The sequence below is a fragment of the Triticum urartu genome, chromosome 2A, assembly GCF_056163025.1.
Source record: "Triticum urartu cultivar PI428250 chromosome 2A, HENAU_Tu73, whole genome shotgun sequence".
Lineage (NCBI taxonomy): Eukaryota > Viridiplantae > Streptophyta > Magnoliopsida > Poales > Poaceae > Triticum > Triticum urartu.
This window is the reverse complement of record NC_141874.1, coordinates 77,868,731-77,931,503: the sequence shown is the minus strand read 5'-3', so window position 1 is coordinate 77,931,503 and position 62,773 is coordinate 77,868,731. Positions and strand designations below refer to the sequence as shown.

The 62,773-nt window shown below is 46.2% G+C and overlaps 1 protein-coding gene across 1 annotated transcript; it reads left to right on the top strand.

The window, feature by feature from the left end:
* Positions 1-10,738: 10,738 nt before the first annotated feature.
* On the top strand, positions 10,739-13,664 carry LOC125541029 (F-box protein SKIP19-like). The gene is made up of 2 exons (XM_048704527.2): positions 10,739-11,386; positions 12,780-13,664. Exons 1-2 carry the CDS (start codon positions 10,776-10,778, stop codon positions 13,465-13,467), a joined length of 1,299 nt encoding a protein of 432 aa, XP_048560484.1. The 5' UTR covers positions 10,739-10,775; the 3' UTR covers positions 13,468-13,664.
* The last annotated feature ends 49,109 nt before the right edge of the window (positions 13,665-62,773 follow it).

Genomic DNA, 62,773 nt, shown 5'->3' with positions numbered 1-62,773 from the left:
TGCCGAAGGTAATCTAGAGCAACTCCATACAATATAACAAAGCAATTCAAGTAAACATGCATGCATGTGGATATATATATCCTTGGGAAAAAAATCCCGGTTCATTTTATTTAGCAGAAAAGTATTTAAACAACAATAAAAGGTTCAATAATGTACTAATATGACAAAATCACCATACTATGATAAGGAAAAAAAAACCTTGCACCAACAGTAGCCAATGGAAGGAGCAGCAGCAGCATCCAAACTGTTTGAAGCCCCGAAGAATGGCGTGGACCTAGATGGAGGACCGACGACTTGCTAGTGAACCAGGTAGCCTGTTTCCTCCTTTGGCCTCAACGGCGGCACGGACGTACTCCATCTCCATGTGTCCCGGCGCCTCCCAGGCATAATAAAGAAGTTGCGGTGGCCGCGTAACCCGGCGGCGTCGATGGACACCATACGACGTCGAAGTCGTGCATCATCTCGGCGGTTCTCCGGTTGCTTGGGCCACGTCGGGGTGACAGGCAGCGTAGATGGCAAGTTGCTTTACGTTACGGCCGGATAGGATCGGAGCAGCGATTCCATGGCTAGCTCGCGAAAACGCGGGGGACCTGCAGACCAGGCCTAGCTTACGAAAACGAAATTCCCAGCTTGCATGCCTTCGTGCGTCCCGTCGGAGCCTCCTCAGTCGAGCCGATCGAGCTCGTCTCCTTTGCTCTCCGATCCGATCAGCGGCGACGGGATGGTCGACTCCCTTCCTCGCGCGGCATTAGTCACCTCTCCTCATGATCATGAACACGGGTGAGGGGAGCACGAAGCAAAGCCAGAAGCCACAGTTGTGCACGTCCTTCTTTTATCTTCCTTTCTCTCCTCCTCTCGTTCGTTCCTTACACCCCACGCCGGCGAGGGGATAACTCAACCGCCGTAGGCCTGCAACGGCTGGAGCGTCCGAGGCTCGTCCGGCTCTGCCTGTCGTCGCCGGCGGCACCTCACCCGCCCTCTGCTGCGGGCGGGCTCCGCCGGGGTCACGGACCCGGCCCCATGCTCGGGTAGGGTGCCGGCCTCGTCGCCGGAGTCACGCATCAGTAGTTGGGACGCCACCGACAGGGCAAGGGCGTGTGCGCTCTGCGGCGCCTACGCGCACCCAGAGCGTTCAACGGAATGCTCCTTGCGTTTCTGGTCGCCCTCTTCAACTAATGGGAAACGTTTCGGAACGGCGCGTCGGCCGAACGCTGGCCCAACGAGCGTATGCAGTGGCTCCGCGCGACTGCCTCCTTCCCGACGCGGCTCTGTCGCCTACCTCCAGCAGTATTTTGTTCACGCGCGCATCTCTTTCTCCCCCTCCCCCTCCTTGGGCGTGCTGTGACTGGGCCACTACGAGCTCCATCGCCGGCGGCCAGGCGCTCCCTAGCCGGGCGGCCGGAGACTCCCATGGCGGTGACCACGCGCTGCACCATGGCGACTGGGGCCTGGCGACGGTGACCACAGGTGGCCACGGGGTCTGAAAACATACTAGGAGAATGCTGGAACCGGCAAGGCGATGCCATGGCTGCCAGCCGTCATGGCCGGATCCACATACGTATATAAGTATTGCAACCGTCACCTAGAACCGTCACCTAGAACAGTTTCAACAACTGTTGAAAAAAGCTTCAACCATAGATACAGAAAAGCTTCAATGGCACTACACAACAAGAAAAAGCTATAATCGTAGTTAGATTTTGCTACTACTGGCAAATTTTTTTGCTACATCGATCAAGGCGGAGTTGCGACCTCGCGACAGCGGCAATGGCGATTTGCTGCAACCATAATAGGTTTTTGTTACTACTGCCGCAGGTTTTTGCTACTGCCGCTGCGACCTCGCGACGATGGTGACGACGTTTTTTGCTGCAACCGTAGTTGTGTTTTGCTACTACCGGTGAAGTTTCTTGCTACATCCGTTCAAACGGCGTTGATTAACTGGCGGCCATCGTCGATGCAATCCCTTGCAGTCAGCATCAACAGCGAGGGCGGCGGTGGAGCTACAACCATCGCCGTCGAGAGCTGCAACCGCGGGTAGAGCTGTTGCATGGGTCGAGGCGACGACGAGGACGGCCGGGATGGTGGGGACCGGCGACGAGGACGGCCGGCGAGGGCAGGGGCCCGCGACAAGGAAGGCCGGCGAGGGGTGAGGCCCGACGACGAGGATGGCCACCGAAGGGGGCAGGAGGCGCGGCGTCGCGCTCCCCGAGCGAGAGATGTGGATCCAGCCTGACCACGCGAGGAAGAAGCTGCTGGGGCGTTTTCACTACAAGAAACTTGTTAATGCATGACGGATTTCCCTTGACAGTTTTGAAAACCGTCATGAACAGCCTCGTACAGCCCCGCAGGCCCGTCAAAAGCCCGCCTAAAGCCCTAAACTTTTACCCGTATAAAACTTAACCCTAACACACTTCCCCGTCCCCAGTCTCTTCCCCATCTGCCGCCGCCACACCTGGCCTCTCCTCGTCCCCGTCCTCCGCCGCCACACCTTGCCTCTTTTTGTCCCCGTCCTTCGCCGCCACGCCTCTGCTTGTCCCCGCCCTCCTCCCCCACCTCCCTGCCTCCAACTGATGACGGCGGCCCAAGATCCATGGCGACGACGGTTGCAGCGGCCCCATCGAAGCGGCGACCAAACCTAGCCGATGTGGCGCGCCGGCCATGGATCTGACCAGGGGCCTCCCTCCTCTGTCTCCCAGGCCGCGCAACTGCCTCTCCATCCGGAGGCTCGGAGCATCAAGCGTCAGACAAGGAGAGGACGACGACCATGACTTGCGGGAGGCCGAGCTTGACCACGCCGGCGACAACGAGGCCCCGCACAAGGTCCGTCCCTACTTCCCCCTCGTCTCCTCTCCTTCATTCCTTCTTTCTCCCATCCCCAATCAATTATTTCTTTGATTTGATTCAGATCAACGGGAGCTCTCCGCCTCTCCAATTCCTTGAGGGACAACCGGGACCCCACGCTCGAGCCCGACGAGCTGGACGAGTTCGACCACCATGATTCCCCACAGAACAAGGTCGACCCTCTCACTCTGTTTTTCTTTTCTTTCCAAGTGATTGCTCTCAAATTTTCTTGGACTGAACCTGATGCAGAAAACGTGGCCACTTCCTTTCCTCATACTCGCATGTTACAGCCAACGACAGAGTAGCACAGGTGGCTATTTCCATCTTCTTTTCTCAGTGTGCGGGCACTAGCAGTGTAGAAATCGTGAGATCTGCTAGTTAGTTAAGCAACTACTAGTTTATTTTAGCAAGTAAACGCCCATGAGATGCTCCTGTTGGTTCCTTGCTACTCTGTGCATGCAGCAAGGATGTAATTGCCAGCGGGGCAGGTGATGATGCTATCTGCCTTTTCGCTGAGTAGAAGAGTAATATCATATCTTATCCTTCCACTGAACATTCAAATCTCATGACTCTTGATTTATCTCTATGGGGTCTACTTAGCTACCATTTTGTCCAAGTTACATTTGTGGCAAATAGTGGGGTGTGATGTTCCAACATGTATTGCATACTTTAGTAGACAAGACTGTAATTTATTTTAGCGTCAAGGATGATGCTCTTCATACTTGTTTTGTTCAGACTTTCCTGGATTCCGTAGTTCTATATTTTTCTTGCTTCATGAAAGTAGCCATCATATGTTTTGTTGTGATATTGGTTGGTCAATGCCTGAATACAGAGTTGTATTTATCAATATACCAGATTTGCATTTCGAGGATAAATCGCGATATATAGAACATATTTGTTACTTTACTAGAATTTTGAACTTAGAACAGACACTTGCCAATGGCAATAGTATTTTTGATGCCCAACGCCCTTGCAGCTATTCATATATCAAAAGCTCAACATGCATGTTCCTTCTATTAAGTTTAATTAAATATTTACAATAAAACATGTCTTGCTGTTTATTGTCAAGGGCTAATGTTGTTGTCCGGAAGCAACTCCAGGAACCAGCTTCGAATAGCTCTTGTATTCATCTGGAATTTGATATTTCAGGCACAGGTCTTGTGTAAGTTTCTTGATATTTATTACAGATCCAAAATATGTAAAGTTTCTCTATTGCTTGTCCATGTGGTTCCACTTCAGACTATTCAGAAGCATCTTGTGAGCCAAGTGCTATGTAGTGTTTAGTTTTCGAAACATCAATTGTTGCATTTAGTTTTCCTGATGTAGTTTTGATCTTTTATTGCCAACTTAAATAAAAGAAAGTGTAGCAATTTATGCTTGCAATTCTTTTGCCATGAAGTTATACTAGATCTACTATCCCAATAATTTTTTGTTTCCTGAATCTACACCAAAGGCCTACATCTAGACACGTTGTAAAAAGAAAACTTTTTCAGCACTGTACTCTGTTTTACTTATTAGAAACTGGTGTAGGGTTAGATATCTATACTGCCTGAAGCTTAGTCATCTTAAAATAGTTCAGCCATAGTTTGTATCTACACTTGTACCTAGCTGATAATTCTTTTCACTTATCCAGATTTGTCCACATGCTGGTTAACAGGTTTTTTTATGCCTTTGTTTAGTGCAGGTTCCAAGAAATCAGAGGCTCCTTTTTCAAATCGGATACACAGAGAAATACATGGAGAAATCAGGGGCTCCTTTTTGGATCGGTTTCAAGAAAATGCAGAGTTATGTAGTAATTTTTGTTTAGAGGCTCCTTTTTCAGATCTGTTCCAAGAAAATGCAAAGTGATGTAGTAATAATGTTTGTAAATACTTGATGAGCTATCTATGTAAATATGTATTTTGGTATCTGAACATTGCCATGATTGTAATAAGTTTGGGCTGTTATGTGAAAATTAAATTTTATTTATGGCTTTGTTTGAATATTAGGCGTGAAATTTATAGATAACAAAAATATCTAACTGTTATCTCCACCTGATGTGGGTTAAGAAGGAAAACGCAAAAACAATTGTCCAGTAGCGTCCACGTAGGATGCCACGTTATTCCAATTGGTCAAGCAAAAAAATCCAACATGGCGTATGTCCATGACGGCTTGTACTGTCACAGAAGATTGGGCTTGGGCGGGCCTGGCGCAGATCCATGACGGCCAAGAACTGTCATGGAAGCTACCATGTCAAATTATGACACGATATACATGACGGATTTCAAATCCGTCATGGAAGGCCACTCATGACAGTTTTTGATTGATCAGTGACGGACTAGATCTGTCATGTATTAACAGGATTCTTGTAGTGTTTGTTTCTTTTTTTACCAGATCCAAAGGCTGCGCGGCTCACATCCAACGGCTGGGGCTCGACCGGCCGAAACTTTCGGTCGGCATGTCGGTGTCCAGCAGTCGCCTTAACTAATTAGTACGTATTAGCACGGTCCTAAATATAAGTCCTTTAGACATTTTAAATAGACTATAACATACCGATGTATGTAGTAGTAATTTAGAGTGTAGGTTCATTTATTTTGCTTCGTACGTAGTCACTTATTGAAATCTTTAAAAAGACGAGTATTTAGGAAGGGAGTATAGTCCATGCATGCATAAATAGACTACAACATACGGATATATGTAGACATAATTTAAAGTGTAGATTTATTTATTTTGTTTCGTATGTAGTCACTTGTTGAAATCTTTAAAAAGACGAGTATTTAGGAAGGGAATATAGTCTATGCATGCATCCTGGGCATCAAGAGAAGGGAGGAAGTGTGCATGCATTGCATGTGATGGAGTGGTACGTAACGACTAGGACTCTAGCTTAGGTTGTAACACCCCATTTCATTGCTCTTACTCATCAAACCTAAAACCCATTTAAAATCTTAACGAAACAAATGAGATATCCCACATAGATTTGAGAACACGCAAAGCGGACCAAAACTATGAATTTGAGGGTTTTATTCTATACTAAATTCTAGTTTTTTTCCAGTCTAGAGAATAACCCCAAATTTTTGAATTTCAAACGTTTTAGGCCCAATCGCACACAAAGATACTTACTCACGGGTCTTCTGCACTGAAATGATCCACCTCACTATCGAAAGACCTACCCGACGCGGTGTGGTAGACGTCCTCCTCTGGCCCCGCCGTTGCATGCCGATCTCGCCTGTACTTGGTTCTGTCTCTTGGGGTGGGGGCGAATGCGCCCCCCCCCCCCCCCCCCCCGCTCCGTCGTTGAACGGATCATCACCGTCTTCTTCGTCTCTCTCAAACTAAAGTCGTGCTGACAAGGAAGGAGAGGCCGAGGGTGGATGGCTGACTTTGATGTTGGGAGTGCTACGACGGCATACCTAGTACACGACCAAGTGGAGCACTGCAGAGGCCCATGCTGAAGATTTAACGGGGTGATGGCCTCCACGACATTGTGATAATCTTGGGGTTTTGAGACGGGCCTTGATGCCGTCGATGACGAGAGGAGGATAAATGGTGAAGGCGAGATGGATTTTCTCGAGATGATGAAGGAGAGGACGGCAAGATCTGACCTTTTCTTTGCTGAGATGGTGGGGTTTTGGAATGGGCTTGATGCTACGTGGAGGAGGCGAGTGGAGCAAGATGAGATGTTGTGCAACCTAGCTCTGTTTTCTACTTTGCAAGATGGCAATATCACTCTCCCTCTTTCCTTCTCATGTGATCCCGCCAAGGACTCGAGCATAGTGCAAGAAAGTGAAAAACAAATGCTTTTAACAGCAAACAATACAATTTTATGTGTTCTTTTTTTGAGCAACGTGTTTAGTGAGTTGCTCACTTAACATCTCAATTCAGAACCGAGGATCTACATAAACCAGTTGATGTAGCGAAGGGTATCACTTGGAAAATTGCAATTCCATTCTCGTCGGTACGGAGATGCTGCATACATAATAGAGTAAACTTTTTAATTATTTCATGCAATGCATACAAAAGAAATTGGCAATAGAGTTTAGGAAGGGATTTCTGTGTTTGATGACAATACAATATAAGGGTAGGTTCTCCAACTAATGACAAAATTGACAATATTTGTTCAAAACCTGCTAAAGGGCCAACCTTTGACCGCCAAAAGTATAAAAGAAGTAAGACAACATGGCACAAAAATTGACGTAGATAAATGCTTACTGGAGTTATCTTGTCCAATTGTTTTTCTTTGGATTTAGAACACCTCTCGGCTTCCGGTCGAACCAAAAAAAAAGAAAAATTGGTAAGCATAAATATTTGGATGCAGGTGAAATAGGAATCAAATAACTACAGGGGAACAACTTAGCAAAATTTGACAAAAGTGCTTGGTCTCGTCTCTGACCATGCACCAAAATCGGATTTGGCCGAGTCGTCTCTGACTCCACTTCAACCGTTCGGTCTCTTCTTTGACCATGGTGGGCTAGCCCACATGATGTGTTTGGTCGACTATGAGCGTCATACATGATTTGCCTCGCCACAGAACTAAAGTAATTAAGATAAAATGAGATGTGATTTTTTTGCGAAAAAACTTTTGATCTATTCATCTTCAAGATACAACTTGTCCATAATATTTGCCCAGCCACAGAAATCTTCTGCCAGTGGATACGACAAAGGCAAATATAGCATCCCTTCTTGTTCCATTGATCTCATACAACTACACGTGTGCATATATATGTTTTTATGAAAGAGATTATTCTGATTGCATTCGATACACAATAATATACATTGAACATGGAAGCTAAGTTACTTGATACAAGGTGGAAACGCTTACCTTTCTTCCTTGAGCGTAGGGCTAGAACTTCTCCAGTTAAGAAGACATTTAGCAATGCATTATCATGCTGCTCTAGTTTCGTTGAACAAATGCATGATCATGTTGCTCTACTTTCCTTGCACAAAATCATGCAAGTACAAAAATCTGACACAATTCACAATTGAAAAAACAATCTGAATACTGAATAGAAAATCTGGTAACTCCCCGAGGGGATGGAGCTTAGTAACTTCACTAAGGCTAAATCCGCAGTTCACGAGGTACTTTGCAGATCCACAAGCAATTCATTTCTAAACATATTTAAGAGAGGCCATGGTTTCGAACTCTAATCGCACAATTGCATGGATCACTTATTTGTGCTTCAAAATATTTAGCAACTTCTTTGGTCTGATAGGAGATATACAGAACTTACCAAGGGATGAGCGTGGTTGGGAACAAACACAATGGCTCGAGGTACTTGGCACCGACACTGCCGGGAACAAGTAGATCACCACTGGCAGAAATCCTTCGCTCTTGCAGCGCCCATGCCTACTCATGGAGGTCCTGTCTCTGGTAGATTCCAGGGGAAGATCAGAAGGAAGAGCCTCATGTTGGAAGTTGAGAACATGAGTCGGGCACCAAAGGGAATCAACCCCAATGGCCACAAAAGAAGTAACTTGCTGTAGAAAACAAACTTGAACGTGGCAGCAACCGCCGCTATCGTCTCCTTCTCCAATGGCCTGCACAGCAGATCTAGAAGGAGAGATGTCGGGGCAAGCTCGAAGCCAAATACGATCTGACTGATACACAAGAGAATGGTTCCTCGCCCAACTCGACTCTGGCGGTCGTCAGGGAAGGGAAAGGAGGGGCTGACGACATGTGAGGGGGTTCTGGAAGGCTCGGTATCTTTCCGGAGAGAAGGAGCAAGAAGAACCGGAGACTGTTGGTGTTCTATTTTGGTGACAATCGAGGACAACCAAACCAATCTCATCCATACATCCCAGATCGAACGGCGCAGATGCCACGAAGGCGCACACACACAATCATCACCAACTCCTTTTATAGGAGTAGAGAGGTGCACTATGTAAATAGGAACGTAAGGAATGTACTGTAGTAGATTTTGAGCAATAAGTAAACTAGAATAGACTAGAACTAATTAATAACCACACTTAAAGGAAAAACAATATTTGGTTGGATGGTATGGAGGGTGGTTGTACCCCAGTCCATCAGGGATCAAACTTCCAGTTTGACATACGTGGTTTTTACTAAGATGGAATATTCTTTCAGTATGAGGTAGCATTCTCGTTGATAATGAGGCGTCTGTGACATAGTCCATCTACCCATGGCTCAGTTTCTTAAAGGTGCTCTCGTAAGAACAAAATATACATGCATGCGTTTATAAAGATGAGTGTATGTGCGTGCATTTCTTGAAATAGAAAAAAAAACCACGGCTAGAGCAGTTTTAGGGAAACTCACACTTTAAGTGAAAGTTCTTAGACTATAGAAGTACTTCTTTTAAGATGTTCTTTTTTATAGATGTCTTAGACTATTAGAACGGTGTTTTTATTCCATAAAAGACGATGTTTAATTTATTTTTTAAGACACAACTATTTTTTGAGGGAAAACTTTTTCTTTGAGATATGAGTCAGGACTATTTTTTTTAGCAAACTCCAAAGCTTTTTATTCAACCGTGACAAGGTTTACAGGGACGAAATCAAGTCCATTGGGCTGACCTAACTAAACATAGCGGCCAGCCCCTAAGGATAACGCATGCTTCACAAGTTTGTGAGCCTCGGAGTTCGAGCTCCTAAGTTCATGAATAATATTATAAGTAATAAAAGTGTTCTTCCTATGTATGATTTCATGTATGATGGCACCATAGACCGTAGGATTCTTTTGATGTATGTCCTTGACGATCACCTTGCAGTCTGACGCCATGTCTATTCTTCTCTCATAAAGATCATCAGCCAGCGCCAAGGCCTCTCTGATAGACAAACATTAATTTCAATGTAGCTGGATCCGAAATCTTTGGAAACACAAGTGTTGAAACACCTAGGAACATACCAGATTGGTCCCTGCATATCGCGGCTACCGTCCCATGAGTACCTCCACGTCCCACAGAAGAATCAACATTTATCTTTGCTAGACCCGCTGGCGGTGCTATCCACTGTGCTCGCCGGTTAGAGGAAACAACGGGTGTTTGTTATCTAAACGGTTCGGAGATCATTTAAATATGAGACATGACTATTAGAACGACGTGAAAAGTATGAGTAGCTTTTCTTTGAGAAACACATGTAACTTTATTGATACTCATAACAATTACAGGTACACTGATATAAACCTAAGATCCAAAAAAATACAAAGTAACTCCTATCATTAAGAATTACAATGAAATCTCTTGCAAACACCTTCTTCGCAGTATCAATTTCTGCTTGAAGAAATACTTCAAAGACTTCAGTAAAGAGGCTGCAATTAGACTGGAGCAACGATGGTGTCACTCTTTCACCCGCACGAACATTATCAATAATGATTTTTGAAAGTGCCTAGAGTCGCCCATCTAAAAATATGAGATGCCTTGATCGATGAACGTGCCTGGGCCGGGGATGATACCCTAGAAATGCATGCCATCGAATCACTATATCTTCGTCATGGTGTCGATGAAAGATTTCAACTCCACAAAGAATCAAACCAACACAAAAAATGTTGACACAACAACACAAACTCATTAGATCTGAATAACCGAACCCGCGAGGACAGAAAGCTCTTTAACCTCATGGCACTGCCAAAAGAATGAGAGAAAGTTTATTCTCATAAAACTATGATGATCACTAGGCGTTGACGAAGAACATAAAGGTCTTGAAGATCCGGGGTCCCCCCACCTCTCAGCGCCAAGATGGACTCGAGGTGAGGGGACCAAAATTTCTCAGATGGCGGCGGCGACGGCGGCGTGAGAAACCCTCGCTATCAAGTAGGAGTAAATTTTTTTAGGTGAAGCCAGTAGGAGTAGAATGGAAGGAGTACTATACTTGGTGGGCCTGGGCCTGGATCGACATGCGCGGTTACGCGGCCCTTCGACCGGGGAGAGACGAGACGAAGCAAGTGCAAAATCGTGGTCCATTTCCATTTCCACAGCCTAGTCTCGTGGCTCTTGACTCCCGTGGCGATGATGCCTTCCTCCTCCTCCTCCCGCCGCCGTCGTCGCCGCCGCGGCAACCGCAACAGGCCTCCTCCTCCTCCAGCGCCGATAACGGGGGCGGGGGACGTCACGAGTGACGAGGCGGAGCTTCCGCCGTCGGCCGTTGCCCACAGGCTGGAATGCATCCCATTCTCACGCGCCGCCCCACCAAAACCTAACCCTCCAGAGCCTCAACCCCAACCCCATGGCGCGACGCACCACTCCTCCTCCACCTCCTCCTCTCGCCGCCGTCGCGGACGACGCGGACGCAAGGGGACAGTACCAGCGCCAGCGCCTGCGGCGGAGGAGGCGAGGGACTGGGCGGGGCTCCTGCTGGACGTGCTCTGCGCCATCCTCCACAAGCTCGACCACGTCGAGATCCTGACCGGCGCGGGGCAGGTGTGCCGCTCCTGGCGCCGCGCCGCGCGCGACGTGCCCGCGCTCTGGCGCCGCATCGACATGCGCGGCCACGCGGACATCCCCGAGCTCTACCTCTGCGGGATGTCTCAGGTCGCCGTCCGCCGCAGCGCCGGGCAGTGCGAGGCGTTCTGGGGCGAGTACGCCGCCCATGAGGATCTGATCCTCTTCCTCGGCGACCAGTGAGACTCTCTCCCCGCTAACTTTCGGGCTCTTAATTACTCAGCTCTGATTGATCGTTTGGCTGATGACCTCGTGCTTCATTTCGTCCTCGAATTAGGATTTCTTAAAGCTGGTTTGTTCAAAGTTAGGATCTTTTAACTGATGTATCATATGCGTGTCCTGCTTCCCTTCAAAATTGTGGATCCCGAAATTTTAGGATATTCTCTGCATTTGATAATGGATATTGTTGATACTTTCTAGGTATGATCCAGTTGGTTGGAGACATAGATCAGCTGGAGATTGATGAATACACAATAGTCTGAGAAATGGTGTCCAGTGCAGTTTCCGATTCATAATTCATTTATCACATATATTCCTATGCCTCCGCTTTATGCTACATTTTGAGTCGATAAAAGTGCCCTTTATAGAAAATATGTATATATTCATATGCCTGATTCTATATATTGTTCCACTGAATGTTTCATACTATTTCTATAGCATGCATGGGACAGTAGGAAACTAAGTGCACAAGTGGGAAAATGTCTGCTCAGTGTTGTAGCCTTTACATTATGTTTTATTCATACTTTCGTGACAGTGAATTGAATGCTGAATGTAACTCTGAAGTACTCCCTCTGTTCGGAATTACTTGTCTCAAAAATGGATGTATCTACAACTAAAATATGTCTAGATACATCCATTTCTGCGACAAGTAATTCCGAACGGAGGGAGTATATTAACTGCATCTAAGGCTGGTTCCATCATTAGAATATAGAAATGCTCTGCAACATGTTGATAATTGAGAATTCATCAAGTTGCTTTATTTTGCTGAGTTCACTTTAGTTTAGTACTAGTGAACTAACCCTTTGGTGCTTGTCTTTGGATAGTGATAGGGCGCACCTTGCAAAGTGTGCGCTCAAAATTACGGTGTAACTGGCTTATGGACTGATGTGGCAATGGTGATAGGGTAGTTGACATATTAACTGTAACTGTTTAAGACAAGCGACATGCTTCTATTAGCTAGTTTGAAATAGCGTGTAATTCTGAGATAGCTTTTCAACAGTTAGAACATTACCATGTTGAACGGTCAAAAAATTGAAGAAACTCTGAATGAATATTGATGCTGCTAAATTATAATTGGACTCTGCAGCCAGACATAATGACGGATTGATCCTCCTCATTTCAGATAAACAACCGTTGCACAAATTACATGTCATGGAACCCTTGTAAATGTTGGACCGGTGATCGTGTCTGATTTATCTACCAAATTGCCTTAATCAGTCACCCCTATTGTAGTCATCTATCTAGATTCTCTTCTGTGGGCCTGTGTTTACTTTTTTGTACATCATTCTTCTACTTTATCTTTTGAAAGGCCATATATGATGGTAACCAAATATCCAAGTACTATGTTTGCAGGGCACCATCTCTGAAGAGTCTTCGCCTCATCTCTTGCCACCGTGTCTTGATTGAAGAATTGGTGGAGGCAATGAACAAGTTCCCTCTACTAGAGGAGCTCGAGCTCTCACTGTGTTCAAATATAGGTGGGAATCATATGTTTCAGGTCAGCAAAGCATGCCCGCAGCTAAGGCACTTCAGAAAGAGTGAGCTTCGGTTCTACAATCTCCAAGACGACAGTGATGGCGAAGACGCTGATAGCGAGTTCAGGTACAACAAGAACGATGGCGCCAAAGGAATCGCAACCATGCTCCAGCTACGCTCCCTGCAGCTCTTTGCCAACAACCTCACCAACGAAGGGCTGACAGCGATCCTCAACAACTGCGTGCACCTCGAGTCCCTCGACATCCGCCACTGCTTCAACATCGTCATGGACGATGCCCTGCGGGCAAAGTGCTCCAGGATCAAGACGCTGAGGCTTCCCTACGACTTGACAGATGACTACGACATTGAGGCTTTGAGCCCTATCTGGCCAGGTCTTGGTATCGGCGTTGGCTCCGACAGTGATGACGACTGCTGGTATGGTGGGCCTGACTACATTCTGGACTCGGATGAGTACGACGATTACTGCGATCCTGAGCGCTACCTTGATGGTGTCTACATCGGCAGGCGTGTTACTCTAATGGATCTGCTCGATTCGGGGTACTGAATGTTGGGGTCTCTCTCAACTTTTGCTGGAAGATTGAGTACCGAGCGCACTGCAGTCTATCTTCTGTTAGTTGCGTGCATCGACATCTAGTATGTGAACTGAGTCGTGACTGTTATAAGTTTTCTGTTTAGATCGTGTTCCAGAGTATGCAGACAGTGGGAACAAGATGCCGCCAACTACTGAGCTTGGTTCTGACACTTGGTTGTCATTTGTCAACGTTTTTGGTAATGCTGGCAAGAGTAAGGCAGTGTCGCACACTCGTGCGTATTCAAGAATGCTGGCAAGAGTAGCCATTGTTTTGCTGCCCCTCTGATGCCTTCGTCCATTGTGTTCTGCGTGCTAAAAGCATCTTCAGCCGTTGGCCCCCTAGGAGGCTCGAAAAATCACCGTCTGGGGACGAACCGGCGCTAAAAATCGGTCTGGGGTGATCTGGTTCCAGCTGTCATACCCAAGGTCACCCCAGTCGCCTTTTTAAAATAGTTTTGAAAAGAAATTCGGCAAACATTATAGAGATTCCAGCATTTTACTTTTTTTTACATAGAAAACTTAAAATTTACTAAATAAAAAACTCGCTGATCGCGGCGTAGTCGCCGCCGTCGCCTCAGTCGTCCTTCTCCTTCACGCCGCAGCTGGACCCTGCTCGGGGTCACCCTGCCGGACAGGTTTGGCCGGTGATGGCGCGTCGTCGTCGCTGTCTTCAAGCACGACGACGCCCCCTTCGTCGCCCACGGCGGCGTGCGGTGATTTCTGCCAGGGCGCGGCGCTGGCGCTCCATCTCCAGTCGCGCCCAATCTTTCCGCGTCTACTTCATGGTCACCTCGTCGTCGAGCTCTGGTTATGTCTTCACGGCGGCGAGCCCTGACTCCGTCTTTAGCTTGACGAGTGCCTGAGCTGCTTGTTCTGCTTTCTCCTAAGATATCATCATTGTAAATGCTCCCCTTGCCCAATTCTTGGATGTAATCGCTTATCCGAACACTCGAATGCTTTGAAATGCAATTCATGTGGGGAGCCTTTTCCTCCGGTCAAAGGCAGAGGAGGTCGCACACAACGAGGAGGTGACGGCATATACATATGCACTACACCGATCTGTTGGTCACAAACATGTAAAAAGCATTGCGCTGGGGATAATTTGCACTGCAACACCCACATGCAGAAGAGCCATCGAATACTCTTTTGCATTGAGGGGTCACAATGTACACGTGTTTGGATTTTTCCAGGGGTCCCAATGTGCATGCCTTTGACCTTTCTCAAGTACCACAACACAAGTATTTTGGATATTTCCAAGATCTTTTTTTTCAAAAAAGACCAAAGGCCATATATTAAAGTTGACCAACCTCACAAGGTTATCCTTATAGAAATTAAAAATGACACACTGGTAATTGGGGAAACCGAGACCGTATTTCTTATGCACTCATCGACGACAAACTGTGACACTAGTAGAAAACAGGGCATCAATCCGGTTCGGGCCTTTAGTCTCGGTTCTGCAACCGAAACAAAACGATCGGGACTAATGCCCATTACTTTTAGTCCCGGTTGGCTTACGAACCGGGACTAAAGGAGCTTCACGTGGCCGCTCTAGGGCACCTAGGCAGGAGGACCTTGAAAATTTCAACCCTTTCTTACTTCATTTGCTATTTTTCATACATTTACTGTTTTTTTTACCTAAATGACCCTGAAATAGAAAAGCACTACAAATGAATTCTGAAAAGGTTGAAAGTTGGCATTGTATCATCATTTTACCCACATAGCATGTGCTAAAAAGTTGAGAGGGTTACGACAAAAACTGGATGCACTTCATGTACAAAATGGACAATCTCTTTAGAAGTATCACGGTTTCATACGAAAACTCATCTGTTACAAAGACATTTTATTTTTTTTACTTATTTCAAACTCTATACTTTTTGTGCATTCAACATGCACCATTCAAAGCCACATCAGCAATTTTCAACCCTTTCTAACTTCATTTGCTATTTTCATGCATTTACTGAATTTTTTCAGCTATAAAACTAAAAGAGCTAAACATAATCTGTTTTTGATTAAAACACCCATTTAAAATAACCTAAAAATTACCAAATTGAATAGAATGATAAAACACACTAATATTAAACAACAGAAAAAAGAATCACTCAAAAATCTATTTTTAAAGTAAAGTTATTCACAAACTACTGATTTCACACAAATTTCAAAGAATTCAAATTTAAACTATTCAAATTTAAAAACTACTGGCACTAAGAGAAAGTTTATAATTTTTGTGACCGAAAGCAGAAAGATTCACTCAAAAACTCTAAATATTTGGCTGTAAGTAGAAACAAATGAAAATAAATAAAACAAAAAACTGGAAAAATAAATAAATAAATGCCCACCTACTGGGACGCCATGACCTGCATACGACTAGAAACCCAACTACTAGTTGGGTTAGGATGCAGGTCCGCACGGCCCAGTAGGCCCCACAAGGCAGGATAAGATTGGTAGGCCCACACATGCCTTCTTAGAGAGGAGCTCGACAGGGAGGCCACGACGGGGCTTATAAACCACCGCGAGCTCCTCTCAACTAGCGAGGTAGGACTAAACTTTTGAAACGGGACAGAAGACTGACCTTTAGTCCCGGTTCCAGGCACCAACCTGGACTAAAGGGGCTGCGCCAGGAGCGAGGCCCTTTAGTCCCGGTTCATGTCTGGAACCCGGACTAAAGGGGTCAAACGAACCGGGACCTATGGCCCCCGAGGCCCGACCGGCGCCCTGGCCTCATGAACCGGGACTAATGCACCCATTGGTACCAGTTTGTAACAGAACCGGGATCAATGCTCTCATCTGGCCTGGACCAAAGCCTTGTTTTCTACTAGTGTGAGCGAAGCTCGATGCCGCGTCTAGACCTCCAGAACACCATCGGAGCCAGTGACATGTTGTTGATGCATCAGTTGGCAAGTCACGAAGCCAGAAGATGCGGACAACAAGAATACGATAAACAGATTGCCGCCCCGGCAAAAAAAGGCGATGAAGAAAGCTAGTGACCACCCTAGATCCGACCAGGCATATGCGGGGAGACATAATCTCATAGATTCCTTGACGATGCCAAAGGTTACCACACTTCACTTGGCAGATAAGGAGCCAAAGGACAAGACACTAAGTAGCGACATCTACTCTCTTGGAAGACACATTCGAAGACCACTTGCATAACAAGAAGATACAATCAGATCCACCACTTGAGAAGAGTCACGACCAGATAATTCTCCATCCTCTTTATGAGGCTTATATGAGGAGAATCAGGGCACAATCCATTTAATAAAAGTAGTGCCTTTAGGGCTATTTTCAATGGTGCCCAAGTTATCAAAGAATTATTGGAAGTTAGATATGAATAGGTGCAAGTTAGTAAGAATATCCTTCCATCTAAATAATATCAGGTAAGAGCGAAATTCTAGAGAAGTGAAAAGATTTTAAAAACACCAAAAAATATTAATTACTATATATATATATATCTCTGTGTGTGTCTATGTATATAAAATTAAAAAAACTCCTTTTAAAAGTGTTACAAAAAGAAGACAATAATTTTATAAACCAACCAAGCCGCTTCATCGAATTCGACTGAATCAAAACATTAAAAATCTCTGTGCCTACTCTATGTCCTCTCTGTGCAGACAGAGTTTGTTCCATTTATGAATTCAAAGTTAATTTATTTATACTTGTTTGTTTTACTTCTTTATAACTCACCCCTTAGGTTATAATCTTAACAAGTACAATTTTCTATCATGCATAACAAATCTGACAACATAATAATATAACTAAATAATTAAATACTAAAATTTAATTGCATAATTGAACATTGTCCCTAGAAAATGAGCTTGCACTAAACTTAAGCCATATATTGTAAGAAAAATTGCCCCTTTAAAACTATTGGGTTAACCTACTTTTTGGATTAGAGAAAACTAATAAAAAACTATGTGTGTTCATAGATTAATTAGTTTGTGCCACTCACATGAACCGCTAGTATTTGTATTTGTATGTATACAAAACTATTTTAGCTTTGTTATATATCATGGCGGCTAGCTGTAAAGCCGATAGAGGTTTCTAGAGTGCATAGTTACCTATTTTAGGTAAGTAGGGAAGTAGAAGGGATAGTTAGCAATGTACCAAAATAAACTAAAATGTACACAATTATGTTTGAGGGGTTTGTCGTCGAATCAGTCACAAGTCCCACTTATTTATTACTTACTCCATTATTTTGGTACAATGATCAGGTTTTACTTTTTTCATTAATCAATGAATGTGCAATAGAATAAAAAATTCAAACAAATACAAACAAATAGATCTCGACAAAACCGATAGTTCTAACAAGTCTCTTTGAATTAAGCCACAAATAGCGCTTCTATTAACTCAAAATGTAGCATCAACCGGTTAGGAAACATGACGAGCAACACCCCATCACTACATAGCTACACTACTAGGAAAAAGGCTAGCAACAGCGTGGGTTCTAGGTATATTAGTAGCGCGGGGACCGGCGCTACTAATAAGGCGCAGCTAACCCGTAGCAGTAGTGCGTGCACACCCGCGCTGCTGCTATACAAGTTTAGCAGCAACACGCTTCATGGAAGCTCGCTACTGCTAATAGCTCTAGCGCGCTTTGCTTGGACGCGCTACTGCTACTGTGGCGCTGCTGCTAACTTTTCTCCACTCGTTACTATTAATTTTAGTAGTTTTTTTCCTGCATATTTGTTTTGTATTTGAATAGGCTTTATACAATAATCTTTAGCATATGATACACATACAAATGTAATCATAGCATATACATACAAATAGTCTCATCAAATCATGTCATCATCATAATCATCATCCAACACAAAGTGGTCTTTCGTCATCATCTCGAAAATAGCGATACAAATCTTGATTACTTGCAACTACATCGTCATCCATCTAAACAATGATATACACGAGAAGAGCTATCACTTTGCGTGAACCTAAACTAACTACTGGCTGTCGCTCGGAAACCGGAAACCGATACACCTGGGCCTGACATTCGGGCCACTCATCGTATACTCCTGGCGTAGCACTTCTTCGCCATCGATGATCTATACACCTGCATCGTCACATGAGTCGATGATATGCAACATATATAGTTGAGCAACAGAAAGAGACAGACTTGGCAAAAATAGAAGCAACATATCATAAGCATAAATAACAAAGTTCATCGTACCCAAAATGCCCTAACTAGAGTGATCTTCGCTAGTCGAGGTGGACGGTTTAATTACATCACAAATAAAGTTTCGCCATGCATAATTCAAAGTTTCGTATCCAAATATGACTAACGTGCAGTCGAATTGATCAGAAACTAAAATTACCAGCAGTCTCATGAACTCCTCGTGACCGCGTTCTTCTCGAAAACTTTCTTCACTGGGTCCCAACGGTGCCGGGCCCTAAGGACGTCACGCTCCTGCGGGACGGTGAACTCCGCCAAGGGGTCTGGGATGCCCAGACTCGCGGCTTCCGCGTCCTCCTTGGCCCATATGGACCTCTTCCCGCCGTAACCACGGCTTCCGAGGTGGTGGCACCCAATGTTCTTCTGTTGAAGCTCCTTCATGTACTCTGATTTTTTGGCATCTTCGGCCTCGCAAGCCGCCTTGAATATTTCAAAGTGCTCTGCCGTGATTGTCGGATTATCCTTTACAATCTCGGAGTAGGGTTCTGATATGTCTCGAACGTATCTATAAATTTTGATTGTTCCATGCTATATTATATTCTGTTTTGGACCTTATTGGGCTCTATTATACACTTTTATATTATTTTTGGGACTAACCTATTAACCGGAGGCCCAGCCCAGAATTGCTGTTTTTTTTGCCGATTTTAGGGTTTCACAGAAAAAGAATATCAAACGGAGTCCAAACGGAATGAAACCTTCGGGAACTTGATTTTCGGAACGAACATGATCCAGAGGACTTGGACCCTATGTCAAGACATCAACCAGGAGGCCACGAGGTAGGGGGCGCGCCTACCCCCCCAAGCGCGCCCTCCATCCTCGTGGGCCCCCTGTTGCTCCATCGACGTACTCCTTCCTCCTATATATACCTACATACCCCCAAACTACCAGATACGGAGCCAAAACCCTAATTCCACTGCCGTAACTTTTTGTATCCACGAGATCCCATCTTGGGGCCTGTTCCGGAGCTCCGCCGGAGGGGGCATCGATCACGGAGGGCTTCTACATCAACACCATAGCCCCTCCGATGAAGTGTGAGTAGTTTACCTCAGACCTACGGGTCCATAGTTATTAGCTAGATGGCTTCTTCTCTCTTTTTGGATCTCAATACAAAGTTCCCCCCTCTCTTGTGGAGATCTATTCGATGTAATCTTCTTTTGCAGTGTGTTTGTTGAGACCGATGAATTGTGGGTTTATGAGCAAGTTTATCTATGAACAATATTTGAATCTTCTCTGAATTCTTTTATGTATGATTGGTTATCTTTGCAAGTCTCTTCGAATTATCAGTTTGGTTTGGCCTACTAGATTGATCTTTCTTGCAATGGGAGAAGTGCTTAGCTTTGGGTTCAATCTTGCGGTGTCCTTTCCCAGTGACAGTAGGGGTAGCAAGGCACGTATTGTATTGTTGCCATCGAGGATAACAAGATGGGGTTTTCATCATATTGCATGAGTTTATCCCTCTACATCATGTCATCTTGCTTAAAGCGTTACTCTATTCTTATGAACTTAATACTCTAGATGCATGCTGGATAGCGGTAGATGTGTGGAGTAATAGTAGTAGATGCAGGCAGGAGTCGGTCTACTTGTCTCGGACGTGATGCCTATATACATGATCATACCTAGATATTCTCATAACTATGCTCAATTCTGTCAGTTGCTCAACAATAATTTGTTTACCCATCATGAGTACTTTTGCTCTTGAGAGAAGCCACTAGTGAAACCTATGGCCCCCGGGTCTATCTTTCATCATATTAATCTTCCAATACTTAGTTATTTTTATTATCTTTTATTTTACTTTGCATCTTTTATTTCTCTTTATCATAAAAATACCAAAAAAAATCTTATCATATCTATCCGATCTCACTCTCGTAAGTGACCGTGTAGGGATTGACAACCCCTTATCGCGTTGGTTGCAAGGATTTATTTGTTTGTGTAGGTGCGAGGGACTCGTGCGTGGCCTCCTACTAGATTGATACCTTGGTTCTCAAAAACTGAGGGAAATACTTACGCTACTCTGCTGCATCACCCTTTCCTCTTCAAGGGAAAACTAACGCAAGTGCTCAAGAGGTAGCAAGAAGGATTTCTGGCATCGTTGCCGGGGAGGTCTACGCAAAAGTCAACATACCAAGTACCCATCACAAACCCTTATCTCCCGCATTACATTATTTGCCATCTGCCTCTCGTTTTTCTCTCCCCCACTTCACCCTTGCCGTTTTATTCACCCTCTCTCTCTCTCCGTCCTCCCTCTCTTTCTCTTTTTGCCTCTTTTTGCTCTTTTCGTGTTTGCTTGTGTGTCGGATTGCTTGCTTGTCATTATGGCTTGTCCCCTATCTTCTCCGTTGTCTCTCGAAAATGAAGTTCTTAATTTTAAGCAAAGGGAAGGAGAAAACTTAAAAGACGCTTGCTATAGGATTTGCAATGCTCAAAATAGATCTATCAGGAAGCAATCCACTTTCGTTCTTCTCCGCAATTTTTACGTAGGCACTACTCCTTGGTACAGATATATTCTTGATACCATTACTGGAGGGAATTTCTTGGGTGGCCATACTTTTGATTCTTATAATGCTATGATAGATTTGTTTGGCTCACCCCCTCTTTTGGTTAATGGAACTATGTTAACTTTGGAGCATGTAATGCAAAAACTTGAAATTATTGAAAATAAAGTTGCTACCGTTGAGTTAATTGAAAATTTTGATAAAAAGATCCACAACCAAATTACCCAATATGGATCTAAAGTAGGAGTAACTTTGAAAAATATTAAAGAGAAGGAACCTATAGTTAATGAAAGAGTAAATCATGATTCCACTAGAATCGATAAACTTGAGGGTATCATTACCAACTTGGGAACCGCTTTTTCTTCCGTAAAGAATACTCCAAGTCTTCCAACTATAATTTCCAAGCTTATGTATGTTCCTAAAAATAAGGGTGAATCCTCTAGCAAAGAAACTGCAGATCTCAAATCTATAAGTATTGATCCTAATCTTTTTGCTATCATTAAGGAACCATTTGCTACTAATGATTTTTTCGATCTTGTGCCTAGAAGTTTGATTATTGATAAAAGGAAATAAACTCCTAAAGGTGATAGATGTCTCATTAAAGAATTTCCAACTAAAGATGGTAATGTTAGGAATAAACCACGTTTTGCCTTGGTCATCTATGTGTGTGTCACGTTGGTGTGTCCGGCGCGTTGGGCAGAGGGGCCGTTGCGAGCGTCCGTAGCAAGTTTGTTGCATGCGACATGCAAGTCTGTTAGTGCTGGTTGGTCAAGGTAGTTGTTGAGTCCCCTTGATCTGGAGAGATTTCAGGAAGAGGTGGACGTGCCGTAGTGCATAGATTAGGACTAGTGGGTTAATGTCCATGAGTGCCGACTAGTTAGCGCATGCGGCAAACCTCTCCTGTGTATATAAGCATTGCACTCAGTTAATGAAAAGGCGGCCGAGAGGGCTGAGGCAGAAACAATGTAACCAGCGTATTCACCAAGGGGAAGAGCCTCTGGGCAAAGCTTTCTAGGCTCTTCCTTGGTACATGCGTGTGTGTGAGTTTCTTCTTCTTGTGTGTTTTTGAGGGAAACAAAGAAAGAAGAGAGTTGTGTGAGGCAGCTCGAGGAAGAAGAAGCGGTGCTGCGAGAAGAGGCGGCGCCAACAATTGGTATTCAGAGCCACAAGGTTCGAGGGGCGGCCGTGGCGCGCTGTGGCGTGCGCGGCCGACATGGAGGCATCGGCTGCGGCACGCGGCGAGCGCGTGGCGACGGCGACGCGCGGCGAGTCCGCGGCTGTGCAGTGTGATGTCGTGCGCGCCAAGAGCATGGTGGTCGCGGAGACGAGGAGGTCGCGGAGGACCTGCGTGGTGGCGCAGAGGTCGCGGCGGCTCGGCGCGACAACCGTGAAGGCATGTGGCACGGAGCCGCAGCGGCCGCGGCGGACGTGCGTGGTGGCACAGAGGCTGCGGTGGCGCGGCATGGCGGCATGGAGGTGTTGCGCTGCGGTTGAGGCCGCAGCGGTGCAGGGCAATAAGCCGCGGCGGCGAGTCGGGCGCGACCGGTGCGTGTTATGGGTGCGCACTAGACGCGTCGGGCGCGTCGGGACCGCGGGCGCGCGTATGAGCGTGCGGTTGACGTTGGGAGGAGGCGTATGTCGCCGTTGTGTTCGAGTCCGTGCTCGAGTTCGGCTACATCCTTCTGGCGTTTGTCGCTGGCGGCTGCCATGGCGGACGCGGAGGCGGCGCGCGATGAGTCCATGGCGTGTGGTGTGGTCGGGCTTGTCGAGCGTGTCGGATGTGCGCGAGACGTGCGGGACGCACTGGTGCGGTCGGGCGCGTCGGGTGTGTGCAGGACATGCGGGGCGCAGAGGGACGCCAGACGTGTGTCGCCTGCGGAGAAGGAGCTCGGCGTGTGTCGCCGAGGAAGAGGATGAAGACTGCGTCACGCTTGGTGGAGGCCGTAGCGACCGCCATGGCAACGACGTCATGGTTTAGGAGGAAATTGTTAGGAATAAACCACGTTTTGCCTTGGTCATCTATGTGTGTGTCACGTTGGTGTGTCCGGTGCGTTGGGCAGAGGGGCCGTTGCGAGCGTCCGTAGCAAGTTTGTTGCATGCGACATGCAAGTCTATTAGTGCTGGTTGGTCAAGGTAGTTGTTGAGTCCCCTTGATCTGGAGAGATTTCAGGAAGAGGTGGACGTGCCTAGTGCATAGATTAGGACTAGTGGGTTAATGGCCATGAGTGCCGGCTAGTTAGTGCATGCGGCAAACCTCTCCTGTGTATATAAGCATTGCACTCAGTTAATGAAAAGGCGGCTGAGAGGGCTGAGGCAGAAACAATGTAACCAGCGTATTCACCAAGGGGAAGAGCCTCTGGGCAAAGCTTTCTAGGCTCTTCCTTGGTACATGCGTGTGTGTGAGTTTCTTCTTCTTGTGTGTTTTTGAGGGAAACAAAGAAAGAAGAGAGTTGTGTGAGGCAGCTTGAGGAAGAAGAAGCGGTGCTGCGAGAAGAGGCGGCGCCAACAGGCAATACCTAGATCTATCCTTGCTTTTATGCCTAGCTAGGGGCGTTAAACGATAGCGCTTGTTGGGAGGCAACCCAATTTTATTTTTATTCCTTGCTTTTTGCTCCTGTTTAGTAATAAATAATTTATCTATCCTCTGTTTTGGTTGTGTTTTTTGTGTTTAATTAGTGTTTTTGCCAAGTAGAACCGTTGGGAAGACTTGGGGAAAGTCTTCTTAATCTTGCTGTAAAAAACAGAAACTTTAGCGCTCACGAGAACTGCTGCCATTTTTATTTGGAAAGTTTATTTAGTTAATTATTTTTGCAGATGATTAATAGATAAATTCCTCACGTCCAGCAATTTATTTTAGAATTTTTGTGGTTCCAGATCTTGTGTTAGCTACAAATTACTACAGACTGTTATGTTTTTGACAGATTCTGTTTTTCGTGTGTTGTTTGCTTATTTTGATGAATCTATGGCTAGTAAAATAGTTTATAAACCATAGACAAGTTGCAATACAGTAGGTTTAACACCAATATAAATAAAGAATGAGTTCATTACAGTACCTTGAAGTGGTGTTTTGTTTTCTTTCGCTAACGGAGCTCACGAGATTTTCTACTTTAAGTTTTGTGTTGTGAAGTTTTCAAGTTTTGGGTGAAAGATTTGATGGATTATGGAACAAGGAGTGGCAAGAGCCTAAGCTTGGGGATGCCCATGGCACCCCAAGATAATCTAAGGACACCTAAAAGCCAAAGCTTGGGGATGCCCCGGAAGGCATCCCCTCTTTCGTCTACTTCCATCGGTAACTTTACTTGGAGCTATATTTTTATTCGCCACATGATATGTGTTTTGCTTGGAGCATCTTGTATGATTTGAGTCTTTATTTTTTTATTTTACCACAATCATACTTGCTGTACACACCTTTTGAGAGAGACACACATGATCCGGAAATTATTAGAATACTCTATGTGCTTCACTTATATCTTTTGAGTTATATAGTTTTTGCTTTAGTACTTCACTTATATCTTTTAGAGCATGGTGGTGGTTTTGTTTTATAAAAACTATTATCTCTCATGATTCACTTAGATTATTTTGAGAGTCTTAAATAGCATGGTAATTTACTTAAATAATTCTAATATGCTAGGTATTCAAGACTAGTAAAAACTTTCTTATGAGTGCATTGAATACTAAGAGAAGTTTGGTGCTTGATGATTGTTTTGAGATATGGAGGTAGTGATATCAAAATTGTGCTAGTTGAGTAGTTGTGAATTTGAAAAATACTTGTGTTGAAGTTTGCAAGTCCCGTAGCATGCACGTATGGTAAATGTTATGTAACAAATTTGAAACATGAGGTGCTCTTTGATTGTCCTCCTTATGAGTGGCGGTCGGGGACGAGCGATGGTCTTTTCCTACCAATCTATCCCCCTAGGAGCATGCGTGTAGTGCTTGGTTTTTGATGACTTGTAGATTTTTGCAATAAGTATGTGAGTTCTTTATGACTAATGTTGAGTCCATGGATTATACGCACTCTCACCCTTCCATCATTGCTAGCCTCTTCGGTACCGTGCATTGCCCTTTCTCACATTGAGAGTTGGTGCAAACTTCACCGGTGTATCCAAACCCCGTGATATGATAAGCTCTTTCACACATAAACCTCCTTATATCTTTCTCAAAACAGCCACCATACCTACCTATTATGGCATTCCCATAGCCATTCGGAGATATATTGCCATGCAACTTTCCACCGTTCCATTTATCATGACACGTTCATCATTATCATATTGCTTTGCACGATCATGTAGTTGACATAGTATTTGTGGCAAAGCCACCATTCATAATCCTTTAATACATGTCACTCTTGGTTCATTGCATATCCCGGTACACCGCCGGAGGCATTCATATAGAGTCATACTTTGTTCTAGTATCGACTTGTAATCATTGAGTTGTAAGTGTGATGATCATCATTTTCTAGAGCATTGTCCCAAGTGAGGAAAAAAATGAAAAAAGGAAGGCCATAAAAAAGAGAGAGAAGAAGGCCCAAAAAAATGAGAGAGAAAGAGAGAAGGGACAATGTTACTATCCCTTTTACCACACTTGTGCTTCAAAATAGACCATAATCTTCATGATAGAGAGTCTTTTGTTGTGTCACTTTCATATACTAGTGGGAATTTTTCATTATAGAACTTGGCTTGTATATTTCAACAATGGGCTTCCTCAAATGCCCTAGGTCTTCGTGAGCAAGCAAGTTGGATGCACACCATCTTAGTTTCTATTGTTGAGCTTTCATATATTTATAGCTCTAGTTCATCCGTTGCCTGGCAATCCCTACTCCTTGCATTAACATCAATCGATGAGCATCTCCATATCTCATTGATTAGCCTCGTTGATGTGAGACTTTCTCCCTTTTTGTCTTCTCCACATAACCCCCATCATTATATTCTATTCCACCCATAGTGCTATATCCATGGCTCACGCTCATATATTGCGTGAAGGTTGAAAAAGTTTGAGATTACTAAAGTATGAAACAATTTCTTGGCTTTTCATCGGGGTTGTGCATGATGAGGGCATTCTTGTGTGACGAAAGTGGAGCATGACTAAACTATATGATTTTGTAGGGATGAACTTTCTTTGGCCATGTTATTTTGAGAGGACATAATTGCTTAGTTAGTATGCTTGAAGTATTATTATTTTTATGTCAATATTGAACTTTTATCTTGAATCTCTCGGATCTGAATATTCATACCACAATTAAGAAGAATTACATTGAAAATATGCCAAGTAGCATTCCACATCAAAAATTCTGTTTTTATCATTTACCTACTGCAAGAATTAAGCTTGGGGATGCTTGATACGTCTTCAACGTATCTATAATTTTTTATTGTTCCATGCTATATTATATTCTGTTTTGGACCTTATTGGGCTTTATTATACACTTTTATATTATTTTTTGGACTAACCTATTAACTGGAAGCCCAGCCTAGAATTGCTGTTTTTTTGCCGATTTTAGGGTTTCGCAGAAAAAGAATATCAAACGGAGTCCAAACGGAATGAAACCTTCAGGAACGTGATTTTCGGAACGAACATGATCCAGAGGACTTGGACCCTACGTCAAGACATCAACCAGGAGTCCACGAGGTAGGGGCGCGCCTACACCCCCAGGCGCGCCCTCCACCCTCATGGGCCCCCTGTTGCTCCATCGACGTACTCCTTCCTCCTATATATACCTACATACCCCCAAACTACCAGATACAGAGCCAAAACCCTAATTCCACCGCCATAACTTTCTGTATCCATGAGATCCCATCTTGGGGCCTGTTCTGGGGCTCCGCCAGAGGGGGCATCGATCACGGAGGGCTTCTACATCAACACCATAGCCCCTCCGATGAAGTGTGAGTAGTTTACCTCAGACCTACGGGTCCATAGTTATTAGTTAGATGGCTTCTTCTCTCTTTTTGGATCTCAATACAAAGTTCTCCCCCTCTCTTGTGGAGATCTATTCGATGTAATCTTCTTTTGCGGTGTGTTTGTTGAGACCGATGAATTGTGGGTTTATAATCAAGTTTATCTATGAACAATATTTGAATCTTCTCTGAATTCTTTTATGTATGGTTGGTTATCTTTGCAAGTATCTTCGAATTATCAGTTTGGTTTGGCCTACTAGATTGATCTTTCTTGCAATGAGAGAAGTGCTTAGCTTTGGGTTCAATCTTGCGGTGTCCTTTCCCAGTGACAGTAGGGGCAGCAAGGCACGTATTGTATTGTTGCCATCGAGGATAACAAGATGGGGCTTTCATCATATTGCATGAGTTTATCCCTCTACATCATGTCATCTTGCTTAAAGCGTTACTCTGTTCTTATGAACTTAATACTCTAGATGCATGCTGGATAGCGGTCGATGTGTGGAGTAATAGTAGTAGATGCAGGTAGGAGTCGGTCAACTTGTCTCGGACGTGATGCCTATGTACACGATCATACCTAGATATTCTCATAGCTATGCTCAATTCTGTCAATTGCTCAACAGTAATTTGTTTACCCACCGTGAATACTTTTGCTCTTGAGAGAAGCCACTAGTGAAACCTATGGCCCCCGGGTCTATCTTTCATCATATTAATCTTCCAATACTTAGTTATTTTTATTATCTTTTATTTTACTTTGCATCTTTTATTTCTCTTTATCATAAAAATACCAAAAAAAATCTTATCATATGTTCCAACACTTAGTTATTTTCATTGGCTTTTATTTTACTTTGCATCTTTATCATAAAAATACCAAAAATATTATCTTATCATATGTATCAGATCTCACTCTCGTAAGTGACCGTGTAGGGATTGACAACCCCTTATCGCGTTGGTTGCAAGGATTTATTTATTTGTGTAGGTGCGAGGGACTCGTGCGTGGCCTCCTACTAAATTGATACCTTGGTTCTCAAAAACTGAGGGAAATACTTACGCTACTCTGCTGCATCACCCTTTCCTCTTCAAGGGAAAACCAACGCAAGTGCTCAAGAGGTAGCAGGTTCCTTTTCGTTGAAGATCCAATATTTCACCTTTGCTTCCCAGGCGGCCAGTGCGTCGCTAAACTTGCTCATGGCGTGTTTGTTTATCTTCTTCATTGTCGGGACCTTATATGGATCTTTATAATCCTTTTCATTCCGGCCCGGGAACAATAATATATGGTGCATCTTCTTTAGGAGGGCGGGCCTCATGTAACGCCCTCGATGCGGCTATATCTCCCACGTGTCGAGGCACAACTTAGAGGCATAACCGCATTGAAAGCAATGTCGCAAGTCAGGAAATCATCACACCTCCCATGTACATAAATAATATAAAGGGGAGAAACATAGTTGGCTTACACTCGCCACGTCACATCAAAGTACATAAATAACATCCATCATACAAATCAGTCATGGCCCGACTACGGTGCCAAAATAGAAAAGACCCCCAACATGCGACAAGGCCCTGAATCGATAACCCCAACTAGGCACCACTACTGATCATCCGGAAAAGACACATAGTATCGCTGAGAGTCCTCGTCGAACTCCCACTTGAGCTCGTAATCGCCAGCCGGAGCAGAAACACCTGGACCTGCATCTGGAGTTGTAGTATCTGTGAGCCACAGGGACTCAGCAATCTCACACCCACGCGATCAAGACTATTTAAGCTTATAGGACAGGATAAGGCAAGTATATGTGGAGCTGCAGCAAGCGACTAGCATATATGGTGGCTAACTTATTCACAAAGGAGAGCGAGAAGAGGAGGCAAAGCGCGAGCGAGAAACTAGAAGGAACAACCTGCGCAAGCATTACTCCAACACCGTGTCCACTTCCCAGACTCCGCCGAAAAGAGGCCATCACGGTAACACACTCAGTTGATTCATTTTAATTAATTAAGGTTTACGTTGTCTACAACCGAATATTAACAAATTCCCATCTGCCCATAACCGCGGGCACGGCTTTCGAAAGTTCAATCCCTGCAGGGGAGGCCCAACTTAGCCCATGAAAAGCTCTCACGGTCAACGAAGGAATAGACCTCCACCCGAGACACACCGATCAGACTCGGTAACCCGGTACAACAAGACAATTCGACAGGTTAAAACAAGACCAGCAACACCGCCCGAATGTGCCGACAAATCCCGATAGGAGCTGCACATATCTCTTTCTCAGGGCACACTCAGATAGGTCAAGCTACGAGTAAAACCAACCCTCAAGTTTCCCCGAGGTGGCCCCGCAGGCTGCCCAGTTCGGACCAACACTCAGAGGAGCACTGGCCCGGGGGGTAAAATAAGATGACCCTTGAGTCTGCAGAACCCAAGGGAAAGAAAAGGGCTAGGTGGCAAATGGTAAAACCAATGTTGGGCATTGCTGGAAAAGCTTTAATCAAGGCGAAATATCAAGGGGTTCCCGTTATAACCCAACCGCGTAAGGAACGCAAAATCCGGGAACATAACACCGATATGACGGAAACTAGGGCGGCAAGAGTGGAACAAAACACTAGGCGAGAGGCCGAGCCTTCCACCCTTTTACCAAGTATATAGATGCATTAAGATAACATAGCAATATAATGATATCCCAACAAGTAAATAAATGTTGCAACAATGAATGGCTCCAATCTTCACCTGCAACTAACAACGCTATAAGAGGGGCTGAGCAAAGCGGTAACATAGCCAATCAACGGTTTGCTAGGACAATGGTGGGTTAGAGGTTTGACATGGCAATTGGGAGGCTGACAAGCAAAAGGTAGGCATCGTAGTATTGGCAAAGCAAGAGCGAGCAAACTAGCATAGCAAAGATAGTAGTGATTTCGAGGGTATGATCATCTTGCCTGCAAAGCTATCAGAGCTGACTGGATCCTCAAAAGCACACTCAACGGACTCCTCGTTACCGAACTCGTCTCCCGGCTCTACCCAACAAGACAAACAAGCAACAAGGATACAATCAACCACGTGCAAGACCAAGCAATATGATGAAATGATGATATGCTATGCGGGATGCGATGCGGGATGCAAAATGCAAGATATGACAGGAAATGCATGAACCTGGCCTAAACTTGAAATTCCAAGGGTGCCACTGGATAGAGGGGATGAAATCGCTTGAAAACGATATAAAGATCATTGGAATCGGAGTTACGGTTTGGAAATGGCAAGCGTTTTAAGATATGACACCGGTCTGCGATTTACAGCAAGTAAGCATCTAAATGCAACGAAATGAACATGCTACAGCCACCAAACATGAAAACAAAATACATGGCAGTGATGTACACAAGATGGTTAACAAAACACTAGCACTGAGCCATAGGCAAATTCATCCATTAAGAGGTTCAAACAAGCATGGCAAAAATGAATATGCAAAACAGATTCCAGACTTAGTGAAATTAACACTAGCCTGAAATTTCAGATCACGATGCTCTATTTGGAGCAGCAAAACAACATGATAAATGACCTGAACATGACAAGTAAGAACATGGCATGGAGCTACTCAACAAGCTTAACAAAACACCCAAAGTGACCTGGGGCCAAAAGGGTTCACAAAATACTCCACCGAGCTCACGAACATAGCTCGAACACAATCCGTTTTCAGACTAAGTGAAAACTGAGACATGCAGAAATTTAACTCACGAAGGCATGTAAACGAGCTCGATGCACTCACCATGGTGCAAGTCATAGCAAGGCAAGCATATAACCAGCAAGAAGGCATAATATGCTAGCTACACATGGCAAGAACAAAGTCATAGCATGCATGGAACACTAACGGTAGCATCGGCAAAATCGCAAACAAGTTGACGATCTGCCCAGATTAACAACGAAGCAAAAGTTGAGCTCGATTGGGTCAACCCAGGGCACTCCACATATGCAAACAAAGACACGGATGGATAGAGCATAACATAAATATCAAAACTCCCTTACTGATCATCCTCAAAAGAGGCACGGATCACTAGGAAACAAGCGGGACATATAGCATCATGAACTAAAATATCCCAGACTTAGTGAAATCACCAAGTCCCTGAAATCAGCAAATCTCAGGTACCTCTCTTTGCAAGCTTGCACAAGACAACAAACACATCCTAAAAATGCATGGGTGGCACCTCTGGAAAGAAGACAAAATGGTTAACAATTCATCCCAAAGGGGCACAGGCATATCATGCACGGATTAAACATGGCAAAAATGACAAAAGTGCATGATGAACTAACGGATCTGCAATTTAACTCACGAAGCCTCCTTCTAACAGAATTTTGGGCATCAAGACGAACTCAAATGCAAATGATGCAATGGAATGAAATGATGTACATGTCGAGACGAAGATTTTGATATATAATATGCCCAAATCGGAGCTACGGTTACGGAGATACGAGCAGTCAAAGATAGCAAAAAAAATAAGGGGGAGAGGGAAAGTCAACCCTAGATCTAGGGTTTACTGTAGCCGGATCGGGCACTGTAGCTGGGCGCGCGCGACGAGGTTCGTCGGCACTGGATCCGAGGCCGCCGGCATGGGGGGAGGCGGTGGCCGGCGTCGAGGGGCGGCGGCGGAGCGGCGCTGGGGCGGCGAGGTGGCCGGCGGGGCCGGCCGCGGGCGAGGGCGCGGCCACGGAGGCGCGGGCGCGCGGCGTGGAGCAGACGGGCGGCGGGGCCCGGCGCGGTGGCGGCCGGTGCGGTGGCGGCGATGGCGCCGGTCGCCGGAGGTCGGGGAGGCGGCGGCGCCCGAGAGGAGGAAGAGGCGCGGGGGCGCGGGCTCGCGGGGGCCCCTCCTGGGCCTCCCGGGCCGGGACGGCGGCGGCGGCGGCGAGGGACACGTGGCGGCGGCGGATTCGTCCCGCGGAGCCGGGCTGACACGTCCGGCGCGCGATTTTTTGTCCGGCGGCGGCGGGAGGAGTTGGATCTAGGGTTAGGGTGGAGAAGAACCGTGGATTTCGGAGGGGGGTGTATATATAGGCATAGAGGGAGCTAGGAGAGTCCAAATGAGGTGCGGTTTTCGCCCACGCGATCGTGATCGAACGCTCTAAGACATGGACCAGAGTTTGGTGGGTTTTGGACCAAATTGGAGGGGTTTTGGGCTGCAACACACACGAGGCCTTTTCGGTCCCTCGGTTAACCGTAGGAGTATTAAACGAAGTCCAAATGACCCGAAACTTGATAGGCGGTCTACCGGTAGTAAACCAAGGCCGCATGGCAAGTCTCGGTCCAGTCCGGAAATGTTTGAACCCCACACACAAAAGAAAGCTAGAAATGGCCACCGGAGGAGAACGAAGCGCCGGAATGCAAAACGGACAACGGGGAAAATGCTCGGATGCATGAGATGAACATGTATGCAAATGCAATGCACGAGATGACAAGATATGAGATGCACGAAAAAGAAAACAACACACGGAGACAAAGACCCGAACCCGAGAAATAAATATAACTTAACACCGGAAACGGCAAGAGTTGGATACAAATATGGAAAGTTACATCCGGGGTGTTACAACACTCCACCACTACGAAAAGATCTCGTCCCGAGATCTAGGACTGAAAGAACTCCGGGTACTCAGAACGGAGGTGATCCTCGCGTTCCCAGGTAGCTTCACGGTCGGAATGGTGAGACCACTTGACTTTGAGAAATTTGATTGACTTGTTGCGAGTCTTGCGTTCAGTCTCTTCAAGAATAGCAACTGGGTGCTCACGATAGGAGAGATCTTCTTGGAGCTCAATGTCCTCGAAGTTGACGGTGCGTTCAGGCGTCTTGAAGCACTTTCGGAGTTGGGAGACATGGAACACATCATGAACATTGGCAAAGTTTGAAGGAAGCTCGAGCTGATAGGCGAGGTCGCCTCTCTTGCTAGCAATCTTGAAAGGTCCCACGTATCTAGGGGCAAGCTTCCCTTTGATACCGAAGCGACGAGTACCTTTCATAGGAGAGACACGGAGGTAAACATGATCTCCGATCTCGAAAGCCAAATCACGGTGCTTACTATCATAGTAGCTCTTCTGGCGGGATTGGGCTGCTTTGAGGTTATCACGAATGACTTTGCACATTTCTTCTGCCTCTGTGATCAGGTCATTACCCAGCAGCTGACGTTCACCGGTTTCAGACCAGTTGAGAGGGGTACGGCACTTCCTGCCATATAGAATTTCAAAAGGGGCATTGCCCGAACTTGCTTGAAAACTGTTGTTATAGGAGAATTCAGCATAAGGAAGACAATCCTCCCACTTCATGCCGAAGGAGATCACACAAGCCCTGAGCATATCTTCAAGAATCTGGTTGACACGCTCGACTTGACCGCTTGTTTGAGGATGGAAAGCTGTGCTGAAGCGAATGTTGGTACCCATGGCCTTCTGAAAAGAATCCCAAAACTTGGAGGTAAAGATGCTGCCACGGTCTGAAGAGATCACTTGAGGAATACCGTGCAGAGAGACAATGTGAGAGGTATAGAGTTCCGCCAATTGAGCTGCAGTGATCGACTCTTTGATAGGCAGAAAATGAGCCACTTTGGTGAGTTTGTCGATGACGACGAATATAGCATCATTGCCACGCTTGGACTTTGGAAACCCAGTCACGAAGTCCATTTCGATGTGGTCAAACTTCCATTCTGGAATGGCAAGAGGTTGGAGGAGACCAGCTGGCCTTTGGTGTTCTGCCTTCACTCTTCTGCAGACATCACATTCATTCACGAATTGAGCGATCTCGCGCTTCATTCGAGTCCACCAATAAGCTTGCTTGAGATCCTGATACATCTTCGTACTACCAGGGTGGATGGAGAGGAGAGAGTTGTGAGCCTCGTTCATGATCACTTTACGAAGTTCACCTTTGGGCACAACAATACGATCCTCGAAGAAGAGAGTGTCCTTGTCATCAAGTCGGTAGCACTTGTACTTGGACTGACTCTTGGCAATCCCAATCTTCACCTTTTTCACCATAGCATCAAGAAGCTGTGCTTGGCGAATCTGGTCTTCTAAGGTAGGAGAGACTTGAAGGTTGGCGAGGAAACCTTGAGAAACAACTTGCAGATTCAGTTTGCGGAAAGCTTCACAAAGCTCGGGTTGATAAGGTTTGAGAATCAGACTGTTGCAATATGCTTTTCTGCTCAAAGCGTCAGCAATCACATTAGCCTTGCCTGGAGTATACTCAATACTCGAATTGTACTCTTGAATCATTTCAACCCATCGAGTCTGCCTGAGGTTGAGATTAGGCTGAGTGAAGATGTACTTGAGACTCTTGTGATCAGTGAAAATGTCCACTTTTCTTCCCAATAGAAGATGTCTCCAAGTCAACAAAGCGTGCACAACTGCCGCCAACTCGAGATCATGAGTGGGGTAGTTCTTCTCATTAGGCTTCAACTGGCGAGATGTATAAGCAACAACTTTCTTCTCTTGCATCAATACTGCGCCAAGACCTTGGAGAGAGGCATCACAAAAGACCTCGTACGGCTTGGATTCATCAGGTGGAGTCAGAACTGGAGCAGTGATCAACTTCTCTTTCAAAGTGTTGAAAGCAATATCACACTCTGGAGACCAAACGTACTTGACATGCTTCTGAAGAAGATTTGAGAGAGGCTTCGCGATCTTGGAAAAGTTTTCAACGAATCTTCGGCAATAGCTTGCGAGTCCGAGAAAACTGCGGAGTTGCTTCACATTCTGAGGAGGTTCCCAATTCACAATTGCGGATACCTTCTCAGGATTCACGGAAATGCCCTTGGCAGAGATGATATGACCAAGATAAAGAACCTCATCGAGCCAAAATTCACACTTGGAGAACTTGGCATAGAACTGATGTTCCCTGAGCTTATCGAGAACCAAACGCAAGTGCTTGGCATGATCTTCCTTGTTCTTCGAGAAAACCAGAATGTCATCGAGATAGACCAAAACGAAGTCATTGGTGTAGGCGTTGAAGATGAAGTTCATCATGCGAGAGAACGTCGGAGGAGCGTTGGCGAGGCCAAAAGACATGACAGTGTATTCATATGAACCAAAGCTTGTTCTGAATGCTGTCTTGGGAATATCTTCTTCACGAATGCGAATCTGGTGATAACCCATACGGAGATCAAGCTTGGAGAATACTTGAGCACCCTTGAGTTGTTCGAACAGCTCATTGATGTTGGGAAGTGGGTATTTGTTCTTGATGGTCTTCTTGTTCACTGGACGGTAATCAACACAAAGTCGACTCGATCCATCCTTCTTCTTCACAAAAAGAACACCACAACCCCACGGAGAAGTACGAGGCCGGATGAGACCCAATCTTTCTTGCTCATCGAGTTATTTCTTCAACTCCTTCAACTCTTCGGGGCCGAGCTTGTAGGGACGTTTGCACACAGGTTCCGTACCGGGCTCAAGTTCAATAACAAATTCAACCGGCCGGTTTGGAGGCATCCCTGGGAGTTCTTCTGGAAAAACGTCTTGATACTCACAAACAACCGGAATCTGCGAAATAGCATCCAATTCACCCTTCTCATTGAGAGAAAACAACCGGATGGTATTATCCCGAGCGGCAAAGACAATGACATCCTCAGACGAATGAGTCAGTTGAATCTGCCTGGCTGCACAATCAAGCTGAGCTTTATGCTTAGAGAGCCAGTCCATCCCGAGAATAAGATCGATATCCGAGTTACCAAGAACCATAGGAGAAGCAAGAAACTTGAACTCGCCCATCGTGATAGAGACATCTAGCACCTCCAGACTTGCACTCAAACGTTTGCCAGGAGAAACGATATCCATTTGTTTACCCAAATGAGAAGAAACGAACTCATGCTTAGTAAAAAAATGGCTTTGACATGAAACAATGCGATGCACCCGTGTCAAAAAGAACTTTTGCAGGAATATCATTAACAGGAAGGTTACCCATGATCACATCTGACGAGTCCTCTGCCTGAGCTGCATTCATCAAATTGACCTTGGCATGCTTGGGATTATGCTTGACCATAGCTGTACTTGCCGATCTGACAGGAGGAGGAGGAGGAAGACGCCTCTGGTTGGTACACTTGTTGGCATAGTGACCCTTCTGTTGGCACTTGTTGCACGTGACCTCTGAAAGCGGACGGTGATACGGAGTACTCGATCTTGGAGCTTGAGACGAAGCCTTGTTCTGAAAGCCTGGGTTGGGTGGGTGGGAAGAACCACTGCCACCTTTGCTCTTCTGCTGATACGGCTGACGGAACGGAGGAGGAGGAAGCCAATACTTCTGCTGCTTGGCCACTTGAGTAGAGGAAGACGGAGTAACATCTCTGACACGCTTCCTGGAAGCATCACACCTCAACTGAGCAGCCTCTTGCTTCAGTGCCATGTTGTAGAACTCATCGTATCTCAACGGCTCAAAGAGGACAAGAGCGAGCTGAATTTCTTCATGAAGACCACCCCTGAACTGATAGATCATGCTCTTCTCATCAGGAACATCCTGCTTGGCAAAACGGGCGAGCTTCTGAAACAACTTGTTGTAGTCATAGACAGACAAAGAGCCTTGCTTCAGATTGCGGAATTCCTCACGCTTGCTCTCAACTACACTTTGAGGAATGTGATGAGCGCGGAAATCTTGATGGAAATCATCCCAAGTGATAACACGTCCACCTCTGGAATCCTTGTACTGCTGGAACCACTCTGCAGCCTGATCTTTGAGTTGGAAGGAAGCAAATTTCACAAAGTCCTCAGGCCTGACGTTGCTGCACTTGAAATGCTTACTCAGATCCACAAGCCAATCGTCAGCATCGGTTGCCTCAACACAATTGCTGAAAGTCTTTGGCCCGTTAGCAAGGAACTGGTTGAGTGTAGCAAAGTGACCCTGGTTGCTGCCTTGATTCCCTTGACTGCCTTGATTGCGCTCTTGGAGAATTTGCATGATCAGCTGAGTGTTTGCATTGGTTGCGGCCATCACAGCTTGCCATGCCTCTGGAGGAGGTGGAGGCGGTGGCGGATCTTGATTCTGGTTCTGACTGGTGCTCTTAGCGGGAGCCATCCTGAAGAGGTTGACCACCGTTAGCACACAAATAGACAAATATTGAAGCTGAATCCAACGGAATGATAATTGCAACATAAAGTCTTCACATCCGAACAAAATGAACGAATGTATTTCTCTTGAAGTGGTCACATATTCCTAAATTGCGAAGCCACGAAGAATCAGGTAGAAGGGGGTACAACAACGAGGGATGGAATCAACATATGACGTCGAAGCAAAACGAATGCCACAACTCGAAATAAAACCAAGGGTTGGCTTGCGGAATAAGCCGGAACAAATACATGATAGAAATTTCGTCCGAAGTTTTCGTGGTGGGACCTACACGGGCTCGATCGTACAGCACCATCATGTACAAGGCAGTGCACATGACATACGAAGCGTCCCCGAGTCAGCATAGCCAAGGACTCTTTAAGACACAACGAGACCACTGTAAAATCGACCGTGAATAGGCGAACCACTAGACGTCGAACCCCAATTTCATATCATACATCTGTCGGAAAGATATCCTAAGGCTACTTGAATTCCCACCTATGAAATTCCCGAAATTTTCCCGGTTATGCAATCAGGTGTTGGGGATACAGGGGAGCATAATATCTCACTCAAGCTAGCAATCCTACATCCAGCTGTATCCATCCTTCAACACATAACCAAGAAACCTTCGGAAACCATCTATCTCAACCTTCGAAAAGCACCCGTTATACAAGTTATGGCGATACTCCCGAACTCCCGCCCCAGTACTGGGTGGCGTCGAGGTTATCTCACCAACGAACTGCATAAAAGAGATTTTCGATGTCGCGCACATATCTCAAGTATAACAGAATTGCAACGATAAAATTGTGATGACAACACCTCGGAGCTCAACTCCCCGGGACACTGCCACAACCCCTAAAGACAGGAGGCACCAAGAACAATGTTCTCGTCACAAAACCATCGGAACAAAACCAAGATACTCGCGTGATCCTAAAATTTTTTTTAGTGAAATTTGAGAAGAGAAGAGTCAAAACTCTACGTCAGGATGCCTTACCAGAGCGATGAGGAGAGTGGGAAGTAAAAAGAATTCCTAAGCTCTCCGATATATAATTCCTAAGGACTCAAAACATTTTTCTAGACACAACTCGGTTTCTAAAAACGATCAAGCAATGGGGGCTCCTAAGGTCGGGGAAGGCTCTGATTACCAACTTGTAACGCCCTCGATGCGGCTATATCTCCCACGTGTCGAGGCACGACTTAGAGGCATAACCGCATTGAAAGCAATGTCGCAAGTCAGGAAATCATCACACCTCCCATGTACATAAATAATATAAAGGGGAGAAACATAGTTGGCTTACACTCGCCACGTCACATCAAAGTACATAAATAACATCCATCATACAAATCAGTCATGGCCCGACTACGGTGCCAAAATAGAAAAGACCCCCAACATGCGACAAGGCCCTGAATCGATAACCCCAACTAGGCACCACTACTGATCATCCGGAAAAGACACATAGTATCGCTGAGAGTCCTCGTCGAACTCCCACTTGAGCTCGTAATCGTCAGCCGGAGCAGAAACACCTGGACCTGCATCTGGAGTTGTAGTATCTGTGAGCCACAGGGACTCAGCAATCTCACACCCACGCGATCAAGACTATTTAAGCTTATAGGACAGGATAAGGCAAGTATATGTGGAGCTGCAGCAAGCGACTAGCATATATGGTGGCTAACTTATTCGCAAAGGAGAGCGAGAAGAGGAGGCAAAGCGCGAGCGAGAAACTAGAAGGAACAACCTGCGCAAGCATTACTCCAACACCGTGTCCACTTCCCGGACTCCGCCGAAAAGAGGCCATCACGGTAACACACTCAGTTGATTCATTTTAATTAATTAAGGTTTACGTTGTCTACAACCGGATATTAACAAATTCCCATCTGCCCATAACCGCGGGCACGGCTTTCGAAAGTTCAATCCCTGCAGGGGAGGAACATAACACCGATATGACGGAAACTAGGGCGGCAAGAGTGGAACAAAACACTAGGCGAGAGGCCGAGCCTTCCACCCTTTTACCAAGTATATAGATGCATTAAGATAACATAGCAATATAATGATATCCCAACAAGTAAATAAATGTTGCAACAATGAATGGCTCCAATCTTCACCTGCAACTAACAACGCTATAAGAGGGGCTGAGCAAAGCGGTAACATAGCCAATCAACGGTTTGCTAGGACAATGGTGGGTTAGAGGTTTGACATGGCAATTGGGAGGCTGACAAGCAAAAGGTAGGCATCGTAGTATTGGCAAAGCAAGAGCGAGCAAACTAGCATAGCAAAGATAGTAGTGATTTCGAGGGTATGATCATCTTGCCTGCAAAGCTATCAGAGCTGACTGGATCCTCAAAAGCACACTCAACGGACTCCTCGTTACCGAACTCGTCTCCCGGCTCTACCCAACAAGACAAACAAGCAACAAGGATACAATCAACCACGTGCAAGACCAAGCAATATGATGAAATGATGATATGCTATGCGGGATGCGATGCGGGATGCAAAATGCAAGATATGACAGGAAATGCATGAACCTGGCCTAAACTTGAAATTCCAAGGGTGCCACTGGATAGAGGGGATGAAATCGCTTGAAAACGATATAAAGATCATTGGAATCGGAGTTACGGTTTGGAAATGGCAAGCGTTTTAAGATATGACACCGGTCTGCGATTTACAGCAAGTAGGCATCTAAATGCAACGAAATGAACATGCTACAGCCACCAAACATGAAAACAAAATACATGGCAGTGATGTACACAAGATGGTTAACAAAACACTAGCACTGAGCCATAGGCAAATTCATCCATTAAGAGGTTCAAACAAGCATGGCAAAAATGAATATGCAAAACAGATTCCAGACTTAGTGAAATTAACACTAGCCTGAAATTTCAGATCACGATGCTCTATTTGGAGCAGCAAACCAACATGATAAATGACCTGAACATGACAAGTAAGAACATGGCATGGAGCTACTCAACAAGCTTAACAAAACACCCAAAGTGACCTGGGGCCAAAAGGGTTCACAAAATACTCCACCGAGCTCACGAACATAGCTCGAACACAATCAGTTTTCAGACTAAGTGAAAACTGAGACATGCAGAAATTTAACTCACGAAGGCATGTAAACGAGCTCGATGCACTCACCATGGTGCAAGTCATAGCAAGGCAAGCATATAACCAGCAAGAAGGCATAATATGCTAGCTACACATGGCAAGAACAAAGTCATAGCATGCATGGAACACTAACGGTAGCATCGGCAAAATCGCAAACAAGTTGACGATCTGCCCAGATTAACAACGGATCTGCAATTTAACTCACGAAGCCTCCTTCTAACAGCATTTTGGGCATCAAGATGAACTCAAATGCAAATGAGGCAATGGAATGAAATGATGTACATGTCGAGACGAAGATTTTGATATATAATATGCCCAAATCGGAGCTACGGTTGCGGAGATACGAGCAGTCAAAGATAGCAAAAAAATAAGGGGGAGAGGGAAAGTCAACCCTAGATATAGGGTTTACTGTAGCCGGATCGGGCACTGTAGCTGGGCGCGCGCGACGAGGTTCGTCGGCGCCGGATCCGAGGCCGCCGGCGTGGGGGGAGGCGGTGGCCGGCGTCGAGGGGCGGCGACGAAGCGGCGCTGGGGCGGCGAGGTGGCCGGCGGGGCCGGCCGCGGGCGAGGGCGCGGCCACGGAGGCGCGGGCGCGCGGCGTGGAGCGGACGGGCGGCGGGGCCCGGCGCGGCGGCGGCCGGTGCGGTGGCGGCGATGGCGCCGGTCGCCGGAGGTCGGGGAGGCGGCGGCGCTCGAGAGGAGGAAGAGGCGCGGGGGCGCGGGCTCGCGGGGGCCCCTCCTGGGCCTCCCGGGCCGGGATGGCGGCGGCGGCGGCGAGGGACACGTGGCGGCGGCGGATTCGTCCCGCGGAGCCGGGCGGACACGTCCGGCGCGCGATTTTTTGTCCGGCGGCGGCGGGAGGAGTTGGATCTAGGGTTAGGGGGGAGAAGAACCGTGGATTTCGGAGGGGGTGTATATATAGGCATAGAGGGAGCTAGGAGAGTCCAAATGAGGTGCGGTTTTCGCCGACGCGATCGTGATCGAACGCTCTAAGACATGGAGCAGAATTTGGTAGGTTTTGGACCAAATTGGAGGGGTGTTGGGCTGCAACACACACGAGGCCTTTTCGGTCCCTCGGTTAACCGTAGGAGTATCAAACGAAGTCCAAATGACCCGAAACTTGACAGGCGGTCTACCGGTAGTAAACCAAGGCCGCATGGCAAGTCTCGGTCCAGTCCAAAAATGTTTGAACCCCACACACAAAAGAAAGCTAGAAATGGCCACCGGAGGAGAACGAAGCGTCGGAATGCAAAACGGACAACGGGGAAAATGCTCGGATGCATGAGATGAACATGTATGCAAATGCAATGCACGAGATGATAAGATATGAGATGCACGAAAAAGAAAAAAACACACGGAGACAAAGACCCGAACCCGAGAAATAAATATAACTTAACACCGGAAACGGCAAGAGTTGGATACAAATATGGAAAGTTACATCCGGGGTGTTACACCTCATATTATCTAACTTGTTTAGTTTCTCATCATTGATGGTGGCGGTTGTCCGCATGATGCAGCCAATTTGATTGTCGTAGCACGCGCGCGCTTCCTCGGGCGTGTTTGGCTCAAAATTGTCGTTGTCCACCTCCGTGACCACCACTCTAGTAGTCCTGAGCTTATTAGGAAGCCGTCGCCTCTTTGCTTTCGGTTCTATACCGGCTCCGCTCCCCGAGGCCGCGCCGGTCTCAGTCTTAGCGCCGATCTCGATGCCGGTCTGAGTCTCAGCGCCGGTCTCAGTCTCAGTGCCGGTCTCAGTCTCGTCGGCAAGGCTCAAAATTTCTCTGCCACCCGATAGACGTAGTCGCAATCACCAGAACCCTATCCTTCATCGTTGCTAGCCATGCTTCCTACAATTAAATCTAGTCAATTAATTCTAGACCTAACAAAATGAATAATGACATAAAAAGGGCCTATTGTTTTGCAGGAACGTTGACTCCTTCCCGGTGCGGCAAATCCCGGGCACTCGATATGTGCTAATTTGTAGCAAAGGTCATGCCAAAATTCATGAAATTTTTTTGGCATGACCTTTGCTAAAAAGTGGACAAATCGAGAACCTGAATTTTGCTGGAGCGGAAATGAATCAACATTCCAGCAAAACATAGGCCACTCGGCTTCATTCCCTGGAAACAACAAAAGGCCACTTGGACACAATCAAACCACTTCAATGTCGATTATGATCAATGAGCAAACACAGTTGAGGATTTTTCATATATCATGACCACTTCAAATTTGCATCTCCTAGTGTTTGACACTTCAAGAAAATCTAACAAATCTCATGCTCTCTGAAACTCAATTCAAAAACCAAATATAGATGGATGAACCCTAGAACTCAAATTATGAACCTAGAACTCAAATTATGTCCTAAATTTTTGTCCTAATAAAAATTCACTAAAAATTAAGAACCTACTAGACTTGCAACACTAATAGAAATTTATATTTTTATATTGATTTTTTATCTAAACTAAATCCTACCACCCTAGTTAACATCTAGTTAAATCTCACTTTCCTAACATTTGTAATTAAACACTACAACCCTAACCCTACTGCCCTAGTTAAGCATATACAATTTTTTCCTACGGCGAGGGAGGCAGGGGCGTCTCTGTCAAATTAACCTAACTAAATTATTTTCCTAACTAAATTAACCTAACTAATTTAGAGAGAGAGGAGGGGTGGGGGCTTACAGAGGATGGCTCCAGTGGTGGCGCGGGAGGCAGGGGCGTCTCCGGTGACGATGAGGGAGGCGGTTGTGGCGAGGGAGGATCCGATGGCATCAACTGCGGCTCTGGTGGCGTCGACTGCGGCTCCAGTGGCGTTGATGAGGCCGCGCAGCTCCGGTGGCATTGGGGGGCGGCTCCGGTGGCGTCGACGGCGCGCGGCTCTGGTGGCACCGGGGGCATCGACGTCGGTAGGAGACGGCGGTGAAGTGGGGCGACGGTGAATCGGGCAGACGGCGGCGGGGTGGGTCGAGGGATTTGGGGGAGAAGTGATGGTCGGGGGGGGGGGGAATGGTTTTTTGGTTAAGTCAAACTTAGCGGTAGTGCTTTTCGCGAAACGCGCTATAGCTAAGTTAGCTATAGCGATTTTCGCAAAACGCGCTACTGCTATAGCTATGTAATTTCCTTCATCTTTCTTATTTCCTTTTCTGTTTCTACAGCGGAGGTCTAGGAAACGCGCTGCAGCTACGTTAGCTATAGCGCCTCTTACGAACAAACGCTACTGCTAAGCATTTCTCCTTTTTTTCGCTTTCTCATTTATTTTGCTCTACATTTTATTTTTTCCTTTCTCCTTTTTCTATTTCTTTCTTTTTCATTTACTTTTCCATTTGTTTTTCATTTTATTTTATTTCCATTAGCAGTAGCGCTCTCCGCGCAAAACACGTTGCTACTTATGTCCTAGCGGCAGCGCGCTTCCCTCAAGACCGCTACTGCTATGCGTAGCCTATCGTTTTAGCAATGGGAATATTAGTGGTAGCGTTTTTTCATGCGGCACGCGCTACTGCTACTATTATATCTGTAGCGCGGTTTACGAACGCGCGCTACTGCTATTTAGCACTAGCGCCCATTTTTGACACGCGCTACTGCTAAATTTTTGTGTATAAGATTTTCCCTAGTAGTGCTAAGATGCACCCATCCAACACCAACATTCTTCTAACAAAAGAAAGAGAAAAGGCCGACATATTGAAAAATAGTAATGTCATATAATACCGGCACTATCTCAAAATATTGGATAAAAACTTCTTGGCCACCTGCACCAACGATATTGAAGGCCTCTTTGATTCACAAAAGATTGTCGAAATGTATGTCAAGATTAGAGTGTCACGTTCTGTTCTATCCTAAATGATTGCAAAACTACAAAACTAGATGATACTCCACTTGTTGCTGCGAGGATTGGTTGCAATACTTTTTGATGAAATTTAAAATAAATATAATATATTATATTTGATTATTAAATAGTTGTAATATATAGTTCGAATGATTTAAGTTGGGATGTGTGCATGTTGAGAGAGAATATAAATAGCAATTGACATGTATGTTAAGAGAAATAATTAGTGGAGTTATGATGTGACATGTGTGGTGAGGTGGGGTGTGTGTGTTGAGAGAATTTAGATAGTGGGGATTATACTATAGACGATACCCACATTGCGACAAGAATTGATTGCAATATATTTTAGTGAGATCTGGTTGTATGGAACATGATTGTTTGAGTTAATAACATGAGAATCAAAACTGAAAATACATATGATTTAGCACATTAGATTATTGTATAGTTGCAAACTATTCATTGAATAGAATATGTATAATAAAGTGAAAATATTTTTTCATGCATGGTTACGTATTGTGGTGGACCTTTCTTCATACATGGTTGCATGTTGAGGTGGGTCTTTTCTCATGCATAGTTGTATGATGAAGTGGCATGCTTTTATGTTGATAAAAATAGGTTAGCGATGATAAACTATTTAGGTATATAGGATATGATGTGGATGAAAGAATGTTTGATAGCATATGAAGACAAAGGAATTATATCAAGAGGTTTGAGTGGATGAAAAATTTCCTCCAAATTAAAGAACAAATTAATCACGTGAAAAAATCCTAAATATTTCAAGTATGCGAATCAAACAACCAACGTAAAAGATTTTTTTTAGCAAACTGAGCCTAGCTCAGATGGTTAAGTTCTTTGTGGTGAAACCAACCTATCAGGGTTCAAGTTCTAGACTTGATATTGATGATCACATTTTTCTGGATTTATTCCAGACTTTCCGGCGATGCTCCTTCAGTGAAAGGAGATGTTCCGGTCGACTACAGAGGCGTCTGTGGTAACTTGGTCAATCTTAAGATGATGTATCGGCCTAGTCTCTCAGAGGTGCTTATAGGGATACGTAGGATGTCATAGGGCTAACTCTAATACCATGTTTGGGCCACCCTCTCAGCAATTAAGAGGTCCATTCGAAGAAAACAAACACTAATTTAAGTAAGAAGTTTCCCCATATCGGAGACTTCTTACTTAAATGAAATTATTTTATCGTTTTAGTTGGAGTTGCTGGAATCTTAGGTGGTTCTCGGAATAAGATAGCAAATAGAGAATTATATCCCTAAAGTAGAAACTATTAGGTACGCTCTACGTCTGTAACGTGTTACAAAAAGGTAGAAAAAATTCCAAAGATTTTTAAATAAGAGGCTATTCCTTTAAAATTCCTTTAAAAGTGAGACACCTTTGGGACTACGAAAGTGAAAATATGCCCCAAGTGAAAATCTAAGATCGTTTAATGTACTACAAAGTGACACGGAGGCGAACTTTTGGTCTATGGGGACACATCACCTTCCGCACGCCCGATGAGTTGGTCGGAGTACTTAGATATCACCAATTAGTTAACAGAGACTGACTCCTTTCCGAGTTTATGGTTAGTGCATTCGTTGATAAGATAAAATGATTTGTACGAGAAAATGGCGGTAGATAAACTAACCGTACAAATAACTTTGAAATAAATATTATCACACTATGGAAGGAGTGGGAAACCTGTAATTACTCACTTATGGAACGTATATGTGATTATGTTTGGTTAGCATGTCTGTAATTTTAAATATGTAAGAAGCAAAAAAAATTATTGGAAGGTTATATAGATTATCGGGATGCATAATACCTTACAAAAGTTTTTAAAAACAGCAACGTCCCTTGTTAAATAATGGCAATAAGAACAAAACTTTATGCCTGGTTGAATGCGGTTTTATAACTAATACTACTGTCTAAGATAATTGCCCTGCCTTTAGTTTTCTAGCATTAGAATAAGTGGAGTGCAGTTACTTCTGGTGGTTGGTTGGCCATACTTTAATTGAAGCGTCGGTGGAAATGTTGGAAGTAGAGCTACATCAAGAAGCTAGTCAGCAAGAAGCTACAGCAAGAAGAATGTCTAAGATAATTGCCCTGCCTTTAGTTTTCTAGCAGTAGAATAATTGGAGCGCAGTTACTTCTGGTGGTTGGTTGGCCATCCTTTAATTGAAGCGTCGGTGGAAATGTTGGAGGTAGAGCTACAGCAAGAAGCTAGTCCATCCAAGTCGGTCTCATAAACTCATCACAGTCGTCAACCCAAGGTCAAGCAAAACAGCCGACGGTCTCACACTCAGGGCGCGGAAGAGAGCTCAGGGTGGTGGCTGCGATGGCGGATCTGTCTGCATCAAAGGTAAGGAAAATGCATCTATCTTATTTAGCTGCTATAGAGGAGTTGAAACGTAGTTTTCTTCACTAACTGCTCCAAATAATTATCAGGGTGTACTAGATGTGGTAGTCGGCTCAAGTAGGACAGGAACCAGATAAATCATATTTGGTTAGTGCGGATGGATTCAGTAGTAAAAGCCCAATAGATCTTGTTAAGGATTCAGGCCAAATAGATGGGCGTTCGAGCAGTAAAACAGTAGCACTTGGTACTGTAGGTGCCGGTAAGGAACAGTACAGATTTGGACCATCTGATTTGCAAAAGCTGTATTATGGACTTTCAGAAGAGCAGCAGTCTTTAATCCGGAAGATAGGACTTGGAGGAGTGGAATGGATTAACAAGATGGTTCATACCGACCTTAATCATTCAGCTTGGTTGATGTTGAATGTCATGCCTGATGAGAGAGTACTAAGGATTGGACCCGCTGATTGTGACATGGTCCATCTTACAGAAACTGCGGCTGCTAACATAACAGGCAACAGGATGGGAGGTTCGTCCATAATTCCAGTGTGTGAAGGCATGGTAATGGATGGCGAAATAAAGGCTGCCCGGAGCATACTGAAGCTCCCAGTTTTATCTAAAGAAATATCAGTTTATGAACGTGTCGCGCTACTGATGGGAGATAACAAGAGGAGTTGGAATCAAATTGCGAGGACGCTGTGAGAACTCAGAGAGCATTTGCAATGCTTTATCTTTCAATTGCTCTTGCTCCTGGGGAGAAAAAAGTATGTGTGAACCGAAGCTCTTATATGATGTTGATAATGCATGCTGACCTGAGGATGTCAATTGGGGGAATATGCCATAGATGAGATAGTAAGTGGCGCGAGGAAACTGAACAGGAATAATCCACTGCTCAACATAACTTTACATGGATGCCCTGCAATACTTGAGGTAATATATATAAAATAATTGCTGATTCTTTTATAATCTATTGTTATAGTCGTGTTGACATCATCTTGAAAACATATTCTGTATTTTGACTCGGTGAACGCTGGTTTCATTCAACTCGATAAGAAAGTTTTCCCAAGGATCAAGCAGTACAATAGAATAATACTACATGCTCTTGTGAAGGCAAACAAAAAAGTAGATGGGGGGCGTATTACTTTTCAAATAATGAAGGTAAAGCTGCTAGCGCTTATAATTTGTACATTCTATCATATAACACTTTGATATGTCAGAACTATTTGTCAAGACCGCTCGCACAACTGATTATGTCAGGTAAAAGAGTCAAGCAAGATTGATATTAATGTGGCGGGTGAAGAAATGAATGATTCTTCCATCAAGGTAGCTGTAAATGACCACATGTATGTATTCGAATTGGGTCTAGTATGTAATTCTGAATATCCATAATTTACGTTTACAGGGTAGGAACTGGATATTTGAAGAGCTAGCACAGCAAGCTGAATGCCGGACTGAAAGATCAATGAAGTTACATGAAGACCTAACAAGTCAGACTAGTTTGACTGAAGATACGAAGATACGATGATGTGTTGGCTTCAGGCTTTCTGTCCCAAACGGCACGCATGTAGCAAATCTGGGTGTGGTGACGGATCTGTAAAAATAATGGACAGAATTGCACGAGTATTTCATCTGATTCCGATGCATGGATTGGTAAACTGCAGCAACACATACCTGGGGTACAGAGAAATCTGTCGGGCCAGGGCCAATTCTAGTGCACTGTATGATCATTTTCTGATCCTTGATTCATCGAAGCAGGAAATGCGTGGATATGAATTGTGAGGGAGGTTTAGCATGCCAAGGTCTAGGTTGTCTAGATAAAAAATCTGCATTTTCATTCAATTATAGATTATTAATCATTTGAGGAACGAAACATTTCAGTAAAATGTACTAGGTTCGTATTAGTGAATACCTGGAAAAAAAGATGGCATCCCATCAAGTGAGTAACTGGCCTATTGTTCTGAATGTCTTGCTGGACCTTCCAGCAAGCTGCCAGTAAATCAGCAAATACATACTCACAAAAGTTGAAGTCCACGATTTTATCCGTGTTTGCAATAGCTGCCCAGTAATCTATTACTGACACGTCGTGCTTAGTAGACGGTGCGAGGATGTGGCCCATGGAATAAATCACAAAAGCCATCTTGAAACAGTCAATCTCTAAATTGCTGGCAGTTGACTCAGATAAATCTTTCATTAGAACTGCTTCAACATTCTTGAGCACTTGATTCCCTTTGTCAGAAAAACCAAGAACAGATCTAAAGAACTGAACTGAACTTTCGGCTTGTTGATATTCAGGGCTATGGATGCCTATTGTGCCACATGGTATGCCAAAAACTTTGTGGATATCCTCTGGCCAGAATTTAATAGATCTATCTTGAGATAGCTTGATGCATCTGTTCGGACCATCGACCATGCTCATGATCCATGCGCTGAATTTTAAATTAAGCCTAGTAATAGCCGGGAGACGCAACATGCCACCAAAACCAATTTCTACAACCAGCCTGCGTTTGAATTCGTTGAATGTAGTGATAAGAGCGCAAACTTTCTGAAGAGAGGTCCTGGATGTTGGGGTCGGGCAGGCGGGGTCACTGGCGGCAAGGTCGACGGCGGGGTGGTGCAGACCGTCATCTTGGTCCATCGCGCGTGCTGTCAGATTAATATATATGCAATATATTAGGACCGAGCGATGGAATCGTATGAGATGTTGAAGAAGGAAGGGAGGGGGCATGGATGGATTTGGAAAGCTCACCTGACGGTGACGCCCGCGTGTTGCAGGAGCGGAGAGCGTGCTTCAGATCCCTCCTCCATGGATGAACACTGCTCAAGGAGGGAAGATTGGGGATGGGGCGCGAAGAAGGGGTCGACGAGGTCGGAATTATGGATCTAGGGTTCGTAGTGGAACAGAGTGGCGGGGGAAGAGAAGGTGGTTTGGGGAGGGAAGAGTGCTGTGCTCTCGCAGGGTAGGACAGTGAAGCGGGGAGAAAACAGCAGATGGGTTTGTCATGGATGAACAGTGATAATCGTTGCTTAGTGAAATAGTCGTTTGATGGCCACTCCATGTAATTAGCATAACTGATGAACACTGATCACGGTTGGGGGCGGAAGAATATTAACGTACTCTGTTTGATGGCCAATCCATGTAATTAGCAGTACTGACTAATCTGTGTGATAATGCAGCAGACTGCAAAGATGGACAACTACTTTTTGCACAACATGCAATGTCAGGTACAGTTGGGAGGAGGTAGATGGATAAATGAGTGTGGGACATGCAGCGGAACAGGTCAGGAGGAATAAAATACCAGAAAAGGAGCGGGAGAGAACATTGCAATACGAAACGCTGGCACAGAAAAATACTACTCCCTCCATTCCGGAATATAGTGCGCGTAGATTCAGACTCTAAGGGCATCTCCAGCTGTTGGCTCCCCCAGGACGCATAAAAATCGCCCCTGAAGGCGAGCCGGCGATACATTCGGCGCTGGGTGCGGTTTTGCGCCCAATCGTCGCCCCCAGCTCGCCCCCAGGCGTCGAAATTGGCCCACTTTGCAGCCCAATTTCGGCGAATAAACGGCCCATATGGGCGAGAATAGGCCCATATTCGGCGTGGTTTCGCCGTGTATCGGCATTCAATTATCAACACAATTATTTCTTATCACATATTTCATCACAGAAAAATCAAATACTTCAACAAAATAGTACAACAACAAATAGTTCAATACAAATTATATAGTTCAACAAATAAAAACTCGTATTTCATCACACGGCGTCCCCCTTGAGCCTCCATAGGTGCTCAATTAGATCTTTCTGCAGTTGATGATGCACCTGTGGGTCTTGGATCTCCTGACGCATACTGAGATAGGCAGTCCAAGTTGCCGGTAGCTGGTGATCAACTTCGACTAGAGGACCCTGCCTCTAGTATGGTTCAGTGTCAAACACTGGGTCTTCTTGCTCGCTCTCGATGATCATGTTGTGCAAGATGACACAGCAAGTCATGATCTCCCACATTTGATCTTTCGACCAGGTCTGAGCGGGGTACCGAACAATAGCGAATCGAGATTGGAGCACACCAAATGCCCGCTCGACATCCTTCCGGCAAGCCTTCTGAACTTTCGCAAATCAGGCGTTCTTGCCTCCTGGCACAGGGTTTGAGATGGTCTTCACAAATGTCGACCATCTCGGATAGATGCCATCTGCTAGGTAGTACCCCTTGTTGTATTGGTGCCCATTGATCTCGAAGTTCACCGAAGGAGAATGGCCCTCAACGAGCTTGGCAAAAACAGGAGAGCACTGCAGCACGTTGATGTCATTGTGAGTTCCTGGCATACCAAAGAAGGAGTGCCAAATCCAGAGGTCCTGTGTGGCTACCGCCTCAAGCATCACACTGCAACCGCCTTTGGCGCCTTTGTACATCCCCTGCCAACCAAATGGGCAGTTCTTCCATTTCCAATGCATGCAGTCGATGCTTCCAAGCATCCCAGGAAATCCTCTTGCTGCATTCTGGGCTAGGATCCGAGCAGTGTCTTCCACATTGGGTGTTCTCAAGTATTGTGGCCCAAACACTGCCACCACTGCCCGACAGAACTTGTAAAAACACTCTATGCTGGTGGACTCGGCCATGTGCCCACAGTCGTCGAGTGAATCACTGGGAGCTCCATATGCAAGCATCCTCATCGCTGTCGTGCACTTCTGGATGGAGGTGAATCCAAGAGCGCCAGTGCAATCCATCTTGCACTTGAAGTAGTTGTCGAACTCCCGGATGGAATTCACAATCCTGAGGAAGAGCTTTCGGCTCATCCGATAACGGCGCCGAAATGTTCTCTCGCCATGAAGTGGAGCATCGGGGAAGTAGTCGGAGTAGAGCATGCAGTAGCCTTGCAGACGATGCCGGTTCTTTGCTTTCACCCGCCCCGGCGCCGAGCCACCTCGCCGCGGCTTTTCACTACTCGCCAGCAGCTGGGTGAGGGCGGCGAGCACCATCAGATGCTCTTCTTCCTGGACGTTGGCCACGGCTTCCTCCTCCAGCAGCGCGGCGAGCTCTTCCTCCTCATCTGAGTCCATCGCCGAGACGGGCAAAACGCCGAACACCTTGCGCTCGGTGGCCGTGAACCCGCCGTTAAACCGTGCCTCCGCGGCCGGAAACTGCGACCGGAAACGCCCAGCTGTTGTGGGAGGGGCTGCCGCGGCGAAGCGCTACTATTTTCCGGCGGGGAATGGCTAACTAGCGGAGTCGGGCGGCGGCCGTCGCCGGGATACAGCTAGTGGTGGCCGAGGGCGCGGGTGGTGCGAGGCGAGTCGGGGAAGAAAACCTTGACTTTTCCCCTGTCGGTGTGGGCCAGGCGTGCTTTTCCCTAGCGCCGGAGCCTCCAATGGCTCCCCAGCGCGTCGGGTTCGGCCTGTGACCGCCGGGCGGAAAAAAGGTCCGAACCGGCGATTTTCGGCGTCCTGGAGACGCGACTGGGCCGTTTTTTCGGCGCCGGCACCGAAAAAGTGACCTGGGGTGCCTGTTGGGGGCGCGGCTGGAGATTACATGCGCTGGAGGCTAGCTTTGGACGAGAATAACCCTGCTTTCTCTGTCCCTCGCACACACAACTAGTACTAGTACTAGCTAGCAAACACCGGCGTGGGCATGGAGCCAGGGACGTGGCGACGCCGGCGGAAGGGAAGAGGCCAGCCGCGGGCGTGGTGACGCCGGCCGACGCTGGCGGAAGGGAAGAAGCCAGCCGCGGGCTTGGTGACGCCGGCCGCCGGCGGCGGAAGGGAAGAAGCTGGCCGCAGGCGGTGCCGTTGGCCGTCGGCAGTATACGCGTCGATGCTGACCATGGACACGGAGAAAGCAGAGCGGGGACACCGGCCACCGTCACGGACGCGGTGTTGCTGCCCGCCTGCGGTGGACGCCGGCCGCCAGTGGAGAACGCGGAGAAGGCAGCCAAGGACGCGGTGACACCGGCCGCCTCGCCACCACAATCTCTTGGATCCGGCCGGCACAGAGGAAAGGAGGCCGACCCCGAGCTCACAGGAGGTCTTCGGCGGCACCTGACCGCCTCGCCACAACAATTTCCTGGATCCGGCCAGGCGGAGAGGCATGCGCAGGCGGCAAGGAAGGCAGGCGACCCCGCGGCCTCGCGCCACTACCGGCACACGCACCGGAGGCTGAAGAAGCCAGGACGCGCTCGAGCATGTCCTCGTGGAGCTGCCCAGCTTAGGTGTCGCCGCTATGTCCGCTCCAAGATCCAGCCGCCGTGCTCCTCGGTCGTTGCTCCTTGTCGCCGGAGCAGGGGAACGGGAGGCATTGGCGTGGTCCACGTCGCTGCTGGTCCAATCCCGACTCCCGGCCACCTGCGATGCATGTTGTGTGCGGGAGGAAGGGGATAAAGGCCATGGGTGCCTCCATGCAGTTCCGGGGTTAGTTTTGTCCAGAAGAGCACAAAGTTGCTTATACGCACTACATAGTGGAATAACTCTAAAAAACTTATGCGCACTATAAACTGGAACGGAGGGAGTAATAGGCAGGGTCGGATGTGGGGTGAGATTCCAGGGACAGATGTCCCCAGGAACCAATGAATATTTCCCAAAGTGAGACACCTTTGGTAAGGCAGGCAAGCTATGCGACCACAGCTCCCTTGTCAAATCAACAAAGAAGAAAAGCAAAGGCATGAAAAAAGTGTGTTTTGTGAACCACTCGCTCCATGGCCCATAAACTTGAAGGTGCCAAACTACTCACCAGATGTTGATCTATGGTCCGAAAACCGGCAGGACGGAGATGGTGGGCATTCACGTCGGCCATAACGGCCAAGGTTTCCCAACATGAATGTTTTTTTTTGACAAAGGTTGTTATTGTCTTGGTTCTTTCATTTCTTGGAGAAGAAGAGGCTGAATGGCTGATGTCAACAATATGAGCCTGTGTTCTACTTCTACATCCTTTTATTATCAGGATATTATATTTCACACAAATCAGATTTCGATCGATCCAGAGAAAGAGAGAGCATGAGCAGCCGGTTTGTGAATCTGGCGGTGAGGAACATGAACGGCCGTCCCGCCCCCTTCAACCTATACCGCATAGATCCAGCGAAGTTGTTCTACCCGGCCGGCGCCGCGTCAGCAACGGCGACGTCGTCCGAAGGAAGATCACCAGATCCAACGACAATGATGAAATCTCGGTTGCCTAGGCCGGCCATCTCCTTCGACTGGCCCTGCGAAAAGAACCAGGCCGCGGCCGGGCAGATCGATTTCATGTCCATCGGCCGCGGCGGGAACGCTATCCTCGCCGTGGACAACGTCTGCCGCACCATCCTGTATAACGCAGACCTCCACACCATCCGCACCAGCCTGCCCATGATGTCCCAACCCATGCGGGACCCCATCGCCATCGCCGTCGGCGACGACGACCTGTTCGTCATGGCGAGCAGGCCCGGCCCGCGGCCCCAGATGGAATGCTTCCAGGCCCTCCTCCGGGACAGCAAGTCGTCCTCGTCCTTCAAGAAATGGCGTTGGATCTACCTCGAGCCACCGCCCTTCACCTGGCGCTGCGAATACGACCATCATCCGATCTGCTGCTGCTGCCGCTACCACGACAGCGACGGCTTGCCGGGCACCGAGTTCCAAGACGCCTTTGCAATCTGCGCCCACACGATGGTCGGCGACTCGCAGATCTGGATATCCACGCCAGCCGCCGGCACGTATTCCCTGGACACGGAGAGCGGCGCGTGGAGCAAGGCCGGCGACTGGGCGCTGCCGTTCACAGGCCGCGCGGAGTACGTACCCGGGTATGATCTCTAGTTTGGCTTCTCGGGGGAGTACGAGCAGCTTTGCACGTTTGACCTGACCGCCCTGTCGACGGCGACGGCGCCGCCCGTGCCGCTGATGGCGTGGGACGATCTGGCCTGGCCGGAGAGCTGGGTCCCGACGGCTGGACGTATCGTGCCGCTGGGCTCTGGCAGGTTCTGCGTCGCCAGGTTCTTCTATGCCTGGGTGAACCAATTGATCACGTTCGCCAGCGGGCTCACCTATGATAACCACACCACGACGAATCTTGCGGTGCTCACCGGCGTGGAGGTGGAGCGCGGTGGCGCGCACGGGCTGGGAAGGATGGTCCGGCACAAGTCCAAGCGGTACGACCTCGGCTGCAACGTCGCCAAAGCCCTATGAATGATACGGGGGGTGGGGGCTCCCCTGCTTTCCGCGTGCTACGCGGGTGCTCGTGCTTCTGTCAGGCTGGTCGGAAAGTAACTTAGACTAGTGTCATATACTCTAAATTACTATCTTCATAATGCAAAGTACTCTATTCGTTCCGAATTACTTGTCGCGGGTATGGATGTATCTAGATGTATATTTAGTTCTATATACATTCATTTCCGCAACGAGTAATTTGGAACGGAGGGAGTAACATAATAGTAGTATCATACGTGGCTTCATTTATTAGCTCGTAGACTCATCTTGTCTTGAAAAGCGCTATGTTACAGTAACATATTATGTTACCACCTCTCATTAATTACTTGCCAAATAAATAGAATTTTCTCGAAGTGCGCTATGTTACTACTCCCTCCGTTTTTTTTTACTCCGCATATAAGATTTGGTCAAAGTCAAAATACACAAAGTTTGACCAAATTTATATAAAAATATATAAACATATACAATATTAAAATTATATAGTATGAAAATACATTTCATGATGCATCAGATAATATTGATTTCATATTGTGAATGTTTATATTTTTTAATATAAAGTTAGTCAAACTCTGTAAAGATTGACTTTGACCAAACCTTATATGCGAACTAAAAAGAAACGGAGGGAGTAGCTAAGTTACTCCCACTATGACTAGCCTTATGGCTGAAAATACTTGGACAAAACAAGGACTTGTACTGGAGATGTTGTGACCGGCGTTGTTCGTCTCGGTGGCGGCACGGCGGTCTGTGCGGGCGAGAAGATGTGGTCCTGTGTAGGTTATGTGGCTTGTGGCGGCAGATCCGACGACTCTCCCCTGACTTCATCGGATGGAGGAACCCTTTTTGGGGCTGAGGAGCATTGGGATGGACCCCGGTCGACCATCCACAACGACAATGGCCTCGCCGGTTATGGTGGGCCTCTTATTTGACTCAGAAAGCCAATTCGGCGATGTTGCAATGTCAGTTCATATCGGTTTCCTATGTCTCTCCCCGGCATTCGTCTCGGCGGCGACGATGGGTGGCTTCATGTGCGCAGGGACTCCCATGGGCTTGATTGCAATCTTCATTATTTCGTGAGGGTCTTCTTTGCACTTGTGTTGGGACTTCTGTCCTCTCGTTGTCTGTGTTTGTTTCTGTGTGTGGGTTATATACTCCTTTATTTGTTAATAACTTTATATAACTAGTAAATACGCACGTGCAACACACGTTAATATTTAGGTAATATATTAATTGCACGCGGATATTATGTATGCTATTATTTGTTTGTTAATCTTGTGATTAGTGCAATATTTGGTATGATATTAATTGCATGTTAAACATGTTTAACACTCGCCATTAGAGTAGTCTAGGTCGTTGGATTGACTTAGTTCGAGTTATTTACCCAAAACCACCACATTATGGGCTAGGGTAACAACTTGGTACCACATTTGAGTCAGGGCACAAAAAACCACCAACTCTGCGCCAAACCTATAACTCCGAGCACTAATTCTCCGATAAGCTCACGAAAACAGTGAAACTGACAGGTTGGCCCCACTTGTCGGGCTGACGTGGCGAAGACCAAAAACCGACTGATGTGGCAAATGAGACTTGGGCCCCACCTGTCAATGACCAGAGGGTCATCTTCTTCACAACATTCTTTCTATCAGGCATTCCATCGAGCACCTTCCGTGCGTTCATCCTCTGGTCACTGACGAAGGCACATCATGCCATGGCGCGGGGAAGGGGCGCGGTGCTCACCTTCAGCACGTATGCGTGCTCGGACGCGGGGAGGTAGCACTGGAGCAACGTCCTCGTGAGCGGCAGCGGCCGACGAAGCATGCACTGGTAGAAAAAGGGCCTATAGTCCCGGTTTGTAAGGGCCTTTAGTCCCGGTTCCTGAACTGGGACTAAAGTGTCGGTACTAATACCTCCCCCCTTTAGTCCCGGTTCAATCCAGAACCGGGACTAAAGGCCCTCCACGTGGGCAGTGCGCAGAGCCCAATCAGGAGACCCTTTGGTCCCGGTTGGTGGCACCAACCGGGAACAATAGGCATCCACGCGTCAGCACTTCTGTGGCTGGGGTTTTTGTTTTTTTAAAGGGGGGGGGGTTGGGGGTTTTGGGGGGTTAATTTAGGTGTTTCATATATTGTGTTAGCTAGCTATAATTACTAGAGAGAAGTGTCCTCTCTTATGTCCGTGCTTGGTCGACGCTACGTACTATACATACGTATAGAGAGGACTAGACACGCTGGCTAGCTAGTAAGCAAACGAAGGAAACAGAAGATCGTGATGAACATATATGCATACAGAGAGAAGTGATATCGACCACCTCTCCTTCTCCGAGAGATTGGTCGAACAACAAGTTCTCGTATATCTATCTGACACTACCGGCTACATATATACAGTAATTATCTCTTACAAATATAATCATACGGACTCAGGGGCAACATAGAATTCTCCGTCTTCAGGGATCACGTGGTCAAGAAAGAATGCCGCCAATTCCTCTTGAATTCCTCGCATGCGAGCTGGTGCTAGGAGTTCATCCCGCTTCCGAAACATCTAATTTAAAGAAGGGGGTCAATACATATATATATGAATGAATGAAACTCAACACAAATGATGGTAATAAAATAAAATTGTGAATGTTGTTATTTACGTACTTCATATTGTTCGTCAGTGTAGCACCGCTCACAGGTCGTGTGGCGGATGGACTCGCAAACATAGTATCCACAGAAATCATTCCCTTGTTCCTGCCACAACCACTTTACAAGAAATAGAGGTTAATCAAACTGATAAGCAAGAATGCCAAATGGTATTGATGAAACTAGCGCTTGAATGACTAGTAGATGCGCTTAAAATGCTACTATAGCTAGTACTTACTTTCGGGTGTCTAAATTGCAGCTCCTTCGGCAGTCCCGGAGCTTTTCTGGTGAATTTTCTCCAAACCCTGCCGGACAAATAAAACAATTACTTGATATATCAGGAAATGAACAAAGTTGCTGATATGGTGGATAATGATCGATTTAATTTACTTCTTGAGTATTTGAGTCATGTCTGCATAGTCCTTGGGATCTTTTCGTCTTGAGTCTAAGACAGTTACTAGTCCCTGCTCAAGCTTAATATGTAGGAGAATATAGTGGAAACTGCACACGCATGCATAACTCATCAATTACATTACTATAACCTTGACTAATATATAATGGAAACCGAATACGCACAAGACAGTAACACTCACTTGAAGTTGTAAGGAAAGAGTATTATATCTTTGTTTTGATTTATTATCAACGATTGTAGCATGCTGGCCTCGGTTTCTGCGGCATGAAATTTAACCTGAGTTGCATCTATGAGATATGTGTTAATGAACCCAATATCACCGACTTGTCTTTTCTTTAATTCGATGATCTTCAATCTGCATAATATAGTGAGGATGATCATAAATACATGCAATGAAAGAGCTAAGCTATATAGAGAAACTTAATGACAGAAGTAGTACTACTTACAGACAGTAGCAGGTGACAGTTGCTTTATCGAGGGCCAATTGATAGAAAAACCGATAGAACTCCTCAAATGGAACAGGCAACAGATCAATTCCAACGAGGTCATGCTCCTTTTTAACTTTCAAATACAAAGTACTCCTCCCCCCAGAGTCTCTGCAGATTTTCAAGTACCAATCATGCAATCTTCGCATCATCGTTGATAGAGATCTTTCATCTTTGACGAGAGGCTTCCCGTACTCGTATCTTTGTATCTGCACATCCATGGGTTCATAATGTACATCGTCGGGCAGGTAATCTGCAAGATTGCTATAACTGGGCACCATCCTCGGATCATTAGCGACGTTGTGGCTAGGCACCTTAAGCGGGGGGCACGATTGCTTCGCTTGTTCGCCGAGCTGGGCAATTTGTTTCCCAGCTCGTCGTTCTTTCAGCCTTTGATCACTGACAGTACTTCCCGACCGCTCCGCTTCGGCAAATTCCTTTCCAATAATGCGGTCATAGTTTCCTTTCAGCGGATCAGACTTCAGTGGTTTTGTCAGGGCAGCCAGAGTGCGCTTCACTTTCACCCGATCTACCTTCTCCTCCGGAGGTGGATGTTTCTTTGCTTTCACCCCTTCAAAGAAGTTCCTCACTTCTTCTCGCGCGATCTCGGCGTTCTCCTCCAGGGTCCTCTCATATGGTAACTTCTTTGGAGTCTTCAGAGAAGGACCGAATCTGTATGTCCTCCCGCCTCTGGTTGTACTGCTAGACGCCGACCGAGCAGACGTAGCGGTTGTCTTCTTTACTTGCTTAAGAGGCGGAGGAGAAGGACTACGACGCGCCGGAGCAGCTGGAGCGGCGGCAGGTCTCTTCCGCCCTTGCTGACGAGGCGGAGAAGGAGGAGGCTGGCTGCTCGGGCGTGTCGGCGCAGGCGGAGAAGGAGGCGGAGTGCCGCCACGCGCCGGAGAAGGAGCCGGCCGAGGGCCCTGATCGTCACTCGCCGGAGGAGGAGGCAGTGGAGGCGGAGTGCCCTGACTCGCCGGAGGAGGAGGAGGAGGCGGTGGCATCCAGTTCGGAAGATTGATGAGCTCCTTCCGCCATTGGCATGGAGTCTTCAGAGCAGACCCCAGCCGAGTCTCCCCTTCACCGGTAGGGTGGTCAAGCTGGAGGTCCTCAAATCCCTCCGTTATCTCATCCACCATCACCCTAGCATATCGTTCTGGAATCGGCCGACAGTGAAAAGTTGCACCGGGTTCAGTAGGAAAAAAAGAGCCAACAGCTGCCTTGACCTTCAAATTCATCCATTGTGTCATAAGGTGGCAATTTTGAGACTCTGTTATAGCATCCATGGGATAGCTGGGAGCCGTCAAGGCATGCTCCGGCTGAAGCAGCTCGGTGGAAGCCACGCTGCTTCTGCGCTGAGATGGCGGGGTAGCTTCGGGGGAGGCTTCGGTAGTACATTTGCTGCGATTTGCTTCTCGTTCCTCTATCGCGTCTACCCTTGCTTGCAGCGCCTGCATTTGGGTCTGCTGCACTTTTTTCCTCCTCTCATGGGATTTGTAACCGCCTGCGTCCGGAAACCCAACCTTCCACAGAATGGAGCCTGGCGTGCCTCGTGTCCGTCCAGGGTGCTCAGGATTCCCGAGGGCCATTGTGAGCTCGTCGTTCTCTCTGTCTGGAAAGAACGTCCCTTCCTGCGCTGCTTCGATATACTGCTTAAGCTTACTGACTGGTATGTCCATTTGATCGTTCGTCTAAATGCACTTCCCTGTTACAGGGTCTAGTGTTCCGCCAGCCCCGAAGAACCAAGTCCGGCAACGGTCTGGCCAGTTAATTGTCTCTGGTTCGATCCCTTTATGAACCAGATCATTCTCAGTCTTGGACCACTTAGGCCGGGCTACGAGGTAGCCACCTGACCCCGTGCGATGGTGAAGCTTCTTCTTTGCAGCATTTTGCTTGTTTGTCGCTGACATCTTCTTACTCTTTTCCGATGTCTTGTGGGCCACAAATGCGGGCCAGTGATCTCTGATATTCTCATATCTACCCTTAAATTCTGGTGTCTCATTATTTTCGACAAACTTATTCAGCTCTTTCTTCCACCTCCTGAATAGTTCTGCCATCCTCTTCGGAGCAAAAGACTTGATTAATTTCTCTTTAACTGGGTTCTCTGGATTATCCTCAGGCGGTAGGGTGAAATTTGACTTCAGCTCAGTCCAAAGATCATTTTTCTGCATATCATTGACATAAGAGACCTCAGGGTCTTCTGTAGCCGGCTTAAACCATTGCTGGATGCTTATCGGGATCTTGTCCCTAACCAGAACCCCGCACTGAGCAACAAATGCGCTCTTTGTCCGGAGGGGTTCAATAGGTTGGCCGTCGGGCGCGATTGCTATGATCTCAAACTTTTCATCCGAGCTCAACTTTTTCTTCGGGCCTCGTCTCTTTACCGAAGTTGTGCTCGATCCGGAGGGCTAGAAAAAAGAACAAAGACTTAATTAATATGTGTACATACCAAAACAATGAATGCATCAATCAGCTAGTCAGCATAGGCTTAACTAATATATATACCTGGCCGGACTCGGTTCGGTCACCGGAGCCATCCTCATGTTCTTCTTCTTGCACCGGCATTAGGTCACCGTAGCCAGCTTGTTCACCCTCTCCTTCCAGACCATCGATTTCGTTGAGAAACAACGAGATGGCATCACTTCCTTCTGCGATTATGTCCCTCAACAACGCTTCTTTTGTTGCTTCGTCTAGGGCGGTGTCCATAGTTTCTACAAATATTTACAACATGGCAATTATTATTCAAACATGATAGATGGATATATTAGTGCCAAACGTAGAACTAGCTACCTAATCATAGTAAGCTATCGGGAGGGGGTATATATCGACAACGACGACACTACATCTATGTCCCTCGACGACCCTCGTTCCTGATAAAAAAATAGGAAGAAGAAGAAAAATAAGAGGAGAAGAAAGAATAGAGGAGAAGATCTCCTCTATTCTTTCTTCTCCTCTTTTTTTCTTCTTCCTCTTCTTTTTTTATCCTCTTCTTCCTCTCATGTTCGATAGGATCGCCAAGGGGTCGGGAGGTTGCGTAGTGTCTCAGGATTCAACAAAACCATGTCTTCATCATTAGGCGAAAGTAACATGTGCATGATGGTACGAAACTCTTCAAAGTTGTTCTGGAACGGACTCCCAGATAGGATAATCCGCCTTTTGGTACAAAGTTCAGCAAGAGCCTTCCGAATATCGCTATTTGGAAGGCCTTTGCTGAATTGGTACCAAAAGGCAAATTATTCTATCCGGAACTCCATTCCAAAACAACTTTGCAGAACTTCGTACCAACATGCCCTGGTTACTTCCGGCTAATGATGAAGGCATGGATTTCTTCAATACTTTGACACTAGGAAACCTCTCTCGACCACTCGGCGATCCTCGACCCCTCGAACCCTCGACGACCCTGGAACCCTCGACCCCTAGACGACCCTCTTCTTCCTCTCATGTTCAAGAGGATTGCCGAGGGGTCGGGAGGTTGCCTAGTGTCAAAGGATTCAACAAAACCATGTCTTCATCATTAGGCGAAAGTAACATGTGCATGATGGTACGAAGCTCTTCAAAGTTGTTCTGGAACGGAGACCCAGATAGGATAATTCGCTTTTTGGTACAAAGTTCAGCAAGAGCCTTCCGAATATCGCTATTTGGAAGGCCTTTGCTGAATTCGTACCAAAAAGCGGATTATTCTATCCGGGACTCCATTCCAGAATAACTTTGCAGAACTTCGTACCAACATGCCCTGGTTACTTCCGTCTAATGATGAAGGCATGGATATTCTATTTTCTCTTTTCTCCACTATTCCTTTCTTCTTCTCCTCTTTTTTTTTCTTTTCTTATTCTTCTTATTTATTTCTCCTCTTCTTTTCGGTAGAGGAAACCCTAAATAGCTAGCAAGTATCGTGGGTGTGAGATACATGTGGCCTTCGGTGTCGGACACTACATCCACGTCCCACAAGTGACGTGGGCGTCGAAGCCCGCGCCACTTGTGGGATGTGGGTGTAGTGTCCGACACCGACGGTACATGTATCTCACACCGACGATACTTTCTATTTAGGGTTTCTCCTCTACCGCTCCTCGACCTCTCGATGACCCTCGTTCCCGATAAAATAAAGAGGAAGAAGAAGAAGAAAAAAGAAGAAAAGAAAGAATAGAGGAGAAGACTTCCTCTTCTTCCTCTCCTCTTCTTCTCCCTCTTCTTCCCCTTCTTCCTCGCCTCTCTCATGAATGTCCGACGTTCTCGACCCCCCCCCCCCACGTGTCGAAGAAAAAAAATAAGAAAAAGAAGAGGAGAAGAAGAAAGGAATAGTGGAGAAGAAGAGAAAATAGAATATATTCTATTTTCTCTTCTTCTCCTCTTCTTTTTCTTCTTTTTTCTTCTTCTTATTTATTTCTCCTCGTCTTCCTCTCCCCTCTCGGCGACCCTAGACCCCCTCTCGACCCTCGACCCCTAGGCGACCGTCGACCCCTCTCTTTTTTTTTCTTCCTCTTCTATTTTATCCTCTTCTTCCTCTCTACCGCTCGGCGACCCTCGACGACCCTCGTTACCGATAAAAAAAGAGGAAGAAGAAGAAAAAAAGAGGAGAAGAAAGAATAGAGGAGAAGATCGTCTCCTCTATTCTTTCTTCTCCTCTTTTTTCTTTTCTTATTCCTCTTCTTTTTTTATCCTCTTCCTCCTCTCATGTTCGACGACCCTCGACCCCCTCTTCTTCTCCCTCTTCTAATTCATTTGTTCACCAAAAAAAATCTATGAACAG

Excerpts from the sequence above, each read along its gene's own strand:
- LOC125541029 (XM_048704527.2), top strand. The coding sequence starts at position 10,776 with ATGATGCCTTCCTCCTCCTCCTCCCGCCGCCGTCGTCGCCGCCGCGGC. Across the intron at positions 11,387-12,779 it reads ATCCTCTTCCTCGGCGACCA|GGCACCATCTCTGAAGAGTC; the intron begins GTGAGACTCTCT and ends CTATGTTTGCAG.